The sequence below is a fragment of the Schistocerca nitens genome, chromosome 12 (assembly GCF_023898315.1).
Source record: "Schistocerca nitens isolate TAMUIC-IGC-003100 chromosome 12, iqSchNite1.1, whole genome shotgun sequence".
NCBI lineage: Eukaryota > Metazoa > Arthropoda > Insecta > Orthoptera > Acrididae > Schistocerca > Schistocerca nitens.
This window is the reverse complement of record NC_064625.1, coordinates 104,502,227-104,574,315: the sequence shown is the minus strand read 5'-3', so window position 1 is coordinate 104,574,315 and position 72,089 is coordinate 104,502,227. Positions and strand designations below refer to the sequence as shown.

At 43.4% G+C, this 72,089-nt stretch overlaps 2 non-coding genes and 1 pseudogene across 2 annotated transcripts; all 3 read left to right on the top strand.

The window, feature by feature from the left end:
* Positions 1 to 45,048: 45,048 nt before the first annotated feature.
* Trnas-uga (transfer RNA serine (anticodon UGA)) lies at positions 45,049 to 45,123 on the top strand. The gene has a single exon. It is a non-coding gene; the product is annotated as a tRNA-Ser (tRNA).
* Positions 45,124 to 46,252: 1,129 nt separating this feature from the next.
* Trnas-uga (transfer RNA serine (anticodon UGA)) lies at positions 46,253 to 46,327 on the top strand. Its single transcript has one exon. It is a non-coding gene; the product is annotated as a tRNA-Ser (tRNA).
* Positions 46,328 to 52,366: 6,039 nt separating this feature from the next.
* On the top strand, positions 52,367 to 52,483 carry LOC126215551 (5S ribosomal RNA; annotated as a pseudogene).
* The last annotated feature ends 19,606 nt before the right edge of the window (positions 52,484 to 72,089 follow it).

The window sequence follows — 72,089 nt, the reverse complement described above, 5'->3', positions numbered from 1 at the left end:
TGGCCTGAAGAGAAATCCAAAACATGACTGATGACATATCACAAAACTAAAAATGGTTCAAATGGCTCTGAGGACTATGGGACTTAACTTCTGAGGTCGTCAGTCCCCTAGCACTTAGAACTACTTAAACCTAACTAACCTAAGGACATCACACACATTCATGCCCGAGGCCGGATTCGAACCTGGGACCGCAGCGGTCGCGCGGTTCCAGACTGAAGCGCCTAGAACCGCATGGCCACAAACATAAAATTAACGTGATTAAGAGCGTTGCATAACACCTATTCATACCATGAAAATATTCTGACGTATGTAACAACGTCGAAAGCTGTAATCTTGGTGCATGTCTCAAAGAAAATATTCTACATGTTCCGCGCACTCACACTGAATCTATTTGGATAACACTGAGATGCTATCCTCGGAATGAGTGATTGAAACAAATCATATATTGTCCACATGGTTGAACGATCAGAGCGTATAATGTCCACTATGTACATTTCACTTTCTTTTTCTTTCACCTAATTTGGCAATGCTGTCAAGTTCAAATTGTTATATAAACAAGTGTTATATAAGTAGATTCAGTCTGAATGCACATGTTGTTGTTGTTGTTGTGGTCTTCAGTCCTTCATTTCTAGGTCTCCCTCTACGATTTTTACCCTCCACGCTGCCACCCAATACTAAATTTGTGATCCCTTGATGCCTCAGAATATGCCCTACCAACCGGTCCCTTCTTCTTGTCAAGTTGTGCCACAAACTCCTCCCCTATTCTGTTCAATACCTCCTCATTAGTTACGTGATCTACCCATCTAATCTTCAGCGTTCTTCTGTAGCACCTCATTAAGAAATCTTCTATTCTCTTCTTGTTCAAACTACACTCCTGGAAATGGAAAAAAGAACACATTGACACCGGTGTGTCAGACCCACCATACTTGCTCCGGACACTGCGAGAGGGCTGTACAAGCAATGATCACACGCACGGCACAGCGGACACACCAGGAACCGCGGTGTTGGCCGTCGAATGGCGCTAGCTGCGCAGCATTTGTGCACCGCCGCCGTCAGTGTCAGCCAGTTTGCCGTGGCATACGGAGCTCCATCGCAGTCTTTAACACTGGTAGCATGCCGCGACAGCGTGGACGTGAACCGTATGTGCAGTTGACGGACTTTGAGCGAGGGCGTATAGTGGGCATGCGGGAGGCCGGGTGGACGTACCGCCGAATTGCTCAACACGTGGGGCGTGAGGTCTCCACAGTACATCGATGTTGTCGCCAGTGGTCGGCGGAAGGTGCACGTGCCCGTCGACCTGGGACCGGACCGCAGCGACGCACGGATGTACGCCAAGACCGTAGGATCCTACGCAGTGCCGTAGGGGACCGCACCGCCACTTCCCAGCAAATTAGGGACACTGTTGCTCCTGGGGTATCGGCGAGGACCATTCGCAACCGTCTCCATGAAGCTGGGCTACGGTCCCGCACACCGTTAGGCCGTCTTCCGCTCACGCCCCAACATCGTGCAGCCCGCCTCCAGTGGTGTCGCGACAGGCGTGAATGGAGGGACGAATGGAGACGTGTCGTCTTCAGCGATGAGAGTCGCTTCTGCCTTGGTGCCAATGATGGTCGTATGCGTGTTTGGCGCCGTGCAGGTGAGCGCCACAATCAGGACTGCATACGACCGAGGCACACAGGGCCAACACCCGGCATCATGGTGTGGGAAGCGATCTCCTACACTGGCCGTACACCACTGGTGATCGTCGAGGGGACACTGAATAGTGCACGGTACATCCAAACCGTCATCGAACCCATCGTTCTACCATTCCTAGATCGGCAAGGGAACTTGCTGTTCCAACAGGACAATGCACGTCCGCATGTATCCCGTGCCACCCAACGTGCTCTAGAAGGTGTAAGTCAACTATCCTGGCCAGCAAGATCTCCGGATCTGTCCCCCATTGAGCATGTTTGGGACTGGATGAAGCGTCGTCTCACGCGGTCTGCACGTCCGGCACGAACGCTGGCCCAACTGAGGCGCCAGGTGGAAATGGCATGGCAAGCCGTTCCACAGGACTACATCCAGCATCTCTACGATCGTCTCCATCGGAGAATAGCAGCCTGCATTGCTGCGAAAGGTGGATATACACTGTACTGGTGCCGACATTGTGCATGCTCTGTTCCCTGTGTCTATGTGCCTGTGGTTCTGTCAGTGTGATCATGTGATGTATCTGACCCCAGGAATGTGTCAATAAAGTTTCCCCTTCCTGGGACATTGAATTCACGGTGTTCTTATTTCAATTTCCAGGAGTGTATTTATCGTCCATGTTTCACTTCCATACATGGCTACACTCCATACAAACACTTTCAGAAATGACTTCCTGACACTTAAATCTATACTCGATGTTAACAAATTTCTCTTCTTCAGAAACGCATCATTAGCTATTTTGCTCCCTAAATAGCAAAACTCCTTTACTACTTTAAGTGTCTCATTTCCTAATCTAATTACCTCAGCATCACCCGTCTCAATTCGACTACATTCCATGATCCCCGTTTTGCTTTTGTTGATGTTAATCTTATATCCTCCTTTCAAGACACTTTCAATTCCGTTCAACGGCTCTTCCACGTCCTTTGCTGTCTCTGACAGAATTACAATGTCATCGGCGAACCTCAACGTTTTTATTTCTTCTCCATGGATTTTAATACCTACTCCGAATTTTTCTTTTGTTTCCTTTACTGCTTGCTCAATATACAGATTGAATAACAACGGGGATAGGCTACAGCCCTGTCTCACTCCCTTCCCAACCACTACTTCCCTTTCATGCCCCTCGACTCTTATAACTGCCATCTGCTTTCTGTACAAATTGCAAATAGCGTTTCACTCCCTCTATTTTACCCCTGCCATCTTTAGAATTTGAAAGAGAGTATACCAGTCAACATTGTCAAAAGCCTTCTCTAAGTCTACAAATGCTAGAAACGTAGGATTGCCTTCCCTTAATCTTTCTTTTAAGATAAGGCGTAAGGTCAGTATTGCCTCCCGTGTTCCAACATTTCTACGGAATCCAAACTGATCTTCGCCGAGGTTGGCTTCTACCAGTTTATCAATTCGTCTGTAAAGAATTCGCGTTAGTGTTTTGCAGCTGTGAGTTATAAAACTGATAGTTCGGTAATTTTCACATCTGTCAACACCTGCTTTCTATGGGACTGGAATTATTATATTCTTCTTGAAGTCTGAGGGTATTTCGCCTGCCTCATACATCTTGCTCACCAGATGGTAGAGTTTTGTCAGGGCTGGCTCTCCCAAGGCCATCAGTAGTTCTAATGGAATGTTGTCTACTCCCGGGGCCTTGTTTTGGCGTAGGTTTTTCAGGCACATGTAGAGCACATAAAATACCACAGGAAACATATCAACTTGTTTGCAGTAGTTCATAGGATTTTTCTGCATTGTCGCCTTCTCGCATTGTTTGACATTGTCAAATCGTTGCTGTTAGTAGCGCATAATAGCAACATCCTGTCTTGTTTTCAGCGTATTGCGTACAACGGACTTACCAAAAGGAAACTTTGATTGTTTGGGAAGAGGGTAAAGATCATGAAACCAGAAAAAGAATGAAGGAATCGAAAAGAGAAATGGAAACGAAAGTCAGATAAATCATCAGTTTATACTTTCTTATTAGAGAAATAGAATTTGTTCTTCTATATAGATGCTAATCACGAGCAAAAGTTAGTGATAGAACTGCGTATTCATAGGCTGAAAGTTCGAGCTTTCCACAAATTAATGAAGCAGTCGCCATATGGAAGTAAAACTTTTGCATATGACCCACAGCAAGTCCAGCCACTGGAAAAACTGAATTTCTGAAAGGCGTTCTATTCACAACAAACAGCATTTTATATCTTCTGTGTGACAAATTGTTGTGTACATAGTTCCGCGTAGTCAGCGCGTACACAACTTTCCCACTAGAGCGCGCCCCGCTCAGCACAACAGGGCAGGAACAGCGCTCGTCCGTCTCCGCACTACGAGATGGCGCTGCCATAGAGATGGACCAAATTCTGCTTCCGCCGATCCGCGTATTAATATGTAACGCAGCCAATGAGATTGCTGCTAACGTAGAACCTTTTCTCCTCGTGGATCGCACTCGCGCAGTGATACATAGCCATGAAGATAAATGAATACACACTGTCAAGTATCAGAGATATATGTGAGAATAAGATTAATGTACCAAGACCAAAGGAACTTCAGACTGTCAATTGTAAATAGCATCCAGAACCAAGTTAAGTAATGTTTATGCTTGTTATTATTTTAATAAATGGTCACCGTCAATCTGCTACTCTAAGTGTGCAAGTGGCATTTCTATCGTCTGACCTAACGGCAGAAGATAAACACGCCACGATAAGACCACGAGACATATTGCTGACATTCGCCAACTTCGTTAGAGCGACAAGTCAAATAATCTGATGGTGTGTGTACCGAAGGTCTTACAGTACGCACATCACACAATTACAGAAACTACACAGCCTGTTTTCGATGTATGGTACTAAACTCAACGTGGAAGAGGGCCACAGGAAATTTCATCAGTCATCATAATTTGTCTCTGTAAATCATCCTTTGACTGGTCTAGCACATATCTCGGACTCTTTGCTGTTGCTTATGGTGGCTAGAATATAAATCAACAGCCTGTGGGGTAGCCGCGCAGCCTAGGGCGTCTTGTCATGGTTCGCGCGGCTTCCCCCGTCGGAGGTTCAAGTCCTCCCTTGGGCATGGGTGTATGTGTGTGTGTTTCGTCCTTAATGTATGTTTAAGTTAGGTTAAGTAGTGTGTAAGCTTAGGGACCGATGGCCTCTGCAGTTTGGTCCCTTAAGATCTTACCACAAATTTCCAAATAAATCAGCATGTGATTCATGATATTAAAATCACTCCATAACTACAGTGGCGGTACTGATACAGCAACCGTAACAGCTTTATAGATACAAGAAAAAGTCTTAGTTGCTCAAAATGAGTTTGTTTGACTGTCACATGTGACGTGTTTCGCTTGTTCTAAGCATCATAAGAGAATCTGTGCAAATGACGAACTGGTGTAAGTATAAATTGCTATTAAAGACAATAATAAATGAATGAATTAAAAATAACAAAATGAAGATACACATCGACTGGACTATGAAGCGCAGGGCCACATTTGTGTTTCAGGGGGTGGTGATGGATATAAATTTCAACTTATAAAATCTGATAATTTGTTTCATAATGTGGGGCCACAGTCATAATATATTTCTTTAAAGTTGGTACCGCCATTAGATTGTTTTTTTTTATTTGCAGTGTTACGTTTACACGATTATGATTTCGGTTTTAAGTTGCCATTATCAAGTGTTTTAATGTTATACAGTGCCTAAGATGGCATACGGTCTTACTGAAATACAACAGTATGCCATCTTAGGCACTGTATAACATTAAAACACTTGATAATGGCAACATAAAGCCGAAATTATGATGGTGTAAATGTAACACTGCAAATTAAAAAAAAAAAAAAAAAAAAAAAAAAAAACAGTCTAATGGTGGTACTGACTTTAAAGTCATAAAATCTGATAATAGTGTTATATTCCTTTTGTTATTTTTAATTTATTCATTTACTATTGTCTGTAATAGCAAGTTATCCTTACTCTAGTTTGTAATTTCCCCAGATTGTCTGATGATGCTTAAAACAGACGAAACGCGTCACATGCGAAGATCAAATAAACGTCTCTTGTGCAACCAAGATTGTTTCTTCTGTATCTAATCAACCATCTGATACATGCTGTTGCATTCTGGTTTTTGAAGAGTTCTCCATTACGTATAAGGAACGATGTGTGTCTATATTTTCCAGTTCGAGGACATTTCTTTTTATCTGCAGACAGGGTCTTTGGACGAGTTGAGAGAATATTGCACCAAATTCCAGAAATTTTTAATCCAGAACTCTCAGCCTAACATCACATGCATCAAAAATTTTGACGACCATCCTCCTCAGAAGAACTGAAGGGAACGTGGAATGCATGCTCACAGAAGACCAGTTTGGCTTTAGAAGAGGGAGAGGTACGCGAGAAGCCATTATGGCCCTAAGGCTCATAATAGAAAAAAGAATGGAAAAAGGAAAGGACACCTACATAGCATTTGTTGACCTCGAAAAGGCCTTTGATAAGGTTGAATGGAAAAAACTATTCCAGATATTGAGGGAAACTGGAGCTAAGTACAAGGACAGGAGAACGATATGGAACATATACAAAGAAGAGGTGGCAATAGTGAGATGTGGGGAACATCAACAACAAGCAAAAATTAAACAGGGTGTGAGACAGGGATGTGCACTCTCCCCTGTCCTCTTTAATATGTACATACAGAAAGCAATGGACGAGGTCAGAGAAAAGTTAGGACACGCTAATGGAATCAGGATCCAGGGAAAAATAGTTGATATGCTGCGTTTTGCGGATGACATTGCTGTCCTAGCGGAAAATGAGGAAGAATTACAAGTAGTGTTGGAGGAAATGGAAAACACTCTTGCTACACGGTACAACATGAAAATTAATAAGTCAAAAACAAAAATCTTAGTTGCAAGCAAACAAAATAATCAAGCAATTACGAATATAAGGCTGAATGGAGAGAAGCTGAAAGAAATACAAGACTTTGTCTACTTGGGAAGGAGAATAACATCAGATGGTCGTAGTAGGAAAGATGTAATAAGTAGAAGAAATCAGGCAAAGACTGCATTCTATAAAAGGAAAGGACTCCTCACATCAAATATGATAAGTCTGTCGTTAAGGAAGCGGTAAATAAAGACCTTTGTTGGGAGTGTGCTTCTCTACGGCAGCGAAACCTGGACACTTGGAGAGGACGAAAGAAGAAGGATTGAAGGATTCGAAATGTGGTGTCTGCGAAGGATGTTAAAAATTCCATGGACGGCCAGGATGACAAATGAAGAAGTCCTGCAGAGAGCGGAGGAAGTTCCAGTTCTTTGGAAGACGGTCAAGAAGAGGAGAGATATATGGATGGGACACATTCTGAGACATGAAAGTCTTCTCCACACTATAACGGAAGGCCTTGTGGAGGGCAAAAGGGCAAGAGGCAGACCTAGAAGAAAGTACATAAGCCAGATAATGCAGGACCTAGGATGCGGAAGTTTCACGGAATTGAAGAGGCTGGCCGACAATCGCACTGAATGGAGAGCTGCTGCAAATCAATCTTAGGATTGGCAACTTAAGAAGAAGAAGTAGCATGTTCAGATTTATAATGAAGTTGGGGAAAATGAGGTTCTTGCAAAAGACTGGGAGCTAGAGGATTATAAAGAACTGTCAAAGGCATGTGGGAAAGACAGATGGTATGAGTGACGCAAAAAGAATAAATTTGATAAAGTCAGAACTCAAGAGGGTCAGTGAAAAGAATATGAAATTTAGAATAGCAATTTATTATTACTTTGACAGCCCTTCTAAATCATTCACAGTGCTACGGTCTGCAGCTCGTGGTCTAGCGTTGCTGCCTCTGGATTACGGGGACCCGGGTTCGATTCCCGGCCGGGTTGGGGATTTTCTCTGCCCGTAGACTGGGTGTTTGTGTTCTCCTCGACATTTCATCATCTTCATCATCTGTGACAGTGGCTAGATTGGACAGTGTAACAATTGGACTGTGTAAAAATTGGGACTTTGTACAGGCGCTGATGACCGCGCATTTCAGCGCCCCACAAACCAAACATCATCATCAAACATCATCACAGTGTTACCAAACTGTAGGCATAAGATGCTCTCTGCTACTGAAAGACCTGTAATAGCATTATCAAGCAAAAGAGAAAAGGCAAAATGTGAACAAATTACAGAGTTTCAGATTCAGCATACACTGAAAGAGAACAACAACTTCATTTTGCTTCACTGGCCTTAGAGATTCTATGTAGCAGCTTCTCTCCAGAAGTAGTGCATTTTTATGTACGGTAGTGTAAAGTGAACTTGTGTTGGATAGGAGACGATTTTGGGTTAACCTTATTTATGCATACTTATTTGTTGCTTATGTGTGTCAAAGTATGTAAACGTGTCGAAATGTATAAATAAACTGTTTGCTGCGCTACAGAAATTGTTTTATAAAATCAGCACACACTGCTGAAATAGGGAAATGAAGGGAACTAAGTGAAAAATGCTACTATTGGAGCACAAAAAAGGCGAATATGCTGCTTTGAAAGACTCTGACAAAGAGTGAGGAACCAGCTGCCTCAGTATTCATTCCGCCTTCTTCTCCAAAAATTTTGGCATGTAAACATATTCCCGCTTTTTGTGCTGAAAGAGAGTAGCAGATAGACAGTGATGGTGGAAGAGAGAGGAGACAGTGCCAGTGGAAGAGAGAGAGAAAAAAATGGTTCAAATGGCTCTGAGCACTATGGGACTCAACTGCTGAGGTCATTAGTCCCCTAGAACTTAGAACTAGTTAAACCTAACTAACCTAAGGACATCACAAACATCCATGCCCGAGGCAGGATTCGAACCTGCGACCGTAGCGGTCTTGCGGTTCCAGACTGCAGCGCCTTTAACCGCACGGCCACTTCGGCCGGCCGAAGAGAGAGAGAGAGAGAGAGGAGTTAGTGATGGTCAGTGAGAGACAAAGAGAGAGAGGCTAAGATAGTAACAGTGGGAGCAGAAGAGCATACAGGAGAAATGAAAAAAAAAAGAGGTAAATGGACACCATAAATAGGTGTGGTGGGCCTGGACCGACCAGACTGGTGACATTTAAGACGAAAATATTTTCCCAATTTTTCACGTTGTCTGTACCCAAATGTAGAATGTTTCCGGTCTTGGAATAAAAATTCCAGACAAACCATACCCAAGGACTTGTGTGGAGCGTAGATGATAGTGGCTGAAGAGAAAGACAGCAGGTGGTAAGCGAGGAAGAAAGAGAGAGCGGTAACGGGAGAGAAAAAGAATGGACAATGAATGTGGCAGTGGCACAGACATAACGATACCCAAGCCATTACAGAGTGAAGAAATACAAGTCACTCAGGAATCAAATAAACAGCGAGTGCAGGGAAGAAAGGGCCAAATGGCAGCATGAAGAACGCGAAGAAATCAAAACAGAAATGATTGTCGGAAGGACAGACTCGGCATAAAGAAAAGTCAAAACAACCTTCGATGAAATTAAAAGCGAGGATGGTAACATTACCATTGCAATCGGAATTCCGCTGTTAAATGCGGAGGAGAGAGCGGATAGGTGGAAAGAATACACTGAAGGCCTGTCTGATGGCGTGATAGAATAAGAAAGAGGAGACGATATAGAAGACATACGGGGTCTAGTATTAGAATCAGAATTTAAAAGAGCTTTGGAAGACTTAAGACCGAATAAACCACCAGGGGTAGATAACATCCCATCAGAATTTCTACAATCATTGGGGAAAGTGACAACAAAACGACTATTCGCGTTCGTGTGTTACAATGTATGAGTCTGGCGATATACCATCGGATGTTCAGAGAAACATCAGCCACACAGTTCCGAATACTGTAATAGCCGACAAGAGTGAGAATCATCGCATAATCAGGTTAACGGCTCATGCATACAAATTGCCGATAGGTATAATATACAGAAGAATGGAAAATGATATTGAGGATGTCTTAGATGACGACCAGTTTGGCTTTAGGAAAGGTAGAAGCACCAGAGGGGCAATAATGACGTTGCGGTTGATAAAAGAAGCAAGACAAGAAAAATCAAGGGATTTTCGTAGGATTTGTAGACCTGAAGAAAGCGTTCGCCAGTGTCAAATGGTGCAAAATGCTCGAAACTCTGAGAAAAATGGGGACAGAGGGGTAATATTCAATATGTACAAGGGCCAAGAGGAAATAACAAGAGTGGATGACCAAGAACGAAGTTCTCGGATTAAAAAGAATGTAAGAGAGGGATGTAGTCTTTCGCCCCTGCTCTTCAATCTGTACATCCAAGAAGGAATGGCGGAAATAAAAGATAGGTTCACGACTGCAATTAAAATTCATGGTGAAAGGACATGAGTTATAAGATTCGCTGATAATACTGCTATCTCAGTGAAAGTGAAGAGGAATTACAGCATCTGGTGAATGGAACGAACAGTCTAATGAGTACATAAAATGGATTGAGAATAAATCGAAGAAAGACGGAAGTGATGAGATATAGCAGAAACGAGAACAGTGAGAACTTAACATCAGGACTGACGGTCAGGAAGTAGATGAAGTTAAGGAATTCTGCTACATGGTAAGCAAAATAACCCGTTATCGGTGGAGCAAAGTGAAGATAAAAAGCAGACTAGCACTGGCAAAAAAAGGCAATCCAGGGCAAGAGAAGTCTTTTGGTATCAAGCATAGGCCTTAATTTGAGGGCCGGCCGTGGTGGCCGAGCGGCTCTAGGCTCTTCAGTCTGGAAACGCGCGACCGCTACGGTCGCAGCTTCGAATCCTGCCTCGGGCATGGATGCGTGTGTTGTCCTTAGGTTAGTTAAGTTTAAATAGTTCTAAGCTCTAGGGGACTGATGACCTCAGCTGTTAAGTCCCATAGTGCTCAGAGCCATCTGAACGATTTTAATTTAAGGAAAAAGTTTGTGGGGTTCTATGTTTGGAGCACAATATGTTATGGCAGTGGGTCACTGACTGCGGGAAAAACGGAAAAAAAGTAAGCATTTGAGATATGGTGCTACAGAAGACAGTTAAAAATCAGATGAACTGTTAAGGTATGGAATGAGGAGGTTCTCTGGAGAATCAGCAACGAAAGGAATACATGGGAAACACTGACAGAAGAAGGGACAGGACGGTAGGACATCAATGAATAAATTCAGTATATCTTCCATGGCACTGGAGGCAACTGTAGAGGGTAAAAACAGTAGAGGAAAACAGGGATTGGAATATATTCAGCAAATAATTGAGGATGTCGGTTGCAAACTGAGGACAGATCAATCCTTTGATGATTAGCAACTGCAACGACAATAAACACTGACGGGACATCAGTATCAAATGCTAGATAACAACAAACAGCATTTTCAGTATACGCAAAATTCGAGGTCCTACAGCAATGCTACTACACCACAAATAGATACACCAAAATGCCCAAATGACACTGACAGTCGCTATCTACCAGCAATGACGAAACTAGCAGAATACAGCGACAACACCCGTTATCTGCCTATCGTCCAAAACAAGAAACAACAATTATTTCAATATGATACCTGTTCATATTATGTCAAGCTAAATTGTAAATCAAGCTTGCAATTGTCCTCACAAGCAACAACTTCCTTCCAACGCAGAACACTCCATCTGGAACCGCTTCGTAATCTTTTAACAACTTTTAATGTTCATCTCAAATACGAAGTGAGTGCAAAGACAGTTTCATGTTAAAATTGTATTTGGACAACGTTTATACCGGGATAAAGATAACTGAGGCGATAATTCTATTTCTTTCTGTGTAGTCTAACGTCGCTACGTAGGTAACGGAAATAATGTATTCCACAGATTAACCATTACACCTTTCTGAGTATGATCGCTAACTTTTCATAACAGCTTCAAATAGCTTCAGTTCGTATTTTCACCTTACGTAAATGTAGTCTTGTTAGCTTTTATTAGCATCGGGCTCTTACGTAGTTTGCGTGTATCAACGCAATTAAGTGATTTTCTCTGAAACCGAAAGTTCCTAGTACCACCTGGAGATTATGTTACGCAAGAAACTAGTAATATCTCTGAACCTTAAATCACTGACTTCGTCGTTTTGTAAGAGTTTCTACTGATTCACCTTTAAGTAATACTACTGTTTTCAGAGATTATTCATCACTCAATTTCAACTAAAATAAGTTTCCCTTGCACTTTGAAATTAAATATCCTTCAAACGCATCGCTTTTAGAGTGACACTTAGACCTGCAACTACAACACAATGAATTACACGCAACAGCTAGTGACTAACCACACGTAAAGGTTTCTTTTGACCCAAGGAAACTTGCCTTTATTTGGGCTAAGTATCTGAATACAAATCAGTGTTTCTCATCCTTTTTGAATACGCAGTGGGTATCCGACGTAGACCTACCTCTAGATTATCGGTAAGAGGTCTAGTGGGGAAGTAACTGATTTTCGGATGTCATAGAATGGGAACCATTTACAGGAACAAACACACAACACCATGCCAACTTTTAGCAGTTATTATTCCTTTTGGCCTTCGGGTAACGATAGCGGTCGGGTGATTGCCGTTGCTGACGCAGCATCTCTGGAATCAGCGATAGCGAGTTTTTAATTGGATTCTAGCATACAAACTTTTTAGCCATCACAAATGTACTGACACACATAACAAGGTAACATTTTTTTCTTCGTCATACATACTGTTTATGGCACACATTCATATGTTTTCAGATCAAAATTATTGTAATCAGCTTACAAAACACAGTTGACTGCTAAAAATTTATTTGTTAATTAAGTTCTTTAGTTAAGTTCAATTCATTTTAGATTTTTACGTCATCTTTCGCTATAACCCGGGATATGGCATCGTATGTACTCTGGTTGTGTCGCGGAGAATTGGGATCGTGCAAAACGGCTCGCAGTGATGAACTCTTAAGAGCTCCTTTGAAAAGTTGACTGCCTTTCTCATAGCGTCTACACTGAAATAAGATGTGATTTACGTCACCAATTGCTTCCTCTTCACATTGACAGTAGTGTGTCTCCGATACACCGATTCTATGTAAGTGGGCGGGGAAAGATCCATGATTGAGACGCATTCTCACAATGGACGTTATAATTTTGTTTGAATGTTTGAAGTTCTCAAACCATGTCTGACTTGGTGTGAATGTCTGTATACGTGCATAGCTTTTACCTCTCGTGTTACATTGCTGAAACCGCGCGCGTTCACTATCTGTTCTCTCTGCGGCAGGCTCGGGTAATCTACGAGGGCAGTTCAATAAGTAATGCAACACATTTTTTTTCTCGGCCAATTTTGGTTGAAAAAACCGGAAATTTCTTGTGGAATATTTTCAAACATTCCCGCTTCGTCTCGTATAGTTTCATTGACTTCCGACAGGTGGCAGCGCTGTACGGAGCTGTTAAAATGGCGTCTGTAACGGATGTGCATTGCAAACAACGGGCAGTGATCGAGTTTCTTTTGGCGGAAAACCAGGGCATCTCAGATATTCATAGGCGCTTGCAGAATGTCTACGGTGATCTGGCAGTGGACAAAAGCACGGTGAGTCGTTGGGCAAAGCGCGTGTCATCATCGCCGCAAGGTCAAGCAAGACTGTCTGATCTCCCGCGTGCGGGCCGGCCGTGCACAGCTGTGACTCCTGCAATGGTGGAGCGTGCGAACACACTCGTTCGAGATGATCGACGGATCACCATCAAACAACTCAGTGCTCCACTTGACATCTCTGTTGGTAGTGCTGTCACAATTGTTCACCAGTTGGGATATTCAAAGGTTTGTTCCCGCTGGGTCCCTCGTTGTCTAACCAAACACCATAAAGGGCAAAGGAGAACCATCTGTGCGGAATTGCTTGCTCGTCATGTGGCTGAGGGTGACAATTTCTTGTCAAAGATTGTTACAGGCGATGAAACATGGGTTCATCACTTCGAACCTGAAACAAAACGGCAATCAATGGAGTGGCGCCACACACACTTCCCTACCAAGAAAAAGTTTAAAGCCATACCCTCAGCCGGTAAAGTCATGGTTACAGTCTTCTGGGACGCTGAAGGGGTTATTCTGTTCGATGTCCTTCCCCATGGTCAAACGATCAACTCTGAAGTGTATTGTGCTACTCTTCAGAAATTGAAGAAACGACTTCAGCGTGTTCGTAGGCACAAAAATCTGAACGAACTTCTCCTTCTTCATGACAACGCAAGACCTCACACAAGTCTTGGCACCCGAGAGGAGCTCACAAAACTTCAGTGGACTGTTCTTCCTCATGCACCCTACAGCCCCGATCTCGCACCGTCGGATTTCCATATGTTTGGCCCAATGAAGGACGCAATCCGTGGGAGGCACTACGCGGATGATGAAGAAGTTATTGATGCAGTACGACGTTGGCTCCGACATCGACCAGTGGAATGGTACCGTGCAGGCATACAGGCCCTCATTTCAAAGTGACGTAAGGCCGTAGCATTGAATGGAGATTACGTTGAATAATAGTGTTGTGTAGCTAAAAGATTGGGGAATAACCTGGTGTATTTCAATGCTGAATAAAACAACCCCTGTTTCAGAAAAAAAATGTGTTGCATTACTTATTGAACTGCCCTCGTAGAACTTGTTTTGCCGCCTTTATACATAATACACATACGATTACTGTATTCATCAGGTGTTATTGGCCATTTACCAAATCGGATGCTCAGAAATTGTAATGCGGAACGAAACCCGTGCTTTTGACACAGCACAGCCTGTCTATGGTAATGAGTGTTATTCGATTGTGGAGGTGTTTGAGTCGGTGGTGAACGGCTGCTACCATTCCTTAACTTCTGGAGGGACTTTATATTTCGGGAGGTCTGAGACTCCAGAGTGCGACTCTATTTCCGTTTGATTTACGGGATTGAGAATAGTATGAGTTCCTATTCTTTGCATTGCATGTGATAATTGTGACTAGTCATGTTGAACTCTGGACAGTTTTGAGCTGGCCAATTTTTCGTGTATTGTGATTGTCAAATGGACTTAGTTGAGGGATTTTGCTACCACTCTCATAACGCTCTCAGCAGAATTTTACCACATTTGATAAGAGCACTTTCTGTCCTATTTTCACTGAATATCGTAGGACCACTTCCCATTTATTCGAGATGTTCTTTCCTGAATAAACATTATTCACCACAATTCTCTGTCATCTACATCAATTACAGACCTTAGAGTAGAACCCTTCTTTTTATATTATTCATTAACTTTTATTTTGTATTTTTGTGTATTTATTATCTCGCAATTTTAGCCAGTTCATAGACTGTTGGATTGCAGGATCATAGCTACAGGTTATTCGCTGCAGCGAGAGAAAGGGATGAAGACAGTGGCGGTGGCAGAGACAGACAGGAGAAGGTGCCAGTGGAAAAGAAGAGGCAGTGGGTGACATATACAGGGTGATTTTTTCCAGCTTGTAGAAACTCTAGGGACTGATCGATGAGAGGATACGGAACAAAAAACATATAGTGAACTTATATCCGGAGATGCTCGTTTTCCACGCTGGAGACCATTTATTCAGTCGTACATTGTTACAGAGACTGCGCTCTAATACGCACCGTACCAAGCACCACACTTAAAGTATGTACTGAAAATGCTTTCGATGTCCCTCAACGCGTTGATTGTTCTGTCCGATGGGTGTTGTGTGATGTCCTTAGGTTAGTTAGGTTTAAGTAGTTCTAAGTTCTAGGGGACTGATGACCATAGATGTTAAGTCCGATAGTTCTCAGAGCCATTTGAACCATTTTGTTCTGTCCGACACAATCGCATCGGCCAGGCTGATCGGAAAGTGTTATAGGCAGCAAAAATACGCAGCTCCAGCGTCTCCACATCTTGAATGGGCTCTGCATACACGATATTTTTGAGATGGCCCCATAATCAGAAATTGCACGGGTTGAGATCCGGTGAATGACCAGGCCATGCAACTGGACACCCTCGTCCGATCCATGGACCAGGGAAGACACGATTGAGATGCGCTCGTACGTTAACGACGAAGTGGGCTGGAACACCATCATGTAGCAGCCACATAACGCTTCGAATCATGAATGGCACATCCTCCAGCAGGGAAGGCAAAGTCACCAACAAGAAATGCCTGTTACGCAACGTGGAAGGAAGACTGATGTCAAATACGGTAGCCAATTATCCCGGCCCAAACATTCCGGCTGCACCGATGCTGATGAATCGCTGTCACCACACCATGTGGGTTCTGCATACTATCTCGCAGATAGCTGAAGATACCACTCCGAGTAAAGGTGGCCTCATCTGTGAATAGGATGGATGACAAATCCCGGAATCGTGGTTGCCTGGCGAGAAACCAGTGACAAAAGTGCTCCCGATGTGCAAAGTCTGTCGCTAGTAACCTCTATACACGCTGTGAGTGATAAGGGTAGTAACAATTCTCATGGAGAATGTTCCACACGGTCGTCTGGCTTACCCTGTACTGTCGGGTACTGACATGGCGATCACCTTCCACAGTATTGGTCACATTTTCCTCTAAGTCTGGTGTCCGAACATTTCCTAAGCCTCCTTCATGGTTTCCTACTTACTGAAACGATCCTGTCTGGAACAAATGGCAAAATACTGTTGCAAACATTGAATGCTGTGGTTGTTGCCGGGGATAGAGCTCCTGATACGGGGTGTTCAAGAAGTCTCTCCGCAGTGCCGTATGATTGTTAGCCACGCGTGCCGTATGCCTCAGTGAATATACCGAAATGAAACTCAGTGAAATACAAGTTATTAATTTATTGAATATTCATTTTTACTTACAAATTTTCACATTAACTGTTGAAAGTGTCCCCCCTGTTGATGAATACACAATTCAATTCGTCTAATCATGTTTCCAAACAAAAGCTGTAACATTTCTTCTGTAACAGAAGCAGTGAAAGTGGATATTGTAGTTTTCAGTTCATCGATGAATTTTGGACGGTTTTTATAGACAGCTGCTTTCGCTGCACCCCAGAAGAAAAAGTCGGGTGATGTTAGGCGATCGTGGAGGCCAAAGTCCCTGTGAAATTATGCGATCACGAAAAACATCAGCAAGCAGTGACATTGAAACGCGAGCTGTATGCCCGGTTGAACCGTCTTCTTGGAAATAACCATTCAGTATTTCACTTAACTCAATTTCTCCTATGAATACGTACAGAATATCACTGCAGTATCGTTGTGCCTTTATTGTTTCGTTGAAAAATATGAGACCCACAATCCGACGTCCAGAAATTGCAATCCAGACTCCTATTTTCCCTGAATGAAGTGGTTCATCATGACTACACAATCGATTGCAGTACTCCCCATACGACAATTTTGCGAGTTCATGTACCCGGATAAATGAAAGCACCTCTTATCAGTGAAAAACGTTTCATTAAGAATATCCCACCGAGCGAGGTGGCGCAGTGGTTAGCACACTGGACTCGCATTCGGGAGGACGACGGTTCAATCCCGTCTCCGGCCATCCTGATTTAGGTTTTCCGTGATTTCCCTAAATCGTTTCAGGCAAATGCTGGGATGGTTCCTTTGAAAGGGCACGGCCGATTTCCTTCCCAATCCTTCCCTAACCCGAGCTTGCGCTCCGTCTCTAATGACCTCGTTGTCGACGGGACGTTAAACACTAACCAACACCCATTAAGAATATCCCTTCCATTTTGTTGAACGAAATTTTTGAACCATTGACAATAATGCAGTCTCTTGCCATGATCAGTATTTTTCAGTTCTTGCACGACTGTCACCTTGTATGGGAAAAGTTCTAATTTTTTCCGTACAGCTGTGTGGGCCGTTCCGACAGTAACATCGATTTCCTGGGCGAGTTTTCTTACTGGCCTGCTCGGACTCACGGACATTTTATCGGAAATATCGAGTAGTTTATCCTCAGACAAAATGCTAGGACGATCACTTCTCGGTGCATCTGTCACTGAACCCGTACTTCGAAATTTGTTAATCAAATGTCGCACACTATCGCAGTGTGGGAGTGTTGTCTCCGGGAAAACTGAATTACATGTTTGTCGAACTGAAACTGTGTATTTACCGCCAGCTTTGAACAATTGTTCCACTAACAACGCACGTTCTTCAATGGTTAGCATTTTAACAGTGACAAAAACGAAACAAACGTACAGAGGAACTAAACTTAAACGTTCACGTCAACACGTGAACGACACACACCAACGATACTACTGACGCTGGCTGAGATAAACGAAACAGTGGAATGTTGGGAGAGTCCACTTGAAGGGAAGTAACCCAGGCAGGCGAACAATCATACGGCACTGCGGAGAGACTTTTTGAACACCCCGTATAAGCTTGCTGCCAGCCGGCCGTTGCCATTTGCGTCTCCGTAAGTGAACACCATGTCGGCAATCTTTCGTTTCGAATGGGGAACCATTGGGTACAAATATGCATCACATCCACTACAAGATGAGTCAGCAAGAGAAGTGAATCGGATGCATGATTACCAGTTACTACGGCAGGAGGGAACGCTAGTGCATGACGTATGAGGAACAGCAGTACCCTCTACAAGGAAACGATACATACTGTAACAAAATATGATTGCATAAATTGTCCCTAGCATGGAAACCATGCAGTTCCGGACATAAGTCCATTAGATCTTTTTCGTTCCGTATCCTCTCATCGATCAATCCCAAGAGTTTGTACACGGTGGAAAAAAATCACCCTGTATAGACAGCGGCAGTGAGAGTCTGATGCCCAGTATGGTGTCTTCACACAGGTAACTCCCAAGCTGGCACCTATGCGCCAGTTGTGGATATATGGCTCCAGCCAGCAAATGGCTCTGAGCACTATGGGACTTAACTTCTGAGGTCATCAGTCCCCTAGAACTTAGAACTACTTGAACCAAACTAACTGAAGGACATCACACACATCCATGCCCGAGGCAGGATTCGAACCTGACTGTAGCGCCTAGAACCGCTCGGCCACCCCGGCCGGCCCAGCCAGCAGGACAGTATCTCAGCGAGAGTCACAAGACAAAGCTACAGTCGCCGCAAGCGGAGCTGAAATGGATATTCTGGAAGTGATGTCAGTTGTCGTTCACTGGATTTATGATTTTACCAGTGCAAATTGTAAAGCGCTCCTAATCTGTACTGCCGTCCATTTTTGTTTCAGATGTTGCTGACCCTGTTTGGCCTGATGAAGAACTGTATAAACTTGATAGGATTGGAAAATAACAGCCAACTAGCTACAGAATTAATAGCTGAATGCAGTATTATGCATTTGTTGATATTTATGGGTGATATCCAGACTGTACTCGGTAAGAGCCTTATGGCTTCAACATCTGTTTATGTCAACACCCGATTTTATGATTCTATTTTCCTTCTAAAGAAGACAATTCCATATTTGTCAAAACCACGGTTAAGGTTAACAAACCTTTAATTCCGCAACTGTTTTTTTTTTCCAATCTTATCAAGTTTCTACGTGCACCGTTGCTGAAACGAAGACATGTTTAAAATGAAATTAAAAAGTATATAAAGGGTGCGTCAAAAAAAAATGTATACACACTTTGAACTGTCATAGACAATTTATTTCCAGTGATTCTTGAGTTTCTCCCGGCGTATTTGATAATCAAAATATCCACGGGCGTACTGCCGGTCTACAGTGTCCAACGGGCACAATATTTCGGCGATCATACATGTCGCCATCATCAGGTGAACTGACGGACTAAGCTCCTGTGAACGTGCCGGTACGGAGATACGTACGCTATGGCTGCTCAGGGGGAGCTGGCTTCGGTCGCGGCGGCGGCCGATTTAAATACCCTCTGCCCGCGGCGCGCTCCCTCCGCCGTCCGCGCCCCGCGCTACGGTCGCGCGGTGGAACAGATTGCGACGGCGTCTGAGATGACGTCGGTGTGATGGCTCTGTCCGCCGTGGTCGTCACAACTATACGTTTGCTCGATTTACTCTTGATTAAGCCAATCGCTGGTTCCCAAGCCTTGCTAAGATTATAGCCACAGTCACGGTTTATGAGGTCGTCATTGGTGCGAATTTCGATGGCCTCTCTAACAACGCTGTCCCAGTATCTCGACGTCTGTGCCAGAATCCTCGTGCGTTCGTACTCCATAGCGTGTTTTTCCGACAAACAATGTTCAGCAACCGCCGACTTGCTCGGATACATCAGTCGAGTGTGCCTCTGGTGTTCACGGCATCGATCCTCGACGGTACGCATCGTCTGACCAATATACGACTTGCCACATTGACACGGAATCTGGTACACGCCCGCCTTCCTCAAACCGAGGTCATCTTTGGCAATCAAGAGTAAATCGAGCAAACTTATAGTTGTGACGACCACGGCGGACAGAGCCATCACACCGACGTCATCTCAGACGCCGTCGCAATCTGTTACACCGCGCGACCGTGGCGCGGGGCGCGGACGGCGTACGGCGGAGGGAGTGCGCCGCGGGCGGAGGGTATTTAAATCGGCCGCCGCCGCGACCGAACCCAGTTCCCCCTGAGCAGCCATAGCGTACGGATCTTCGTACCGGCACGTTCACAGGAGCTCAGTCCGTCAGTTCACCTGATGATGGCGACATGTATGATCGCCGAAATATTGCGCCCGTTGGACACTGTAGACCGGCAGTACACCCGTGGATATTTTGATTAATTTATTTCCAGTTCTACAAGGTTAAATATCTATGAGAAAGTAATGTTATGTTTCTTCAACAGGTGGCAGCAGTGGCAAGGAAGTAACTGCAACATGGCGGACGTGCGTTTGAGCTTTGAAGTGCGGAAGCAGATAATTAAGTGGTACTGCAAGTTTGAGAATATAGCTGCGGTTCGAAGACAGTGGAGAAGTGAGTATGGTATAGAACCACCTTCAAGGTTAACAATTACACGTCTGTGAGACAAATTCGAAATTCATGGAACAGTGAGTGATGTGCATAAAGGTCGATCAGGGCGACCTCGTGCAGCTACAAGTGATGATTCCATAACTGCGGTCATGGAACTGTTTCAGCGTTCGCCTCAAAAATCTTCAAGGCAAGAGGCACGTGAGAGTAATGTAAGTGCTAGTAGTGTGCTACGCATTCTGAAGAAAGGCAAGTTTCGTGTGTACATTCCAAGGCTGGTGCAACAGCTAAGTGGCGACGATCCAGATCGAAGGTTAGAATTTTGTGAATGGGTTCAGGAGATGAACCGGGATTTATGGGTAGGATAATTTGGTTGGATGAAGCCCAATTCAAACTCAATGAACTGTCAATAGGCACGATTGTGTGTACTGGGCTGAAGCTAATCCTCACATTACAGTTGAAAAGGCTGTCAATTTGCCTGATGTAAATGTGTGGTGTGATCTGTCTGCAAGGGGACTCATTGGGCCTTTCCGCTTTGAAGGTACTGTTACTGGAGAAACGTACCTAACAATGCTTGCTGACTCCATATTCCCTGCCATTCGTGCATTATACGGTAATGATGAGTTTTATTTCCAACAAGATGGCACTCCGCCGCACTATCATAGGGACGTACGAGCATACCTGGATCACAATGTGCCAGGCCAGTGGATAGGACACAGGGGACGATCGAGTTTCCTGCACGCTCTCCAGACCTCACGCTGCTGGTTCAAATGGTTCAAATGGCTCTGAGCACTATGGGACTTAACATCTATGGTCATCATTCCCCTAGAACTTAGTACTTAAACCTAACTAACCTAAGGACACCACACACATTCATGCCCGAGGCAGGATTCGAACCTGCGACCGTAGCAGTCGCGCAGTTCCGGACTGAGCGCCTAGAACCGCGAGACCACCGCTCACGCCGCTGGATTTCTTCTTATGGGGCACAGTAAATGATGAAGTGTACAAACGTAAACCACGTCACCTGGTCACACTTTGGAATGAGATTCAGGGTGTGTGAGCAGAAATCTCATTGGACACTTTGGTGACCCGTACTCAGAAATGTATTGATGCTGAAGGTCACCAGTTTGAACATTAATCACATTTGCAAAGTACATTTATTTTTCCAATTGGACTTTAAGCTTTCCATTTCCAGAAATTTAACACTGTACAACGGGAAATAAATTTTCTATGACGCTTCAAAGTGTGTATACATTTTTTTGACACACCCTGTAGTTTTTGTGCTCAAGCAGGCCGCCTGGTAACAGCAACTACTTGGTAGTAGAGGATTCTCTTCCTGAAACATTTACTCGTTCGACGCCATGGACATTGGATGACACAACACTTCGTCATCCGTGCTATAAAAGTAGTCTCCCTAGAGACGTTACTGGTCGAGAACGGTATCTTCACCAGTGCGACAACATTCGATCGCTCTCTAAGATAGAAGCAGTATTCTCGTGCCAAGTAGAGCACTTGTTCCCTTGCCAAGTGTGCCTCCTATTCTATTACGCGGATTAATGAAGAAGCTCCTCAGTTTTTCACGCAAAGAGCAATTCAGCAGAACCGTATCTGGGTCCACAAACACAGGCTCAATCTAGGACGAAATTAAAGCATTTCTGCTCTCTCCGACATGTGCAATTTCCCAAACTCTTAGTAAAACGTTTCAAACAGAACAGAAATAGGATACGGGTGTCCCTCACACGCATGTCTTAGATCCATTTTGTACCTCATTAAAATCCGTGGCACATCTACTGCTTCGAGAAAAAACTGTTTGTCAAGCCGGGAGTCGAACACAAGACCCTGATTTCGCGGCCATGGCGCTACCAACCCAGATTTTTTTTATATTGCTTTTTAAGCTCTGCTTCGTTAGCCGCTGAAGCCCTCTTCGGCGTTTTGCTCGAACGGAAAGAAAATATTTTCTCCAGAAATTTTTCCCTTGCAGATTAAAATTGAGGTACTCCTTTTCTGCAGCAAGGGCAACAGACGACAGCTGGATTACTAAAAGGATAGCATACAATCTCTCTCTCTCTCTCTCTCTTTCCAGCATTTATCCCGACTTGCGGGGTCTGCTGGCTAATCGGATGTGGCATGTTAATTGTAAGGGGTGGCCGGATGCCCTTTCTGTCGCCAGAAGATCGCACACAATATTTAACTAAAAGGAAATTGCATAGCATAAATAAAATCCTTCTTGGGGGATCTGTGTTACTAAATGGTTAAAACAGTCACACAGCCGCAGTTGCCTGTCTCGCGAATTCCAAGGGCAGCAAAAAATTGATTTTAAATATTTCATATAATTATTGACCGAAATAAAAACTTTTACGGGTTGTTATAATCCACTCATTAAAAGGTGCAGTTTACGGCTGGAAGTTTAACGCAATAAGACAAGTATCATAGTTGGAAACTGATGTATTGTGATTCAGAGTGTGCAAAATTTATTCATCCACTATTTGAGAATGAGAACACTTCGGGACTTCCAGTCAACTTTACGTGTAATTTGAAATCTTTTCGAAACTTTTTTTGGCCGTAGTTCCACAAAAATACAGAAGAGATGTAAGTAGGCTGTTTAGGTTCTTATATTGGTAACGCCACCGCCACGTAGCGCTCTGTATGAAAATCACTGACTGTGCTGTGTGCAGTCTGTGGCTGGTTTGCATTGTTGTTGGCTATTGTAGTGTTGGGCAGTTGGCTGTTAACAGCGCGTTGCGTTGCGCAGCTGGAGGTGAGCCGCCAGCAGTTGTCGACGTCGGGAGAGAGATGGCGGAATTTTGAGAGCGCATGATCTGGACGTGTGTCCATCAGAGACAGTAAATGTGTAAGACTGGATGTCATCAACTGCTATATATATTATGACTTGTGAACACTATTAAGGTAAATACATTGTTTGTTCTCCATCAAAATCTTTCATTTGCTAACTATGCCTATCAGTAGTTAGTGCCTTCAGTAGTTTAAATCTTTTATTTAGCTGGCAGTAGTGGCGCTCGCTGTATTGCAGTAGTTCGAGTAACGAAGAGTTTTGTGAGGTAAGAGATTTGTGAAAGGTATAGGTTAATGTTAGTCAGGGCCATTCTTTTGTAGGGATTATTGAAAGTCAGATTGCGTTGCGCTAAAAATATTGTGTTTCAGTTTAGTGTTGATCAGAATAAGTAAAGTGATAAATGTCTGAGTACGTTCAGTTTTGCTCAGCTGTTTGAAAATCAAATAATGTAAGACGTTTATCTGCATAGTAATTCATTGAGTTTTTCAATTTTTTCACTTGCCACATTTCCGCTGTTCATGGTTAGAACCTGGTGTTTTCGGATCAGGTTGTCGAAAGGGGCCAAGATCAATTACAAGAAGACATGCAACTTTATTCCTCAAACCAATGCACAGTTTTCTCTTTAAAACTACGAAGATCAATTCACGGCTGAGGGCCCAAGTAACTTCTGCAGAATAAGTTTAAATGATTGCTTTTAAAACACCAGGATTTAGAGTAACGGCTGAAGGCCTTACTTAAGTAAAACTACGATATCTTCTCAGCTAAAGGCCGAAATAATATTTCAGATCAGCTAAGGAAATTCTTTAAAAGCAAAGCATTTACAAATTCCGGTTAAAGGCCATATTAAGGAAAATTCAAGTTACTTCTTCGGCTGAAAGTCCAATTAAAAAAAAATTCTTTACATAATAAAAGAGAGACTTTAAAGATAAGCTTTTACACGGTGTAACAGAAAAACATCTTAAGAAAACTTGATGTATCTTGTCAGCTGAAGGCCCAAACAATTACTCGAGAATAATTAAAGACAACCTTAAGAAAAAATTTACAGAACACGGCTCAAGGCCGTTTCAAGAATTCAAGATCATTAAAGAGAAACCATACAAACAAGAATTTACATATTAAAGCCACAGATTCTGAAACAAACGCGGCTGAAGGTCTAAATGCAGAGCAACAAGAATTTTCGATGAAACACGGCTGAAGACCTAATCTTAAAGCTGTTATGAAGTTCGGCTGAGGGCCGTATACTAAGCATAAAACAGGCAATATTAATAAACAGCTAAGGCCTGGCAGAGTATCTGCGACCAAATAAAATGACAATCACAAGCAACAAACAGTGGTGCTCACAAGGGAACCTCCCCATCGCACCCCCCTCAGATTTAGTTATAAGTTGGCACAGTGGATAGGCCTTGAAAAACCGAACACAGATCAATCGAGAAAACAGGAAGAAGTTGTGTAGAACTATGAAAAAAATAAGCAAAATGTATAAACTGAGTAGTGCGTGCGCAACATAGGCAACATCAAGGACAGAGTGAGCTCAGGAGCGCAATGGTCCCGTGGTTAGCGTGAGCAGCTGCAGAACGAGAGGTCCTTGGTTCAAGTCTTCCCTCGAGTGAGAAGTTTACTTTCTTTATTTTCGCAAAGTTATGATCTGTCCGTTCGTTCATTGAAATCTCTGTTCACTGTAATAAGTTTAGTGTCTGTGTTTTGCGACCGCACCGCAAAACCGTGCGATTAGTAGACGAAAGGACGTGCCTCTCCAATGGGAACCGAAAACATTTGATCGCAAGGTCATAGGTCAGTCGATTCCTCCACAGGAATACACGTCTGGTATATTCTATACGACACTGGCGACGGCATGTGCGCCACATGACAGGAATATGTTGTCGACCCACCTAACTTGTACACTTCTACCTTGCCCGATTTAGGTCCTTGTGGATGTGATAATCACTCCCAAAAAAGTTATGAGAACATAAGAGGTTGTTACATAAACTGCAACAAATGAATGCAACAGTTTCACAGTCGCACAGTTTTTCCTGTGCTCTGTCAAAACATAGGTTTCTAACGTTTTCAAATTTTCCGTGTGATACCGTCGAATCCTGCATATGTCCAAGCAAATCTGAACATGTCCTGGAATTTTGGAGAGCGAAGTTGATTATACAAAAAATTAAAATTTTCACTCGAAGGAATATTCGAACCAAGAACCTCTCGTTCCGCAGTTGCTCACGCTAACCACGGGACCACAACGCTGCAATGCTTGCGCCACCATTTATGTTGCCTATTTTGCCGTGGGCTACTCAGTTTGTATATTTTGCTTATTTTTTTATAGTTCCACACAACTTCTTCCTGTTTGCTCGACTGATCTGTGTTCGGTTTTTCCAAGGCCTATCCACTGTGCCAACTTATAACTAAATCTGAGGGGGGTGCGATGGGGAGGTTCCCTTGTCAGAAGTGTTCCAAGGGCCGGCCTGGGGAGGAAACTCTAAGCACAATTCAGTTGAGACAGGCAGCCAAGCGTTAACACTGAACAATCGGGTGGCAACACGACATAGGGACCGCTGAGGAACCAACCTACAGCCTAATCAATTCCCTTCCACCCGAAACACTCGCTGCTGTAATTCAACCGACCGACTGACTACTCCAGTACGCAGACAGCATTCATCTGCTCAGTGGAAACCACAGAAGCTACACACGGTTCCACGTAAACAGACTTGCACAAGAACCCGAACAATCGTAAAAGCCGTCACTGTGGAACAACAAGGACGAATCAACTCGACACAGAGAGAGTTTCCAGAAACGGTCGGCGACGAAATACAAGTCGTCCGATGAGACGTCCGACCGAAAGATCAACCCAGGTCGTTCCTACTCAAGTTACGTGTGTCGGCAACGGTCGGTCGAGTCTTGGCTGTCCGAAGCTGACTGCAACTCCAACCCTACTCAACTCGACGTCCATTCGGAACTCTGAGACACAGCGACCCGGGTACACTGGCTCGGACCCATCGATGCAGAGGTAACTCTTGCCCATTGGACAAGACATCCATGCGCAAGGAAGGACCCACGGCCGGTAAGATGACCAATTGACGAGGCGCAGAAACGGTCAAAAGACCAAATACACGTCGCCCGATGAGACGACCAACCGAACGACCGACCAGCGGTCGTCCCGCTACAATCTCCTTCCGTCGGACAGTTCACGTGTGTCGCCAGCGGTCGGCCAGCACTGGCTGTTCGCACTTCACTGGCGCTCTGTTCCCGACTTCACTGCTGCTGCGTCCCGACTGCACTGCTGGTCCGTCCCCGACTGAACTCCCGTACCTGACCGACTTCCAGACACACGACGACCCCGGAAATACTATCGGTTGCTCCAGAGACAGTACGACAGTGCACTTATCGATACGCGCTGCTGCTGGCACTCACGGGCATGTAAGGCAGGAAGTCAGTGACGCTAGTAAATGAAATACGAAAACGAGGCGGCAGTACGGTAAGAGAAGACGACAAACGGAATGAACACGAGCCGCGCACGGCTCAATGGTCATGGGCGCTCAGTTCGAACCAGGAATTGTCACTAAAGACAATTCCCCTCCAGTCAATGAGATTCCAAGCCGTCGTGTCTGATGACGCAACGGGAAGTGCTCGGATACCAGCCTGATTGTCGGCCGCCATAACGCCCGATAACCAAGCCTGGTGGTTTGGGGTACCATTTCGTTTCATAGCGAGACCCCTTTGGTTATCACCTGAGGTACCGTTGCACCACTGCGATACGTCATCATGGGGCTACATTTCAGCAGGGTACTGCAACAGTTTCTACTGCCTGTCTTCGTGCCTGCCAAACCCTACCTTGGCCAGCAAAGTCACCGGATCTCTTCCCAGTTGAGAACTTGGACGATTACGGGCAGGGCACTCCAACCAGCTAAGGATTGTGACGATATAAAGAGCCAATTGGACAGAAATTGGCACGATATCCGTCACGAGGGCATCCCATAAGTGTCTGACTCAATTTCGCGCAGGATGACTGCTTCCAAAGAGGCAGAGTGGACCAACGCGTTACTGACTTGCTCAATTTGTAAAGTACTTTATCTGGTTAACCATGTTAACTATCTGGAATACACAAACCAATTTTCCTGAAATTGTAGTCATTTGTTTGTCTGTGTATGTACCTCACATCTACAGACTTCCATTGCATTCGGATAATTCCTCCGTGGTCTGATGCTTCTTTTTTGTCTTACAGTGAACTGTTTAAAATCTGACTTTTACCGTAATGTGATTAATGTAAGTAGCCTAAGAATTACCATGTACACCTCAATGTACTGATACTTTCATGTTTTGTCACCAGTTTGTTATTACCTTTACGACTGTAATGGGCACTATGCTCTGTAGCTAGAGCCCCCGCGTACTATGGTACGAATACACACACACACACACACACACACACACACACACACACACACACACACACAGATATATATATACCCAACATACAGCTTAATTGAGCGTCCCAGATATGTGGCTGGTCTCGATGTAGGCCTACATTTTTCGTCATAGGGTGCCAGCTCACACCTGTCGTAAGTTTTTAAGCTTGTGAGCTAACATTTCAAAGATGTTCGGGCTCACATGCGAAATGTCTTGGCTCAAACTCGTCTAGGGGTTGAACCGCTCGTGTCGCATTACACTTGTGACCCTTTGGTTAAATTGTCAGGCTAATGGCAAGTTTGCAAAATACAAAGTTAATATAACATATAATATCAGTAATAATAATATTGGGAACTAAATTAACGACCCACAAATGATGTACGCCACACAGTTGCGATTTGGTTAGAATAATGTTTATTCTGAAAGCAAAGTAATAGGGAAAGTGGTCGTATTTAGAGTTACTGTTACACTCGAGCGCATATCCATTTGACACAGTTCGATCATTCACAATCTCATCGCGAAAAACAAGTCCGACACTACACCTCGTCATTTACACGAAAAGTTAGAGTTCACACTAGGCGCACAGCTGCTCACCGCTCATAAACTAAGTCCCGCGATACTACACAACGCGAAATTTTCTAAGTCGTTTCACTTCCTAGCTGCCTAAACACCGACTGTCCGCTTTCGAGTCTGCACCAGCACTGTCTCTCTGCCCGTCTCCGGCCGCGTTTCCCGCGCGCCGAATATCTTCGCTCAGCTGACTAGGGCAGTTCCCTTTCCTGAAGCCGTCCATCTGATTGGCTGCAGCTTATTCTACATTATTTTACATTTTAACATATTGCAATAATTAAAGTTTGACCACTTTCACGTTCTAAATAAAGCAACAATAATATCCATTACAAACTCTAAATTCTTTTACATAAAACGAATACAATTTCCTTCTTAGATTTGAATGTCACGGCCAGTAGCCTAGCACCCAAGTGTTTCTAATAAATATTTAAAGAACAAAAGTATCTATTATCCACTAACGTTACAACAAATATTGTACACTCATCCTCAAAAATTAAGCATAATTGCAGAGTGTGGTGCCACAAAATGTGGCGCTGCACAAAACTGACGTTAATAGCATAGGCACATAGGGAACACACACGACATGGATCTGTAGGCCCACGGTATTGGTGAGAAAACCGTCTCGAAACACATGTGCTACAAAACGCCACTGTTTCCTGCGCATGTACCCTGACATCAGTATGGGATATGATCACCATGAACACCTACACAGACCGCACAACGGGTTGGCATACTCTAGATTAGGTGGGACCAAGTACCTGTGGTCTAGGGATAGCGTCTTTCATTCATAATCAAAACGTCTTCGGTCCCGGGTTCGATCCCCGCCACTGCCTAAATTTTGATAAATAATCAGCATTGGCGGCCGAAGACTTCCGGCATAAGAAGTCAGCCTCATTCTGCCAACGGCCTTGTCAAACAGGGCGGAGGAGCGGATAGAGGTTCAGGGCACTCTCTTGTCCTAGGGGTGGGAAATTGCCCCTAAGGGCGGAAGAATCAGCAATGACCAACGACATGAGGATGCAGAAGGCAATGGAAACCACTGCATTAAAGACACGTAACGTGTATCCACAGGACATGTGGTCTGTATTTGAAGAAGTGTCATAATGATCTCTCCATTGGCAAAAGATTCCGGAATAGTCCCCCATTCGGATCTCCGGGTGGGGACTGCCAAGGGGGAGGTTACCATGAGAAAAAGATTGAATAATCAACGAAAGGATAACGATCTACGAGTCGGGGCGTGGAATGTCAGAAGTTTGAACTTGGTAGGGAAACTAGAAAATCTGGAAATGGAAATGCAAAGGCTCAATCTAGATATAGTAGGGGTCAATGAAGTGAAGTGGAAGGAAGACAAGGATTTCTGGTCAGATGAGTATCGGGTAATATCAACAGCAGCAGAAAATGGCATAACAGGTGCAGGATTCGTTATGAATAGGAAGATAGGGCAGAGGGTGTGTTACTGTGAACAGTTCAGTGACCAGGTTGTTCTAATCAGAATCGACAGCAGACCAACACCGACAACGATAGTTTAGGTATACATGCCGACGTCGCAAGCTGAAGATGAACGGATAGAGAAAGTGTATGAGGATAGTGAAAGGGTAATGCAGTATGTAAAGGGGGACGAAAATCTAATAGTCATGGGCGACTGGAATGCAGTTGTAGGGGAAGGAGTAGAAGAAAAGGCTACAGGAGGATACGGGATGAGAGAGGAGAAAGACTAATTGTGTTCTATAACAAGTTTCAGCTAGTAATAGCGAATACTCTGTTCAAGAATCACAAAAGAGGGACGCACATTTGGAAAATGTCGGGTGATACGGGAAGATTTCATTTAGATTACATCATGGTCAGGCAGAGATTGCGAAATCAGATACTGGACTGTAAGGTGTACCCAATAGCAGACATAGACTCAGCAATAATGAATAGCGCAGTAGGCAGTACAGTTGAAGAGGAATGGACATCTCTAAAAAGGGCCATCACAGAAGTTGGGAAGGAAAACATAGGTACAAAGAAGGTAGCTGCGAAGAAACCATGGGTAACAGAAGAAATACTTCAGTTGATTGATGAAAGGATGAAGTACAAACACGTTCCGGGAAAATCAGGAATACAGAAATACAAGCAGCTGAGGAATGAAATAAATAGGAAGTGCAGGGAAGTTAAGACGAAATGGCCGCAGGAAAAATGTGAAGACATCGAAAAAGATATGATTGTCGGAAGGACAGACTCAGCATACAGGAAAGTCAAAACAACCTTTGGTGACATTAAAAGCAACGGTGGTAACATTAAGAATGCAACGGGAATTCCACTGTTAAATGCAGAGGAGAGCGCAGATAGGTGGAAAGAATACATTGAAAGCCCCTATGAGGGTGAAGATTTGTCTGATGTGATAGAAGAAGAAACAGGAGTCGATTTAGAAGAGATAGGGGATCCAGTATTAGAATCGGAATTTAAAAGAGCTTTTGAGGACTTACGGTCAAATAATGCAGAAGGGATAGATAGCATTCCATCAGAATTACTAAAATCATTGGGGGAAGGGCAACAAAACGACTATTCACGTTGGTGTGTAGAATATATGAGTCTGGCGACATACCATCTGACTTTCGGAAAAGCATCATCCACACAATTCCAAAGACGGCAAGAGCTGACAAGTGCGAGAATTATCGCACAATCAGCTTAACAGCTCATGCATCGAAGTTGCTTACAAGAATAATATACAGAAGAATGGAAAAGAAAATTGAGAATGCGCTAGGTGACGATCAGTTTGGCTGTAGGAAAAGTAAAGGGACGAGAGAGGCAATTCTTACGTTACGGCTAATAATGGAAGCAATGTTGTTGTTGTTGTGGTCTTCAGTCCTGAGACTGGTTTGATGCAGCTCTCCATGCTACTCTATCCTGTGCAAGCTTCTTCATCTCCCAGTACCTACTGCAACCTACATCCTTCTGAATCTGCTTAGTGTATTCATCTCTTGGTCTCCCCCTACGATTTTTACCCAACACGCTGCCCTCCAATACTAAATTGGTGATCCCTTGATGCCTCAGAACATGTCCTACCAACCGATCCCTTCTTCTGGTCAAGTTGTGCCACAAACTCCTCTTCTCCCCAATCCTATTTACCTCCTCATTAGTTATGTGATCTACCCATCTAATCTTCAGCATTCTTCTGTAGCACCACATTTCGAAAGCTTCTATTCTCCTCTTGTCCAAACTATTTACCGTCCATGTTTCACTTCCATACATGGCTACACTCCATACAAATACTTTCAGAAATTACTTCCCGACACTTAAATCTATACTCGATGTTAACAAATTTCTCTTCTTCAGAAACGCTTTCCTTGCCATTACCAGTCTACATTTTATATCCTCTCTACTTCGACCATCATCAGTTATTTTGCTCCCCAAATAGCAAAACTCCTTTACTACTTTAAGTGTCTCATTTTCTAATTTAATACCCTCAACATCACCCGACTTAATTCGACTACATTTCATTATCCTCGTTTTGCTTTTGTTGATGTTCATCTTATATCCTCCCTTCAAGACACCATCCATTCCGTTCAACTGCTCTTCCAAGTCCTTTGCTGTCTCTGACAGAATTACAATGTCATCGGCGAACCTCAAAAATGGAAGCAAGGCTAAAGAAAAATCAAGACACTTTCATAGGATTTGTCGACCTGGAAAAAGCGTTCGACAATATAAAATGGTGCAAGCTGTTCGAGATTCTGAAAAAAGTAGGGGTAAGCTATAGGCAGAGACGGGTCATACACAATATGTACAACAACCAAGAGGGAATAATAAGAGTGGACGATCAAGAACGAAGTGCTCGTATTAACAAGGGTGTAAGACAAGGCTGTAGCCTTTCGCCCCTACTCTTCAATCTGTACATCGAGGAAGCAATGATGGAAATAAAAGAAAGGTTCAGGAGCGCAATTAAAATACAAGGTGAAAGGATATCAATGATACAATTCGCTGATGACATTGCTATCCTGAGTGAAAGTGAAGAAGAATTAAATGATCTGCTGAACGGAATGAACAGTCTAATGAGTACACAGTACGGTTTGAGAGTAAATCGGAGAAAGACGAGGGTAATGAGAAGTAGTAGAAATAAGAACAGCGAGAAACTTAACATCAGGATTGATGGTCACGAAGTCAATGAAGTTAAGGAATTCTGCTACCTAGGCAGTAAAATAACCAATGACGGACGGAGCAAGGAGGACATCAAAAGCAGACTCGGTATGGCAAAAAAGGCATTTCTGGCCAAGAGAAGTCTACTAATATCAAATACCGGCCTTAATTTGAGGAAGAAAAAATGGTTCAAATGGCTCTGAGCACTATGGGACTCAACTGCTGGGGTCATCAGTCCCCTAGAACTTAGAACTACTTAAAGCTAACTAACCTAAGGACATCACACACATCCATGCCCGAGGCAGGATTCGAACCTGCGACCGTAGCAGTCGCACGGTTCCGGACTGCGCGCCTAGAACCGCGAGACCACCGCGGCCGGCTGAGGAAGAAATTTCTGAGGATGTACGTCTGGAGTACAGCATTGTATAATAGTGAAACATGGACTGTGGGAAAACCGGAACAGAAGAGAATCGAAGCATTTGAGATGTGGTGCTATAGACGAATGTTGAAAATTAGGTGGACTGATAAGGAATGAGGAGGTTCTACGCAGAATCGGAGAGGAAAGGAATATGTGGAAAACACTGATAAGGAGAAGGGACAGGATGATAGGACATCTGCTAAGACATGAGGGAATGACTTTCATGGTACTAGAGGGAGCTGTAGAGGACAAAAACTGTAGAGGAAGACAGAGATTGGAATACGTCAAGCAAATAATTGAGGACGTAGGTTGCAAGTGCTACTCTGAGATGAAGAGGTTAGCACAGGAAAGGAATTCGTGGCGGGCCGCATGAAACCAGACAGTAGACGGATGACCAAAAAAAAAAGATTAGGTGGTCGAGCAGCTACTGGGGTATAGCCTCCCATTCTTGCACCAGTGCCTGTCGGAGCTCCTGGGGTCTCGTAGGGGTTTGAAGACGTGCAGCGATACGTCGCCCGAGAGCATCGCAGACGTGGTCGATGGTGTTTAGGTCTGGAGAACAGCCAGGCCACTCCATTCGCGTGACATCTCCTGTTTCAAGGCACTCCTCCACGATGGTAGCTCGGTGGGGCCGTGCGTTATCATCCATCAGGAGGAAGGTGGGATCCACTGCACCCCTGAAAAGGTGGACATTGTAGTGGACTGTTATGGCAGCCAGTCCACAGTGAAGTAGCCGAAAGGGCACGCGTCAACTCACGCCGTCTGGCGTTAAGTCTGGAACAGGATTCGTAATGAATGTGATAAAGAAAAGAACGTAGCTACTAGAACACTTAACTTTTATATTGTCCTTTGGTATACAGCATTCTGGATGATACAAGTGAGACTCTATCTTGAGGTACATGCAACGTTACAAATGGTTAATGGCGCCTTGCTAGGTCGTAGCCATTAACTTAGCTGAAGGCTATTCTAACTGTCTCTCGGCAAATGAGAGAAAGGCTTCGTCAGTGTAGTCGCTAGCAACGTACAACTGGGCGAGTGCCAGTACGTCTCTCGAGACCTGCCTTGTGGTGGCGCTCGGTCTGCGATCCTGACAGTGGCGACACGCGGGTCCGACATGTACTAATGGACCGCGGCCGATTTAAGCTACCACCTAGCAAGTGTGGTGTCTGGCGGTGACACCACAGACATACTGGTGCAAAATGATGTCCCGATACATCTGACCTGTTACAGTTCCTCTGACAAAGACATGCAGGGGTGTACGTGCACCAATCATAATCACACCCCACAACATCAAACCACGACCTCCATACAGGTCCGTTTCAAAGACATTAAGGGGTTGGTATCTGGTTCCTGGTTCACGCCACATGAAAACCCGGCGAGAATCACTGTTCAGACTATACCTGGACTCGTCCGTGAACATAACGTAGGACCACTGTTCCAATTACCATGTACTGCCTTCTTGACACCAGGCTTTACGGGTTTCCTGTGACCAGGGGCCAGTGGAATGCCCCTTGCAGATCTCTGGGCGAATAAACCATGTCTGTTCAGTCGTCTGTAGACTGTGTGTCTGGAGACAACTGTTCCAATGGCTGCGCTAAAGTCCCGAGTAAGGCTACTTTCAGTACTGCGTGGCCGTCTGCGGGCGCTGATGGTGAGATATCGGTCTTCTTGTGGTGTTGTACACTGTGGACGTCCTGTACTGTAGCGCCTGGACACGTTTCCTGTCTGCTGGAATCGTTTCCATAATCTTGAGATCACACTTTGTGGCACGCGGAGGGCCCGAACTATGGCCGGCTGTTTGACCAGCCAGTATTCTACCCTTCATAACGTGATGAATATGTGTTCTTTGAGCCATTTTCAACACACAGTCACCATTAGCACGTCTGAAACGTCTGCACACTTACTCGCTGCACCTTACTCTAACATGCACCAACACACCTCTGCATATGTGGACTGCCGCAACCGCCATTGTGCGACGACCGCAGGCCAGATGCACTGCACGGTCATACCCCGAGTTGATTTAAACCCGCAAACCGCCCACCAGAGCGTTATCTCATCATGTATCAGCATTATCTTTAATTTATGAGCATGAGTGTATTACCTAATGGCGACCGCTACGGTCGCAGGTTCGAATCCTGCCGCGGGCATTGATGTGTGTGATGTCCTTAGGTTAGTTAGGTTTAAGTAGTTCTAAGTTCTAGGAGACTGATGACGTCAGAAGTTAAGTCCCATAGTGCTCAGAACCATTTGAACCATTTTTTTGCATTTCCTAATGATTCAATAAGGTGTCATCCTGTCATCGTTGACTGTGTTTTGTGTGCAGGAAACGATGATCTGATGTTTAACTGAAAATGCTAATAAATTTGAATTTACTAAACAAAAGAAGTTACAGAGTTGATATTCATAACGTTTGTCATTTTAATGACGCGCTTCTATATGAAATGTCGATCATTAAGATCGACCAAAGCGTTCAGACTGAAGCATTCAGGCCTTTGTTACAAAACTTGTTAATTTCACTTTAGCATTAAATCTTAAACTATTATAGATATGATCAATATTCAAGCTTTATTGGGAACACCATGAAAATTTATGGAGGCTGGCAGATTAAAATTACTGTGTCTTCATTCCCTGAATTACTACAGAATTAAATATTTTTCATAAATGTTTCCCTTTATGACCGATCTTAGGTCCATCATATTTATCTCTCTTACCTCTCCCTGGCCATAAACAGCTTCTACGGGGTTTCCCTATGACGTAGGTTCTTGTCTGTCTCTCTCGTATACTACAGCACTTAGGCCTCCTTCAGCACACCCACCTTTTGGCGAATCTGCACTCTTTGTAGCACACGGTCCTCGACGACAGGGCTCATTTCACAATTCCTCAAGGCTGACTCTTTCTGTCATATACTTAAATGAAAGCGAAATGCTCGTTAACTCACAAGCCGAAATATAAAAAAAACTATGCAGGCAGGTATTGCAGTGAAATTTAAAAAAAATATTGAGTCACATTGATTTATAATTTGAACAAGTATTTTATTTATAATTTTCCACGAAAGTCTTCAATATATTCACTAAACACATAAAATGCACTCTGACGAGCTTTTACGTAAGGGTGGCGGTTAATAACTGATGCTACAACAGTTAATTATAAAATTCATATGTCGCGATCACGGCACCCGACAGTCTGTTCACACTCCACAAAATACACTGTTGTCGAACGTCGCCACATACATATTTGTCCCTGGTCGTGGTTACCAACTGAAACGTCCCCTTACAAAAATTATACATGACTATGCTTAAACTGACACACAATATTTTTTTTAGCGCAACGAAATCTGACTTTCAGAAATCCCTACAAAAGAATGGCCCTGACTAACATTAACCTATACCTTTCACAAATCACTTACCTCACAAAAATCTTCGTTACTCAAGCTACTGCAATACAGCGAGCGCAACTACTGCCAGCTAAATAACAGATTCAAACTACTGAAGGCACTAACTACTGATAGGCATAGTTAGCAAATGAAAGATTTTAATAGAGAACAAACAATGTATTTACCTTAAGAGTCATAATATATATAGCAGTTCATGACATCCAGTCTTACAAATTTCAAAACTCCGCCATCTCTCTCCCCACATCCACCACTGCTGGCGGCTCACCTCCAACTGCGCAACGCTACGCGCTGTTAACAGCCAACTGCCCAACACTACAATGGCCAACAACAATGCAAACCAGCCACAGACTGCACACAGCACAGCCAGTGATTGTCATACAGAGCGCTATGTGTCGGGGCGTTACCAATATAAGAACCTAAACAGCCTTCTTACAGAACCCAATACTACCCCCAGATGGCTGGCACGTCCGGCTCTTAGCGTCACTCCACCGCAACTCCCTGTCATCAAAGATGGCCGCCCTATGCACCCTCGAAATGACTGCCTAACTCAAAACAATGTTGGACAAGAATTACGAATATTGTAAAACTAAACACACAAACTCATATGATACATTGAAAAATATGGAAAATTTCCGGGCAATAACAATTTAAGGTCCAATTTTCTGTATCTGCCACGGTTTTTCTTACAAATAATGTTCTTGTGGCATGATATTGCTTTCCCCGGTTTTCTGATACTAAACATAAATAAATAAATAAAAATACATACATAATTACACATCTACCTCTTTAAACTTTACAATGCTGCCGCTAGTTTCGTCTCTTTAACTTTATTTATTACCAGACACACAGTTTCTCTGAGTCGAATTACATATTCCTAGCCGGCCGCTGTGGCCGAGCGGTTCTAGGCTCTTCAGTCCGGAACCTCGCTGCTGCTACGGTCGCAGGTTCGAATCCTGCCTCGGGCATCGATGTGTGTGGTGTCCTTAGGTTAGTTAGGTTTAAGTACTTCTAAGTCTAGGGGACTGATGGCCTCATGTTAAGTCCCATAGTACTTAGAGTCATTTGATTTTGAACCATATTCCTACATCTCATTCAAAAATAGTACATATTCAGTTAAATCGGCTACGATTGTTCGATGCAGCTGTACTAGCCGCATCCGTAAACACTAATCGGCCAAAGCATTACCGAGATATTAGCTTCTGAACTTTCATAAATATACAATATTTAAGACGACAATAACTTTTAAAGTATTATGTATTTTTGTGGCGCGTATAGATAATTTAGTTTTACATGTATTCCTGTCCATGAGTGCCAACTCGCTCCTCCGTGACATTCTTAGTTCTGTTTTTACCAATTTTTCTCTAGCATATAAATTTCTGCAAGCGCGCAAACAGGGTCATATGGGCCCCTTCCAAGCGTCAGCTCTGGTTTTTCCAAGGCTGCGTAAAAGCCAGCCGCTCGCCACGGCAGCGTAGCAACCGCCAGCCACGTGCTCTGCGGAGGGAAACTGCCGCTCTAAACTACCACCACATCTTTTGAATAAACAAAAAAAAAAACGTTTAGTAGGCAAATGGTAGGTTTCGCAGTTTTTGATGTGGAAGGACCTGATTTCAGTTCCCGATACCTACTCGGATACTTATGAAGTAATGACGTTTGGAATGGGATTCAGACATCAAAAATGGCTCTGAGCACTATGGGACTCAACTGCTGAGGTCATTAGTCCCCTAGAACTTAGAACTAGTTAAACGTAACTAACCTAAGGACATCACACACATCCATGCCCGAGGCAGGATTCGAACCTGCGACCGTAGCGGTCTCGCGGTTCCAGACTGCAGCGCCAGAACCGCGCGGCCACTTCGGCCGGCCAGGATTCAGACATCATGAGACTCGATGACGAGGTCTTCGAATAAAGAAGCAGCGGTATCACCAGGATTTAGTGCTGGCAGTACAGCTGGAGGGACTGGATACATATTCATCACATGTCCTACAATAATACACTGATACGCGAAAACATTATGACCACAGCCCATCGTGACGTTGGATGCCGCTTGGTGGCGTTGCGGGCACGTGACGCGGTTACAAATCTATGTAAGCGGAGCAGACACAGACGGGGGATCACCCTAGCGAAGATACGGACTGCAAATGGAGAAATCCGTTGAGATAAGCGATTTTGACAAAGGGCAGATTATCATCACGCAGAGCCTGTGAAGGAAAACGGCGAAGTTCCTCGAACGTTCACGTGCTACTGTCGTGAGCATCTACAGAAAGAGGTGGAAGGATAGTGAAACAACCACTAGGCGCTAAATACTTTTTGCCTGGAAGAAACATCACTGTACATTGTGATTGTCGTCGTCATCATCATCATCATCATCATCATCATCATCATCATCATCACCACCATCATCTTCTTTTCAAGGATTAGGCTGTTGCCTATTCCGAACTCACAAACAAAATCATTCCCATCTTTTTATAGGTCTTCCAATACCTCATATCCCCATTCGGCTTGTAGTTCAGGATCTTCTGAAGAGTTCTGTCACCTGGCATTCTCATGAGGTATTGTTTCCAATCTTTACTATAGTTTTTAATTTTTTCATTCATGCTGAAAACATTTAATTCTGTTCTAATACCTTCGTTTCTAATCATACCTCTTCTCGTGCAGCTCTTAGTCTTTCTTAGGAACCTCACCTCTGCCGTCTGATTTTTTTATTTAATTTTTTTATTTTTATTTTTTTATTTTTTTTATTTTATTTAATTTTAATTTTTTTTTATTTTATTTATTTATTTATTTTTTTTTTTGCGGTAACCCAGCTTTCGCTTCCTTAGGAAGACACCGGAACCACCATTACTTTATAGAATTTCGTAATGGTTTCTGTTTGTACTTGATGGCCCAATGTTCTGCCAACGGTACCACAGACAGCTTGGAAGTTGTGTACTTTATTTTCATTATCAGGGTACAGATCAAAACTTATAGCCCAGCCTCAATAAGAGATTTCAGACGACTGTTCTAAAACTGAACTATCCTAAACAATTTTTAGTCTGACTGGGTATTTTCCTCAAAATGCCATTATTTTTGTTTTGTTGCTAGGAATTTTAAAGTTGTACTTTTTCCAAATTTCGTTTAGCTGGTATACCGATCTTTGGAGGTCATATTCTTTTAAATATTAACATTGAGATTACTGCAGTAAATACTCGAAGTGTATACTTGATGGTATACCTCAAGCTGTCGAATCACGGAACGGTGGACAATGGATAAAGTTTCATTGACTTGATCTCGAACGCCTCCTGCAGCAACGGTAATTCGAGCTACGAGTTCTTCCACAGTGTTTGGAGGAGTCTCATACACAAGAGCCTTCACGCGGTTCCAAAGTCGTGCGATATCTGGAGATCTTGCACGGCAGTGAACCGCTCTACTACGTTCAAACCAGCGTCCAGAATATTATCTGTCCGAGAATCTTCTCACTCGATTTGTGAAATGAGAAGGTGCTCCAGCATGCTGGAAGAACATTCGTTTTCTGGTTCGAAGCGGCACATCTTCGAGAAGACAGGGAAGTACGTCTTCGTGAAATACACGACCAGTTGGACGATGTGGAACAATGTACTACTTGGCTGTGAATAATTCCAGCGCAAACATTAAATGAAAATCGTTCCTGAAAATGGTGGACAGCCGTACCTCGAGTTCTTTCACAAGACGTGTAACCTCCACATTACATGAAATTTAGCCCAACTTTAACTCCCACTCAATAAAAATTTACGTATTACAGAAACTATGTATTCACAAAATGTTATCCAACTTACACTCTTAACCTAACCTTTGATTAAATAGAACCTAATGTGAACTGAACTGAACTGCCGGCCGAAGTGGCCGTGCGGTTAAAGGCGCTGCAGTCTGGAACCTCAAGACCGCTACGGTCGCAGGTTCGAATCCTGCCTCGGGCATGGATGTTTGTGATGTCATTAGGTTCGTTAGGTTTAACTAGTTCTAAGTTCTAGGGGACTAATGACCTCAGCAGTTGAGTCCCATAGTGCTCAGAGCCATTTGAACCATTTTTTGAACTGAACTATAAGCGATCTGAATGCAACATGTCTTTAAGTTAAATACGCAGCGTTAGTAAAACCATTATCTACCCTAATCAAAATTTCGATTTACCTCGCGTCTAGATAACATTTTTGCAGATCTCACGAAAGCACAGCAGCAAACACGACGCAAGCCAAACAAATATTCGAACTGTTGCATACTACATGATGCAATGTCGTAATGCGTAATGATAAACAGTGCGGTGGGGAGAGTAACTTTTCCTATGAAATGACACTGCAAGAAAAGGATTTTCAAATGAAGTATGTATTCAAAAAGACAGTAAAACTTCGCGTGATCTTCAAATGGCTCTGAGCACTATGGCACTTAACTGCTGTGGTCATCAGTCCCCTAGAACTTAGAACTACTTAAACCTAACTAACCTAAGGACATCACACACAGCCATGCCCGAGACAAGATTCGAACCTGCGACCGTAGCGGTCGCGCGGTTCCAGACTACAGCGCCTAGAACCGCTCGGCCACTCCGGCCGGCGCGTGATCTTCACGCACAACATTGGCCTCAACGATACTATGCTTAACAAAATGAACATTGATTTGAAAAGGGTACAACGTTAACAGAGAATCTTGATATCTTAATGCATGATTCAGTGAAATGGGATGGTCTTTCTCTCAGCTTTGAGCAAGTGAGCCAAGTGAACTAGCTGCCAATAATCATTTTTACAAATCAGGTGCGCGGTGCAGCAGTCTCACCTCAAACTACTTCTCTTCAGAAAAAGAAAATAACGTTATTCAAAATTGAAATTTCTTTCGCCTTTCAGTATGTACTGCATATTCATCCTTGCTGTCCCTTACAATAAGTCTTTCTTCATCTAATAGATACCATCACAACTCAACACAGCAGTACTGAATAAATCCATCATTCTTCAGCTAAGAATGTATCAGACTGCGCGGAGGCAAAGATTGTGCCACAGCAAGACAAAAGACTGTTTATCAGTAACGCAAATTGCTCTGTCTCTGACGTGCACGTCGATAACCTACAAAAACCAAAATGATATGCCCACTTTACAGACAGTACACGGGAGTTGCGATTGTCCAACGTTTCTCCGCGGGTGAAAGCCGATTCATCAGTCCACAGAATAATGTTGCGAAGTAGGGAGTTAGCATTCCTTGCTGCGAAAACGACTCCGCAAAGTCGTTCCCAATTGGAAAATTCAGTGGTAGAAGGTCGTGTACCTTACACAGCCTGGTTGGGGGGGGGGGGACGGGGGGAGGGGGGGGGTGACGACGATCATAACCCAGAGTTTTCTCCTAACGCTGTTAGAACCAACAACGGAGCGTCCGCTGACAGAGACTGTATTACTCGTTCCTCGAAACCAGGATTGCGTACCGTCCGTGGTCGACGTCGAGCAGGAAAATCTGCCTCGAATGTGCCCCTCTCACGCAGGCGACGATCCGCAGCATCAAATGTTCTCTGATTTGGTATTCGGCTATTTGGATGACGTTCAGTGTGCAAACACCGTGCCCCTACTATAGTTCCTGCAGCATCAAAAGCCAAGTGCATATCTGCAACTACATGGCACGTCAAAAGTCCCATGTCCTATCCATGATAGTAGGGAGTAAACAATATTTTTACATCTTCTTCTCAGGTGGGTCCGCAGCATAGATTACGTCATAATATGACATTTTGTTGTCAATACGAGGTGCGACAATAATGAGACTGATTTTCTTTGCAAGATGGGTCAACCCTGCAGGTTCGCGTAGGCACAATATCATTGACCTTGGTCTATAAGCTGCTTCTAGTCCAAGCGGCACATCGGTGCAATAAGTTAACACATGTTTGTGTCTCTCGTCAGTGAAACGGAAGCGCGTAATATTGCGCAATGGTATGCCATTTCTTTTTGCGTTAAACTGCGTAAAAACGCGACAACAACTTAGGATAAGCTTCAGAAGGCTTTTGGAGAGGTCACGTCAAGAGCTCAAGTTTTTCAAAAATGGCTCTGAGCACTATGGGACTTATCATCTGTGGTCATCAGTCCCCTAGAACGTAGAACTACTTAAACCTAACTAACCTAAGGACATCACACACATGCATGCCCGAGGCAGGATTCGAACCTGCGACCGTAGCGGTCGCCCGGTTCCAGACTGCAGCGCCTAGAACCGCTCGGCCACACCGGCCGGCCTCAAGTTTTTCGTTGGCATAAAATGTTTAGTGAAGGTAGAACGAATGTTCAATACCGCAGTGGACGATCATCAACCTCTCTGACAGACGTCAACTTGGCCAGGGTGCGTGAACTCGTACTATCTGATCGAATGCCGGCCGAAGTGGCCGCGCGGTTCTGGCGCTGCAGTCTGGAACCGCGAGACCGCTACGGTCGCAGGTTCGAATCCTGCCTCGGGCATGGATGTGTGTGATGTCCTTAGGTTAGTTAGGTTTAACTAGTTCTAAGTTCTAGGGGACTAATGACCTCAGCAGTTGAGTCCCATAGTGCTCAGAGCCATTTGAACCATTTTTGAATCTGATCGAAGATTATCCGTGAAAATTATTGCAGAAGAACTGAACATCAATCGAGAAACGGTTCGTCTAATCACAACTGAAGATCTTGGTATGAGAAAGATTTGTGCAAAAATGGTCCGCAAAAGTCTCACACCACAACAGTGAGAAACACGAAAAAATGTGGCAACTTATCTGTTAGAGCAAACGGAAATCAATCCAGAATTGTTGAGCCGTGTTATCACTGGTGACGAAAGGGTTTTTTTCAGTGCGATCCAGTGACAAAACGCCAAAGTTCGCAATGGTGCTCAAAGGGACCACTCAAACCAAAAAACGCTCGCCTGTCAAAATCAAAAGTGAAATGCATGGCCGATCGGTGTGGCCTAGCGGTTCCAGGCACTTCAGTCTGGAACCGCGTAACCGTTACGGTCGCAGGTTCGCATCCTGCCTCGGGCATGGATGTGTGTGATGTCCTTAGGTTAGTTAGTTTTAAGTAGTTCTAAGTCTAGGGGACTGATGACCACAGATGTTAAGTCCCATAGTGCTCAAAGTCATCTGAATCATTTGAAATGCATGCTTGTGTGCTTCTTTGATTCCATGGGAATTGTTCATAAAGAGTGGGTGCCTGCTGGACAAAGTTAACCAATACTGCTACAAAGAAATTTTAGAAAGACTTCGTAAAAGAGTTCTTCGTGTCCGTGCCAACATTGCATTGGATGCTGCATGACGATAATGCGCCATCCCATACTGCTCTATCAGCACAGAAATTTTTTCATCAAAACGATTTTCAGTAATGCCACAGCCACCTTATTCACCAGATATCGCTCCGTGCGACATTTTTTCTATTTCCAAGTGTCAAAACGGCGGTCAAGGGACACCATTTTCAAACTACACAAGATGTCCAAAAAGCTGTGACGAGGGTCTTGGAGGATATTACAGAAGATGAGTTCCAGAAATGTTACCACCAATGGCAGAAGTGCTGCTTAAAGTGTGTGCAATCAGAAGGGAACTACTTTGAAGGAGACAACACTAAACTTGACTAAAACGGCAAGAAACATTTTTTTCACATCAGTCTGATTACTTTATTGTCGCACCTCGTAATTCCAGGTAAGCCGCAAATGGTTTAGTTATTAATCCTCCTCCTTTACTACAACCTTGTTTCGACTGTAGCGCCATTTTGAAGTAAACTTACGGGTGTTACATTTCACAAGTATTCTTACGTTTATAAAAGTTGTACAAAAATGTCAGTTTGCATACACACTTACATTTAGTTGGAATGTTCGCAGCTCGTGTTATAGTGGTTAGCGTTGCTGCGTCTGGATCACATGGTCCCGGATTCGATTCCTGGCCGGGTTGGGGATTTTTCTCTGCCCAGGGACTGGGTGTTTGCATTGTCCTCATCATTTCACCATCATCATTCGAGACAGTGGCTACATTGGATTGTGTAATAAATGGGACTGTGTAAAAATTGGGCTTTGGTACGGGCGCAGATGACCGCGCAGTTGAGCGCCCCACAAACCAAACATCATCATCATTTAGTTGGAATAGAGGCCCATATTGCGTCAGTGGATAAACTGTCGACTGTCTGAAACTTCCTGGCAGATTAAAACTGTGTGCCCGACCGAGACTCGAACTCGGGACCTTTGCCTTTCGCGGGCAAGTGCTATACCAACTGAGCTACCGAAGCACGACTCACGCCCGGTACTCACACATTTACTTCTGCCAGTACCTCGTCTCCTACCTTCCAAACTTTACAGAAGCTCTCCTGCGCAGGAGAGCTTCTGTAAAGTTTGGAAGGTAGGAGACGAGGTACTGGCAGAAGTAAATCTGTGAGTACCGGGCGTGAGTCGTGCTTCGGTAGCTCAGTTGGTAGAGCACTTGCCCGCGAAAGGCAAAGGTCCCTAGTTCGAGTCTCGGTCGGGCACACAGTTTTAATCCGCCAGGAAGTTTCATATCAGCGCACACTCCGCTGCAGAGTGAAAATCTCAATCTGGAAACATCCCCCAGGCTGTGGCTAAGCCATGTCTCCGCAATATCCTTTCTTTCAGGAGTGCTAGTTCTGCAATGTTCGCAGGAGTGCTTCTGTAAAGTTTGGAAGGTAGGAGACGAGGTACTGGCAGAAGTAAATCTGTGAGTACCGGGCGTGAGTCGTGCTTCGGTAGCTCAGTTGGTAGAGCACTTGCCCGCGAAAGGCAAAGGTCCCGAGTTCGAGTCTCGGTCGGGCACACAGTTTTAATCCGCCAGGAAGTTTCATATCAGCGCACACTCCGCTGCAGAGTGAAAATCTCATTCTGGAAACATCCCCCAGGCTGTGGCTAAGCCATGTCTCCGCAATATCCTTTCTTTCAGGAGTGCTAGTTCTGCAAGGTTCGCAGGAGAGCTTCTGTAAAGTTTGGAAGGTAGGAGACGAGATACTGGCAGAAGTAAAGCTGTGAGTACCGGGCGTGAGTCGTGCTTCGGTAGCTCAGTTGGTAGAGCACTTGCCCGTGAAAGGCAAAGGTCCCGAGTTCGAGTCTCGGTCGGGCACACAGTTTTAATCCGCCAGGAAGTTTCATATCAGCGCACACTCCGCTGCAGAGTGAAAATCTCATTCTGGAAACATCCCCCAGGCTGTGGCTAAGCCATGTCTCCGCAATATCATTTCTTTCAGGAGTGCTAGTTCTGCATTGTTCGCAGGAGAGCTTCTGTAAAGTTTGGAAGGTAGGAGACGAGGTACTGGCAGAAGTAAATCTGTGAGTACCGGGCGTGAGTCGTGCTTCGGTAGCTCAGTTGGAAGAGCACTTGCCCGCGAAAGGCAAAGGTCCCGAGTTCGAGTCTAGGTCGGGCACACAGTTTGAATCCGCCAGGAAGTTTCATATCAGAGCACACTCCGCTGCAGACTGAAAATCTCATTCTGGAAACATCCCCCAGGCTGTGGCTAAGCCATGTCTCCGCAATATCCTTTCTTTCAGGAGTGCTAGTTCTGCAATGTTCGCAGGAGAGCTTCTGTAAAGTTTGGAAGGTAGGAGACGAGGTACTGGCAGAAGTAAATCTGTGAGTACCGGGCGTGAGTCGTGCTTCGGTAGCTCAGTTGGTAGAGCACTTGCCCGCGAAAGGCAAAGGTCCCGAGTTCGAGTCTCGGTCGGGCACACAGTTTTAATCCGCCAGGAAGTTTCATATCAGCGCACACTCCGCTGCAGAGTGAAAATCTCAATCTGGAAACATCCCCCAGGCTGTGGCTAAGCCATGTCTCCGCAATATCCTTTCTTTCAGGAGTGCTAGTTCTGCAATGTTCGCAGGAGTGCTTCTGTAAAGTTTGGAAGGTAGGAGACGAGGTACTGGCAGAAGTAAATCTGTGAGTACCGGGCGTGAGTCGTGCTTCGGTAGCTCAGTTGGTAGAGCACTTGCCCGCGAAAGACAAAGGTCCCGAGTTCGAGTCTCGGTCGGGCACACAGTTTTAATCCGCCAGGAAGTTTCATATCAGCGCACACTCCGCTGCAGAGTGAAAATCTCATTCTGGAAACATCCCCCAGGCTGTGGCTAAGCCATGTCTCCGCAATATCCTTTCTTTCAGGAGTGCTAGTTCTGCAAGGTTCGCAGGAGAGCTTCTGTAAAGTTTGGAAGGTAGGAGACGAGATACTGGCAGAAGTAAAGCTGTGAGTACCGGGCGTGAGTCGTGCTTCGGTAGCTCAGTTGGTAGAGCACTTGCCCGTGAAAGGCAAAGGTCCCGAGTTCGAGTCTCGGTCGGGCACACAGTTTTAATCCGCCAGGAAGTTTCATATCAGCGCACACTCCGCTGCAGAGTGAAAATCTCATTCTGGAAACATCCCCCAGGCTGTGGCTAAGCCATGTCTCCGCAATATCATTTCTTTCAGGAGTGCTAGTTCTGCATTGTTCGCAGGAGAGCTTCTGTAAAGTTTGGAAGGTAGGAGACGAGGTACTGGCAGAAGTAAATCTGTGAGTACCGGGCGTGAGTCGTGCTTCGGTAGCTCAGTTGGAAGAGCACTAGCCCGCGAAAGGCAAAGGTCCCGAGTTCGAGTCTCGGTCGGGCACACAGTTTTAATCCGCCAGGAAGTTTCATATCAGCGCACACTCCGCTGCAGAGTGAAAATCTCATTCTGGAAACATCCCCCAGGCTGTGGCTAAGCCATGTCTCCGCAATATCCTTTCTATCAGGAGTGCTAGTTCTGCAATGTTCGCAGGAGAGCTTCTGTAAAGTTTGGAAGGTAGGAGACGAGGTACTGGCACAAGTAAATCTGTGAGTACCGGGCGTGAGTCGTGCTTCGGTAGCTCAGTTGGAAGAGCACTTGCCCGCGAAAGGCAAAGGCCCCGAGTTCGAGTCTCGGTCGGGCACACAGTTTTAATCCGCCAGGAAGTTTCATATCAGCGCACACTCCGCTGCAGAGTGAAAATCTCATTCTGGAAACATCCCCCAGGCTGTGGCTAAGCCATGTCTCCGCAATATCCTTTCTTTCAGGAGTGCTAGTTCTGCATTGTTCGCAGGAGAGCTTCTGTAAAGTTTGGAAGGTAGGAGACGAGGTACTGGCAGAAGTAAATCTGTGAGTACCGGGCGTGAGTCGTGCTTCGGTAGCTCAGTTGGAAGAGCACTTGCCCGCAAAAGGCAAAGGTCCCGAGTTCGAGTCTCGGTCGGGCACACAGTTTTAATCCGCCAGGAAGTTTCATATCAGCGCACACTCCGCTGCAGAGTGAAAATCTCATTCTGGAAACATCCCCCAGGCTGTGGCTAAGCCATGTCTCCGCAATATCCTTTCTTTCAGGAGTGCTAGTTCTGCAATGTTCGCAGGAGAGCTTCTGTAAAGTTTGGAAGGTAGGAGACGAGGTACTGGCAGAAGTAAATCTGTGAGTACCGGGCGTGAGTCGTGCTTCGGTAGCTCAGTTGGAAGAGCACTTGCCCGCGAAAGGCAATGGTCCCGAGTTCGAGTCTCGGTCGGGCACACAGTTTTAACCCGCCAGGAAGTTTCATATCAGCGCACACTCCGCTGCAGAGTGAAAATCTCATTCTGGAAACATCCCCCAGGCTGTGGCTAAGCCATGTCTCCGCAATATCCTTTCTTTCAGGAGTGCTAGTTCTGCAATGTTCGCAGGAGAGCTTCTGTAAAGTTTGGAAGGTAGGAGACGAGGTACTGGCAGAAGTAAATCTGTGAGTACCGGGCGTGAGTCGTGCTTCGGTAGCTCAGTTGGAAGAGCACTTGCCCGCGAAAGGCAAAGGTCCCGAGTTCGAGTCTCGGTCGGGCACACAGTTTTAATCCGCCAGGAAGTTTCATATCAGCGCACACTCCGCTGCAGAGTGAAAATCTCATTCTGGAAACATCCCCCAGGCTGTGGCTAAGCCATGTCTCCGCAATATCCTTTCTTTCAGGAGTGCTAGTTCTGCAATGTTCGCAGGAGAGCTTCTGTAAAGTTTGGAAGGTAGGAGACGAGGTACTGGCAGAAGTAAATCTGTGAGTACCGGGCGTGAGTCGTGCTTCGGTAGCTCAGTTGGTAGAGCACTTGCCCGCGAAAGGCAAAGGTCCCGAGTTCGAGTCTCGGTCGGGCACACAGTTTTAACCCGCCAGGAAGTTTCATATCAGCGCACACTCCGCTGCAGAGTGATAATCTCATTCTGTCGACTGTCTAGTTGTTGCTAGATCGCCATAATCACGTAATTTTTGTCTGTACACAATTTTTTCGCAAAATGCTTTTGACAGTAATTTGGAATGACAGTTTACTCTCGTTGATGCTTTATGTGTATTATGCAGCCTTTGCTAATCAGTGACGTTAGTTATGTTCCACCGCTTTTGTAATTTTGTTGTTATTTGTATCTATGACTAACTTTGGTTTTCTGTTCACTGTGATTTCTCGTTTTCCATGATGTCAATAAAATTTTCTAAATAATTACTGTATTTGAAATCTTGGAAAACGAGAACGGATAAATAACACTGTAAACGAAAAACCACAGATAGATAAAAGGAACAACAAAATTACAATGGAAATGAAATGCAGCTAACATGACTATAGCAAAGACTTTACTTTACAAACAAACCATCAGCGAGAGTAAACTGTCATTCCAACTGTCAAAACCACTTTGCGAAAAAATTCTGTGCAAACAAAACTTACGCGATTATAGCGATCTAGTAACAAATAGTCGACAGTTTACTCACTGATGCACTATAGGTATCTATTCCGAGCAGATAAAAGTATGTACGCAAACTGACATTTCTGTACAATTTTTATGAACGTAAGGATACTCACAAGGATACTCACCAAATGTAACTTCTACAGGTTTACTACGGAATGGCGCTACAGCCAAAACAAGCTTTTAGTAAAGGAGGAGAATTACACTACCGGCCATTAAAATTGCTACACCACGAACATGACGTGCTACAGACGCGAAATTTAACCGACAGGAAGAAGATGCTGTGATAGGCAAATGATTAACTTTTCAGAGCATTCACACAAGGTTGGCGCCGGTGGCGACACCTACAACGTGCTGACATGAGGAAAGTTTCCAACCGATTTCTCATACACATACAGCAGTTGACTGGCGTTGCCTGGTGAAACGTTGTTGTGATGCCTCGTGTAAGGAGGACAAACGCGTACCATCACGTTTCCGACTTTGATAAAGGTCGGACTGTAGCCTATCGCGATTGCGGTTTATCGCATCGCGACATTGCTGCTCGCGTTGGTCGAGATCCAATGACTGTAAGCAGAACATGGAATCGGTATGTTCATGGGGGTAATACGAAACGCCGTGCTGGATCCCAACGGCCTGGTATTACTAGCAGTCGAGATGACAGGCATCTTATCCGCATGGCTGTAACGGATCGTGCAGCCACGTCTCGATCCCTGAGTCAACAGATGGGGACGTTTGCAAGACATCGACCATCTGCACGAACAGTTCGACTACGTTTGCAGCAGCATGGACTATCAGCTCGGAGACCATGCTTGCGCCATGCGACCATGGCGCCAACCACAGACGGGAGCGCCTGCGATGGAGTACTCAACGACGAACCTGGGCGCACGAATGGCAAAACTTAATTCTTTCGGATGAATCCACGTTCTGTGTACAGCATCATGATGGTCGCATCCGTGTTTCGCGACATCGCGGTGAACGCGCATTGGAAGCGTGTATTCGTCATCGCCATACTGGCGTATCACCCGGCGTGATGGTATGCGATGCCATTGGTTACACGTCTCGGTCACCTCTTGTTCGCATTGACGGCATTTTGAACAGTGGACGTCACATTTCAGATGTGTTACGACCCGTGGCTCTACCCTTCTTTCGATCCCTGCGAAACCCTACATTTCTGCAGGATAATGCACGACCGCATTTCCAGGTCCTGTTCGGGCCTTTCTGGATACAGAAAATTTTCGACTGCTGCCCTGGCCAGCACATTCTCCAGATCTCTCACCAACTAAAAACGTCTGGTCAATGGTGGCCGAGCAACTGGCTCGTCACAATACGCCAGTCATTACTCTTGATGAACGGTGGTATAGTGTAGAAGCTGCATGGGCAGCTGTACCTGTACACGCCACCCAAGTTCTGTTTGACTCGATGCCCAGGCGTATCAAGGCCGTTATTACGCCAGAGGTTGTTGTTATGGGTACTGATTGCTCAGGATCTATGCACCCAAATTGCGTAAAAATGTAATCACATCTGAGTTCTAGTATAATATATTTGTGCAATGAATACCCGTGTATCATCTGCATTTCTTCTTGGTGTAGCAATTTTAATGGCCAGTAATGTAATAATTATACTATTTGCAGCTTACCTGCAATAATTCATTATAAAATATTGTTACATTTGTATTGTTGCAGAACACACTACCTTACCGTTGGTACAATACTTGATTGTGAATTACGTTGAAGTGGACTCGAGGTACATAAAAAACAGCTCATTTCAGGCACATAACATCGAATGCTGACTAAGGCGAGTAGTACAGAGTTTCCTCGCTAGGGCGCGGCTATAATTGAGAACAAATGACACTAGACATCCAAGCGTACGGGTACGTAGCGCTGGTTATCGGACTACCAGGCGTACCGACGGCTTTTTGAGATCGTCTTCCGTCGTAAATATGACCCCATGTTCGTATACTTAAAATGACTGGCTATATCCAACCTGTCATCCCACAAAAAAGTATATGTATTTCCGAAACACCCGTATTTGTTTAGCGCTTGCAGACATTCCTTCCTGGACATTGCAGCTACGAGGTGTGGCTAGAAAAAAAACCGGACTAGTACTGGTGAAACAATAAAACGAATCCAATAAGGCTGAAAGTCGCGTGGCCTGTCACGTGACTCTCGCTCCGCCTACTGCTCGAGTTTCATCTGCCTCCTGCACTCAGTCTACCCGTGGCGTCTGTTTTAAGTAGTTGACGTTTCGTCTGTGCGTCGGAAAATGTTGAGTGTACAGAAAGAACAGCGTGTTAACATCAAATTTTGTTTCAAATTAGGAAAATCTGCAAGTGAAACGTTTGTAATGTTACAACAAGTGTACGGCGATGATTGTTTATCGCGAACACAAGTGTTTGAGTGGTTTAAACGATTTAAAGATGGCCGCGAAGACACCAGTGATGACACTCGCACTGGCAGACCATTGTCAGCAAAAACTGATGCAAACATTGAAAAAATCGGTAAACTTGTTCGACAAGATCGCCGTTTAAGAATCAGAGCAGTGTCTGAGTTAACAGGAGTTGACAAGGAAAGTGTTAGGCAGATTCTTCATGAAAGTTTCAACATGAACAAAGTGTGTTCAAAAATGGTTCCAAAGTGTCTCACAATTGAACAGAAGGAACGCCGAAGAATGATTTGTTCTGACATCCTGGAAAACATTGAAAGTGATCCCACCTTCTTACAAAATGTTATTACTTGCGATGAATCGTGGTTTTTTACTTACGATCCCGAAACTAAACGCCAATCGATGCATTGGAAAACTCCTGGTTCTCCACGACAAAAAAAAGCACGAATGTCAAAAATCGAAATTCAAGGCAATGATGATTGTTTTTTTTTTTTTGACGTCAAAGGGATTGTGCACATTGATTGGGTACCAGAGGGACAAACAGTGAATCAGCATTACTACATTAGCGTCCTGGCTACCCTACGTGAGCGAGTACGGAGAAAACGGAACGATTTGTGGAGAAAAAAGTCATGGATCCTTCACCAAGACAATGCCCCAGCTCACAGTGCGTTGTCAGTGAAGACGTTTTTGGCAAAACACAACATTCCCATCTTAGATCATCCACCCTACTCACCTGATTTGGCCCCCTGTGACTTTTTTCTTTTCCCTAAAGTCAAGTCAGCTTTGAAAGGAACTAGATTTGAGACTCTTGAAGCAGTAAAAGAAAAAGCGACGGAAGTAATGTATGGACTTACCGAAAATGATCTGCAGCATTGCTATGAACAGTGGAAAATTCGTATGGAGCGGTGTAGAGACCGAGGAGGAGAGTACATTGAAGGAGATAACATGAAATTGTAAATAATTGTAAATAAATGTTTTTTCCAGCATCAGTCCGGTTTTTTTCTAGCCGCACCTCGTATGTTCTCAGTCCAGTTTAGTTCACCAACTATTACTATTACTATTACTCCTAGACACGGTTCCCAACAGTTGAGTACTAACCCTCGGACGGGTAAAATGAAATTTTCTCATAGTAAAAAATTAAACGATTCGATTCTGTTTCAGTCACTAAACTAAATTATTTTCAAAAGATTATTATTATTTTCACAATTTTGTAAGACTTTAATGCTGATTATGTAAGTTACCAATAATTACATTTCCTAAATTAGTAACATTTGGCAACGGCCTTGCCGCTGTGGATACACCGGTTCCCGTGAGATCACCGAAGTTAAGCGCTGTCGGGCGTGGCCGGCACTTGGATGGGTGACCATCCAGCCGCCATGCGCTGTTGCCATTTTTCGGGGTGCACTCAGCCTCGAGATGCCAATTGAGGAGCTACTCGAGCGAATAGTAGCGGCTTCGGTCAAGAATACCATCATAACGACCGGGAGAGCGGTGTGCTGACCCCACGCCCCTCCTATCAGCATTCTCCTGGGTGGCGGGGTGGGCCACTCGTGGCCTGAAGAGGGAGTGCTTTTTTAAATTGGTAACATTAATGCGGTGGATGTTACAGGCTCCTCACACAGTCGACATACCATACACATGTGTTGTGCTTTGTCCCGTACATCGCTGATGATGTAAGTGAGACATATGCGTAACATTCGGTAAATATCTGAAGAAATTGTCATCTCCAAATTGTACATAGTACCTGCAGTAGTCCAGAAATGGCTTCATTACTCGCTTCGAAACAGATAAATGAACTGACAGCACGACACAGCAGTAACTACATAAGGGCTACTGTAGTGCTGTACACAGTATTATTATTATTATTATTATTATTATTATTATTACAAGGGAACCTCCCCATCGCACCCCCTCACATTTAGTTATAAGTTGGCACAGTGGATAGGCCTTGATAAACTGAACACAGATCAACTGAGAAAACAGGAAGAAGTTGTGTGGAACTGTGAAAAAATAAGCAAAATATACAATATGAATAGTCCATGGGTCACATAAGCAACATATTGGACAAAGTAAGTATAGGGGCGCCGTGGTCCCGTGGTAGCGTGAGCAGCTGCTGAACGAGAGGTCGTTGGTTCAAGTCTTCCCTTGACTGAAAATTTTACTTTCTTTATTTTTGCATAGTTATTACCTGTCCGTTCGTTCATTGACATCTCTGTTCACTGTAATAAGTTTTGTGTCTGTGTTTTGCGACCGCATCACAAAACCGTGCGATTAGTAGACGTAAGGACGTGCCTCTCCAATGGGAACCGAAAACATTTGATCGCAATGTCATAGGTCAACCGATTCCTCCACAGGAAAACACATCTGATATATTCTATACGACACTGGTGACGGCATGTGCGTCACATGACAGGAATATGTTGTCGACCCACCTAACTTGTACACTTGGCGAATGGGTAAAAAGATTCTTCTACCTTGCCCGATTTAGGTTTTCTTGTGGATGTGATAATCACTCCCAAAAAAGTGATGAAAACATAAGAGTTTGTCACATAAACTGAAAATAAAAAATTAAACTTTTCACTAGATGGAAGATTTGAACCAAGGACCTTTCGTTCCGCAGCTGCTCACGTTACCACGAGACCACGGCGCTCCTTGGTTCCCATTGTCATTAATGTTGCCTATCTTCCCATGAACTACTCAGTTTGTATATTTTGCTTATTTTTTCACAGTTCCACACAACTTCTTCCTGTTTTCTCGATTGATCTGTGTTCAGTTTTTCAAGGCCTATCCACTGTGCCAACTTATAACTAAATCTGAGGGGGTGCGATGGGGAGGTTCCCTTGTTAGTATTAGTATTAGTAGTAGTAGTAGTAGTAGTGCAAATGGCTGTGGTAAAACATAAAGCCTGAAGTCTTCCAATTTCTGCGAGTTCACAAATAAGGAGTGGAGCAATCAAGTGATTGATGAACAATAAGTATAGTGCACACATCTGAACTTGTTTAACACACACACACACACACACACACACACACACACTATAATACAGTGTCTTGCCCGCGACGTAATAACATACTATTTTCTTTTTCTACCGGAATATCTAACCACTGAGTCAATGAACTGCGCTGCAAGTCATCGAAAATATGTACGCCCCAATGAGAGCGGCCTATCATTATCATCTGTATTTTGTTCTATATAATAATGCGCGCTCGTCTTTTCTTCCTCGCGCGCATTTCCGACGGCATCTTGCGCTATCACACTCCTATTTTCTTCCATTTTGTTCGAATGCACTGAACTCGTACTCCTGCTGGGAATTTATTTAATCATTCTATTATTATCGTCAATTGCGAGTACTAATATGATCTTATTATGAATTCTTTATTCTTTCGCTCCAGAGTTGAGCTAAGATTATTGTAATTTCTAAATATTTCGTCGAAATACGGCATAATTCTTTCTTACGTTCTACAATGTTAGATTTCCGGACAAATTATTTACTTCGTTAAATAATAATTATTTAATTTAATATTTCTCCTTTCATTTCGTAATAGCAGGTCCCAAATTTCCCATTTATAAATGTTATATATATTTCTTTACTAATTTTTTTTACGGTGCCAACGCGATACTCACGAGATTAAATCAATTTATTCCGAATATGTTGCGAGGCGAGAAAACAGAAATTACCCTGAGATTACAAAAAAAAAGTTTTTTAACACGCTGCTTGCCTACTGATCTTCACTTCAAGCAAAAAAGGTAAAAAAAGTAAAATAAATTAAGAAGTGAAGTGATAATATTGTGCACTCAATAGTATTGTGTGCATTTTCTGATATAATATATAATTCATTTACTTTTAAGTAAGGATAAGAAGTGATACCTCTAATTATTCCTCGTACTAATAGTTGTGTGTGAATTTTTAAGTATTAAAGGTAACTAGTCTCATGCGTATATTTAAATAACATTAGAACAGAAAATTTAATTGGGATACATTAAGTTTGAAGAAATTTCGCTTAACAGTCATTCAGTTACTGAACCGTTGCCAGTATATGAATATACTAAAAGCTTAGGTTACATCCATCGTAATTTACGCTAGCCGAAGCATAAATTTCCACAATTGCATAATAATATTCATCCATATTTATAAAATATACCCTAGATAAAAAGATTCAGTATAACACACACACACACACACACACGCAGAAACTAAATATCGTTCGTCTTTCATCATTTTAAAAATGAAAATGTTCCAATGAAAGTCTTTCACTCTACAGTTTAGTCAGCTGCTTAAGTTGGTAGCAATGTGAGGAAGTGGAGAAAGAGACGAATGGGGGGGGGGGGAGGTGCAGGGGTGCACCAACCCAAGAAACGTTGGAAACGACTGTCATAGACTGACTTTTTCCTCGTGGCTCTGGTCCGCCTACGGACGTTCATCAGCAGCGTTTTTATGAGCACTGTTTGACAGAGGACATAGAACGGCCATCTCGCGTCAATAAAATATTTCATGTCAGTGCGTAAACCGTTTAGTTTCGTATGAAGCGCCGTGTTTTTCTGCCCGGAAGTCGCCCCACTAGGACGCCTTTTCTGACGATAACGACCCGCGAGGCAGTAAAGGCGGAGAAAATGTCTTGCTGGCCCCCAATGGGTGACAAACAACCCATCCGTCCCACCAGGCCATAGAGCACTGCGACACGTGTCAACAGCAAATACCACGTGCACCCGACACCCAGTCAATCAATTTCACTTTCCAAAATGAATCGGTCGTTTCAAAAAGGTCATGACTGACAAAAGTAAAATTTTACAGAAGGCAAAAATTTCTTACTGCATAAACCGCCTGTGCATTTATTGTTATTTCGATGACAATGGTTTTTGAGTTTTCAAGCACTGTGCAGCACTGTATATTTTTGTATTGGAACTCGGAGCATTTACTTAACTCGAACATTATGAATCACCTTGAAGAAAACGACTTATTGATACATAACCAACTCGGGTTCATAAAATATCGTTTTTGTGCAACACAGCTAGCTCTTTATTCCCATGAAGTAATGACAAGGGATTTCAGATTGATTCCATATTCCTGGATTTCCAGAAGGCTTTTGATACCATTCCTCATAAGCGACTATTAACCAAGTTGCGTGCATATGGAGTATCGTCTCAGTTGTGTGACTGGATTTGTAATTTCCTCACAGAGAACATGTTTTTTGCTCGCGTATCATGTCGTTTTTGGAAACCCAGAATCTACTCTGTAGGAATCAACATGGATTCCGGAAACAGCGATCGTGTGAGACCCAACTCGCTTTATTTGTTCATGAGACCCAGAAAATATTAGATACAGGCTCCCAGGTAGATGCTATTTTCCTTGACTTCCGGAAGGCGTTCGATAGAGTTTCGCACTGTCGCCTGATAAACAAAGTAAGAGCCTATGGAATATCAGACCAGCTGTGTGGCTGGATTGAAGAGTTTTTAGCAAACAGAACACAGCATGTTGTTATCAATGGAGAGACGTCTGCGGACGTTAAAGAAACCTCTGGCGTGCCACAGGGGAGTGTTATGGGACCATTGCTTTTCACAATATATATAAATGACCTAGTAGGTAGTGTCGGAAGTTCCATGCGGCTTTTCGCGGATGATGCTGTAGTATACAGAGAAGTTGCAGCATTAGAAAATTGTAGCGAAATGCAGGAAGATCTGCAGCGGATAGGCACTTGGTGCAGGGAGTGGCAACTGACCCTTAACATAGGCAAATGTAATGTATTGCGAAAACATAGAAAGAAGGATCCTTTAGTTGGTAAGGCGGGTGCCAGGTTGAGATTCATTGGGAGAGTCCTTAGAAAATGTAGTCTATCAACAAAGGAGGTGGCTTACAAAACTCTCGTTCGGCCTATACTTGAGTATTGCTCATCAGTGTGGGATCCATACCAGATCGGGTTGACGGAGGAGATAGAGAAGATCCAAAGAAGAGCGGCGCGTTTCGTCACAGGGTTATTTGGTAACCGTGATAGCGTTACGGAGATGTTTAGCAAACTCAAGTGTAAGACTCTGCAAGAGAGGCGCTCTGCATCGCCAGGTTTCGAGAGGGTGCGTTTCTGGATGAGGTATCAAATATATTGCTTCCCCCTACTTATGCCTCCCGTGGAGATCACGAATGTAAAATTAGAGAGATTCGAGCGCGCACGGAGGCTTTCAGACAGTCGTTCTTCCCGCGAACCATACGCGACTGGAACAGAAAAGGGAGGTAATGACAGTGGCACGTAAAGTACCCTCCGCCACACACCGTTGGGTGGCTCGCGGAGTATAAATGTAGATGTAGATGTAGATGTAGAGGTCACAGTTCGTAGTATAGACGGTAAATCATCGAGTAGAACAGAAGTGATATCTGGCGTCCCGCAAGGTAGTGTCATAGCCCCTCTGCTGTTCCTCATTTACGAGGGGCGTTCAGAAAGTAAGCTCCGATCGGTCGCGAAATGGAAACGACTATGAAAATCCGATAAAGCTTTGCACAGATGTGTTGGGTAGTGTCTCTAGTATAACCCCAGTTAGCATCACGTCGCTCTTCTCATTTCTGAGCTCGCAGTGAGTGCGTAAAGATGTCTAGAAAATAGTGTCTGCCGCCAAGTACGAGGGCCTGGTGAGAAATTTCGCCTGAAGCTATGCAGCTAACATTACATAACTGTCGTGCTGTTTCTTCTTCAAGACAATTCTCAGCCGCATTCTGCAGGGGCAATGAAGATGCTCCTGCATCGTTTTCAAATGGAAATGTGAGATTACCCACAATACAGCCCGTAATTGTCTCCCTCTGAGTTTCATCTCTGGTCACATGAACCGCTGTCTTTGACGACAACATTTTGACACAGACAACGTGGTGTAGGCCAGCGTGGAGAATTGGCGGAAAGCACTGGCGGCTGCCTTCTATGATGAGGCTATTGAAAAGTTGGTACAACGCTATGACAAAAGTCTAAGAACGGCGACTACGTAGAGAAGTAGCTGAAAGGTGTAGCTAATTGTTACAAGTAAAACATTTCTGATGTTCACTGTGGTTTCAATTTGGCAATCAATCGGAGCTTACTTTCTGAACAGGCCTCGTATATAAATGATCTAGGTGATAATCTGAGCAGCCCCCTTAGATTGTTTGCAGATGATGCTGTAATTTACCGTCGTGTAAAATTATCTGACGATCGATTCCAATTACAAAATGATGTAGAGAGAATTTCTGTATGGTGCGAAAAGTGGCAATTGGCACTAAACAAAGAAAAGTGTGGGGTCATCCACATGGGTACTAAAAGAAATCCCATAAATTTTGGGTATACGATAAATCGCAGAAATCTAAGGACTGCCAATTCCACTAAATACCTAGGAATTACAATTGCGACCAACTTAAATTGGAAAGACCAGATAGATAATATAGTGGGGAAGGCGAAACAAGGACTGCGCTTTGTTGGCAGAACAATTAGAAGATGCGACAAACCCACTAAAGAGACAGCCTACATTGCACTGTAGTAGGCTGTTTACGTTTTTATGTTGGTAACGCCACGTAGCGGTCCGTACGAAAATCAGCGGCTGTGCTGTGTGCAGTCTGTGGCTGGTTGGCATTGTTGGAATATTCGCTATTGCAGTGTTGGGCAGTTGGATGTGAACAGCGCGTAGCGTTGCGCAGTTGGAGGTGAGCCGCCAGCAGTGGTGGATGTGGGGAGAGAAATTGCGGAGTTTTGAGAGCGGACGATCTGGACGTGTGTCCATCAGAAAGAGTAAGTTTGTAATACTGGATCTCATCAACTTTTATATATTTGATGATTTTGAACACTATTAAGGTAAATACATTGCTTGTTCTCTATCAAAATCTTTCATTTGCTAACTATGCCTATCAGTAGTTAGTGCCTTCAGTAGTTAGAATCCTTTATTTAGCTGGCAGTATTGGCACTCGCTGTATTGCAGTAGTTTGAGTAACGAAGATTTTCGTGAGGTAAGTGATTCATGAAAGATATAGGTTATTGTTAGTCAGGGCCATTCTTTTGTAGGGACTGAAAGTCAGATTGCGTTGCGCTAAAAATATTGTGTGTCAGTTTAGTGTTGATCAGAATAAGTAAAGAGAGAAATGTCTGAGTACGTTCAGTTCTGCTCAGCTGTTTGAAAATCAAATAACGTAAGAGGTTTACCAGCAAGGTAATTCACTAATTTTTCTAAGGGGATGTTTCAACTTGTCCGTCCTCTGCTGCAATATTGCTGTGCGGTATGGGATCCCTACCAAGTAGCATGACGGAGGACATCGAAAGGGGCAGCCCGTTTCGTGTTATCGCGCAATAGGGGTGAAAGTGTCACCGATATGATACGCGAGTTTGGGTGGCAGTCACTGAAACAAAGGCGGTTTTCTTTGCGGCGAGATCTATTTACGAAATTTCAATCACCAGCTTTCTCTTCCAAATGCGTAGCTGTATATTTACCTATTAAAATGTACTTTAAACAACGTCAAGAACTAGCTGGACTGCAATATTTATGCAGCGAATATTATCGAGAGGTTTGTTACTGTTTATATTTATGAGCAGACAACTTCACTGTATACTAACAAGGGAACCTCCCCATCGCACCCCCCTCCGATTTAGTTATAAGTTGGCACTGTGGATAGGCCTTGAAAAATTGAACACAGATCAATCGAGAAAACAGGAAGAAGTTGTGTGGAACTACGAAAAAATAAGCAAAATATACAAACTGAGTAGTCCACGTGCAAGATATGCAACATCAAGGAGAGTGTAAGCTCAGGAGCGCCGTGGTCCCGTGGTTAGCGTGAGCAGCTGCGGAACGAGAGGTCCTTCGTTCAAATCTTCCCTCGAGTGAAAAGTTCACTTTTTTTTATTTTCTCAAAGTTATGATATGTCCGGTCGTTCATTGACGTCTCTGTTCACTGTAATAAGTTTAGTGTCTGTGTTTTGCGACCGCACCGTAAAACCGTGAGAATAGTACCTCTCCAATGGGAACCGAAAACATTTGATCGCAAGGTCACAGGTCAACCGATTCCTCCACAGGAAAACACGTCTGATATATTCTATAGGTACCCGTGGTCTAGGGGTAGCGTCTTTGATTCATAATCCAAAACGTCTTCGGTCCCCGGTTCGATCCCCGCCACTGCCTAAAATTTTGATAAATAATCAGCATTGGCGGCCGAAGAGTTCCGGCATAAGAAGTCAGCCTCATTCTGCCAACGGCCTTGTCAAAGAGGGCGGAGGAGAGGATAGAGGTTCAGGGCACTCTCATGTCCTAGGGGTGGGAAATTGCCCCTAAAGGCGGAAGAATCAGCAATGATCAACGACATGAGGATGCAGAAGGCAATGGAAACCACTGCATTAAAGACACGTAACGTGTATCCACAGGACATGTGGCCTGTATTTGAAGAAGTGTCATAATGATCTCTCCATTGGCAAAAGATTCCGGAATAGTCCCCCGTTCGGATCTCCGGGAGGGGACTGCCAAGGGGGAGGTTACCATGAGAAAAAGATTGAATAATCAACGAAAGGATAACGTTCTACGAGTCGGGGCGTGGAATGTCAGAAGCTTGAACGTGGTAGGGAAACTAAAAAATCTTAAAAGGGAAATGCAAAGGCTCAATCTAGATATAGTAGGGATCAGTGAAGTGAAGTGGAAGGAAGATAAGGATTTCTGGTCAGATGAGTATCGGGTAATATCAACAGCAGCAGAAAATGGTATAACAGGTGTAGGATACGTTATGAATAGGAAGGTAGGGCAGAGGGTGTGTTACTGTGAACATTTCAGTGACCGGGTTGTTCTAATCAGAATCAACAGCAGACCGACACCGACAACGATAGTTCAGGTATACACACCGACGTCGCAAGCTGAAGATGAACTGATAGAGAAAGTGTATGAGGATATTGAAAGGGTAATGCAGTATGTAAAGGGGGACGAAAATCTAATAGTCACGGGCGACTGGAATGCAGTTGTAGGGGAAGGAGTAGAAGAAAAGGCTACAGGAGAATATGGGCTTTGGACAAGGAATGAAAGAGGAGAAAGACTAATTGAGTTCTGTAACAAGTTTCAGCTAGTAATAGTGAATACCCTGTTCAAGAATCACAAGAGGAGGAGGTATACTTGGAAAAGGCCGGGAGATACGGGAAGATTTCAATTAGATTACATCATGGTCAGACAGAGATTCCGAAATCAGATACTGGATTGTAAGGCGTACCCAGTAGCAAATATAGACTCAGATCACAATATAGTAGTGATGAAGAGTAGGCTGAAGTTCAAGACATTAGTCAGGAAGAATCAATACGCAAAGAAGTGGGATACGGAAGTACTAAGGAATGACGAGATACGTTTGAAGTTCTCTAACGCTATAGACACAGCAATAAGGAATAGCGCAGTAGGCAGTACAGTTGAAGAGGAATGGACATCTCTAAAAAGGGCCATCACAGAAGTTGGGAAGGAAAACATAGGTACAAAGAAGGTAGCTGCGAAGAAACCATGGGTAACAGAGGAAATACTTCAGTTGATTGATGAAAGGAGGAAGTACAAACATGTTCCGGGAAAATCAGGAATACAGAAATACAAGTCGCTGAGGAATGAAATAAATAGGAAGTGCAGGGAAGCTAAGACGAAATGGCTCCAGGAAAAATGTGAAGACATCGAAAAAGATATGATTGTCGGAAGGACAGACTCAGCATACAGGAAAGTCTAAAGAATCTTTGGTGACATTAAAAGCAACGGTGGTAACATTAAGAGTGCAACGGGAATTCCACTGTTAAATGCAGAGGAGAGAGCAGATAGGTGGAAAGAATACATTGAACGCCTCTATGAGGGTGAAGATTTGTCTGATGTGATAGAAGAAGAAACAGGAGTCGATTTAGAAGAGATAGGGGATCCAGTATTAGAATCGGAATTTAAAAGAGCTTTGGAGGACTTACAGTGAAATAAGGCAGAAGGGATAGATAACATTCCATCAGAATTTCTAAAATCATTGGGGGAAGTGGCAACAAAACGACTATTCACGTTGGTGTGTAGAATATATGAGTCTGGCGATACACCATCTGACTTTCGGAAAAGCATCATCCACACAATTCCGAAGACGGCAAGAGCTGACAAGTGCGAGAATTATCGCACAATCAGCTTAACAGCTCATGCATCGAAACTGCTTACAAGAATAATATACAGAAGAATGGAAAAGAAAATTGAGAATGCGCTAGGTGACGATCAGTTTGGCTTTAGGAAAAGTAAAGGGACGAGAGAGGCAATTCTGACGTTACGGCTAATAATGGAAGCAAAGCTAAAGAAAAATCAAGACACTTTCATAGGATTTGTTGACCTGGAAAAAGCGTTCGACAATATAAAATGGTGCAAGATGTTCGGGATTCTGAAAAGAGTAGGGGTAAGCTATAGGCAGAGACGGGTCATATACAATATGTACAACAACCAAGAGGGAATAATAAGAGTGGACGATCAAGAACGAAGTGCTCGTATTAAGACAAGGCTGTAGCCTTTCGCCCCTACTCTTCAATCTGTACATCGAGGAAGCAATGATGGAAATAAAAGAAAGGTTCAGGAGTGGAATTAAAATACAAGGTGAAAGGAAATCAATGATACGATTCGCTGATGACATTGCTATCCTGAGTGAAAGTGAAGAAGAATTAAATGATCTGCTGAACGGAATGAACAGTCTAATGAGTACACAGTATGGTTTGAGAGTAAATCGGAGAAAGACGAAGGTAATGAGAAGTAGTTGAAATGAGAACAGCGAGAAACTTAACATCAGGATTGGTGGTCACGAAGTCATTGAAGTTAAGGAATTCTGCTACCTAGGCAGTAAAATAACCAATGACGGACGGATCAAGGAGGACATCAAAAGCAGACTCGCTATGGCAAAAAAGGCATTTCTGGCCAAGAGAAGTCTACTAATATCAAATACCGGCCTTAATTTGAGGAAGAAATTTCTGAGGATGTACGTCTGGAGTACAGCATTGTATGGTAGTGAAACATGGACTGTGGGAAAACCGGAACAGAAGAGAATCGAAGCATTTGAGATGTGGTGCTATAGACGAATGCTGAAAATTAGGTGGACTGATAAGGTAAGGAATGAGGAGGTTCTACGCAGAATCGGAGAGGAAAGGAATATGTGGAAAACACTGATAAGGAGAAGGGACAGGATGATAGGACATCTGCTAAGACGTGAGGGAATGACTTCCATGGTACTAGAGGGAGCTGTAGAGGGCAAAAACTGTAGAGGAAGACAGAGATTGGAATACGTCAAGCAAATAATTGAGGACGTAGGTTGCATGAAGAGGTTAGCACAGGAAAGGAATTCGTGGCGGGCCGCATCAAACCAGTCGGTAGACTGATGACCAAAAAAAACAAAAAAAAATATTCTATACGACACTGGTGGCGGCATGTGCGTCACATGACAGGAATATGTTGTCGACCCACCTTACTTGTACACTTGGCGAATGGGTAAAAAGATTTTATCTACCTTGCCCGATTTAGGTTTTCTTGTGGATGTGATAATCACTTCCAAAAAAGTGATGAAAACATAAGAGTTTGTCACATAAACTGCAACAAATGAATGCAACAGTTTCACAGTCGCACAGTTTTCCCTATGCTCTGTGAAAACATATGTTTTTAACGTTTCAAATTTTTCCGTGTGTAGACCGTCCAATCCTACATATGTCCAAGCAAATCTGAACATGTCCTGGAATTTTGGAGAGCGAAGTTGATTATGTGTGAGTGCCTGAACTTTGATAATTGTCTGAAAATAAAAAATTAAACTTTTCAATCGAGGAAAGACTTGAACCAAGAACCTCTCGTTCCGCAGCTGCTCACGCTAACCACGGGACCATGCGCACGGACTACTCAGTTTGTATATTTTGCTTATTTTTTAATAGTTCCACACGACTTCTTCCTGTTTTCTCGATTGATCTGTGTTCAGTTTTTAAGGCCTATCCACTGTGCCAACTTATAACTAAATCTAAGGGAGGTGCGATGGGGAGGTTCCCGTGTAAGATGAACAGGTACTGAAAAGACTAACGAAGAAAATAAATTGCTCCTAACTAAAAAAGGTCACCTGCGTGTAACAGGAATTTCTTTGACCAAGACAATCTGACACTTAGCCAACTGTCATTTACTCATGATGGTGTACTTAGTAATGAAACAAAGCAGTAGGCTCTGCCAGAAATATCGACTCTTAGACAATGTGTCTAATAGTGTATTTTAATACGACAGTATGCCATCTTAGGCAATTTATAACACTTGTAAGTAAGCATTGCAAATTTGGATTCTTATTCGGTTATATCACTTGTTATGTATTTCACTGTTATTGTCTAACCTGCTTTCGGAAAACACTTGATAATGGCACCTTGAAGCCGAAATCATGATTGTGTAAGTGTAAATGTAACACTGTAAATAAACAACAGTCTAATGGCGGTACAGACTTTAAAGAAATATATTATGACTGTGGCCCCGCATTATGAAAAATTTATTGGACAGAATTTGACATGATACCCCTCAGTACGACATCCAACAGTTCTATTATCAATCTTTGCCAAACCGAACAACCGCTTACGTAAGGGCAGAAAGCACCAATGCGTTATTGAATTGCACAATTTGTGATGCTCTTTTCCTTCAATGAATCATTTAAATTTTCTGTGCGCCGTTTTTCTTTTTCTTCGTCTTATAATGTGTGTATACTCATGATATTCAAAAGAAAAGAGTTCAAGTGGACCCTATTTTCAAACTTACTGTGTGTAACATCCACGTGATAAATTTTTGGCTACAGTGCGACGAGAGGAAATTATGCCTCTAACAGTTATAAACATTATGTATTCGACGTGTGAAAAAACCTATAAATATTAATTATTTATATAATACTCTATGAAGTAATTGGACATATCAATGTGTATTATACAAAGACAATGATAATTGTAAATTCCTTTTATGATCTTCCTTTGTTTTTACCTTTTGTTGGATGGCTTTTGTAGGTTCAGCACGCAAGACGAATATCAAACTGAGGTCTGTTAAGAAATTGTAATTATTTATTAATTATTACTTGAAAATAGAGTTCATCATTATTATAAACACGGGTGAATAATTATTTGTAACTTTAATTCCTCTCTCAGTAAGCATTAGCTGTGTTAATTATTTCTTTCCGCTGCAAGGAGCGCAGCCATTGATGATAGCGATTTGAATCGCGTTTTTGTCTGTGTTTTCCTTAGAAACAAATCAAATGTTTGCTTGATGAAGTCTAAATAGTGCACAATACGAAAGTAGAGTTTCTGTAAAGTTTAATAAGCAGTTAAAATACTTATTTGGTCTAAGAATAGAAAGTCTCTATCAATTGTCTGTCGCCATCTTAACAATTATCGCAGCGGCAAATTCAAATTACGCAATTCTGCAGACATAAATGCTGAACGTAATACAAATGTGTAAAAATATATGTGCACTGGTGGTTCCGAACTCATCTTAATGAAAATGATTCGAATCTGATTGGTTCTTAAAAAACAGTGCTCACAGCACGATCGTTATAACAAACTTTTCTAGCTGATGTATGGAGCCGAAATTAATTACGCACGAGTTGCGAAGAATATTGTTTCAGGTAACATACGTCTGATATTCTGTGGTTTTAATGATCATTTTGCTGAAGATAACTGTTTCCATCATAATCCATAGTTGTATAGAATTTGTTATATGAACTGTGATTAAGTGACACTTACACAACTTACAGACAACACTCTAACATCGACGTTAACTTGGAGTTCTTTAGCAACTTGATAAATTCTTTAGCCGGGAGAAAATTTATTTAGTAATTAATGTAATAAAATAAGATTATCATTTTCGTTTACAAATTAGTTAAATACCAAACCACTGAATAACCCAGCGAACACCACATGTGTTAAGTTCTTAGCGTTTTTTTCGACCAGAGGCAAAAAGCAGAATGTCAACAGCAAAACCCATCTGGCTTACCTCATAATCATCGCCTTCTTTGTGTCTTTCTAGACCGTCCCAAGAAGTGGAAGCGGTGAACCACTTATTAAGTGAGAATACAGGGTGATTCAAAAAGAATACCACAACTTTAAAAATGTGTATTTAATGAAAGAAACATAATATAACCTTCTGTTATACATCATTACAAAGAGTATTTAAAAAGTTTTTTTTCACTCAAAAACAAGTTCAGAGATGTTCAATATGGCCCCCTCCAGACACACGAGCAATATCAACCCGATACTCCAACTCGTTCCACACTCTCTGTAGCATATCAGGCGTAACAGTTCGGATAGCTGCTGTTATTTCTCGTTTCAAATCATCAATGGTGGCTGGGAGAGGTGGCCGAAACACCATATCCTTAACATACCCCCATAAGAAAAAATCACAGGGGGTAAGATCAGGGCTTCTTGGAGGCCAGTGATGAAGTGCTCTGTCACGCGCTGCCTGGCGGCCGATCCATCGCCTCGGGTAGTTGACGTTCAGGTTTCATAACTAACCTTTTTCGTAGGACTCTCCATACAGTTGATTGTGGAATTTGCAGCTCTCTGCTAGCTCTGCGAGTCGATTTTCCTGGGCTGCGAACAAATGTTTGCTGGATGCGTGCTACATTTTCATCACTCGTTCTCAGCCGTCCAGAACTTTTCCCTTTGCACAAACACCCATTCTCTGTAACTGTTTATACCAACGTTTAATACACCACCTATTTGGAGGTTTAACACCATAATTCGTTCGAAATGCACGCTGAACAACTGTCGTCGATTCACTTCTGCCGTACTCAATAACACAAAAAGCTTTCTGTTGAGCGGTCGCCATCTTAGCATCAACTGACGCTGACGCCTAGTCAACAGCGCCTCAAGCGAACAAATGTACAACTAAATGAAACTTTATAGCTCCCTTAATTCGCCGACAGATAGTGCTTAGCTCTGCCTTTTGTCGTTGCAGAGTTTTAAATTCCTAAAGTTGTGGTATTCTTTTTGAATCGCCCTGTATATAAAGGGCTGGGTAAGATACAGGACATGCTTGTTCTACATAGTTATCCTCCTGCCTGTAACTTAAAAGTAAACAGTATTTATAGCAAAATTGAAACTGTCAACGTTTAATTTAGCTTTTATTCGAAAAATTGATACAGATGAATTTTGTAGTAAAAATAAAGAAAACAGTACCGATTTATCATATAGTACTAGAAAACGCAATTTTCTCAACGAAGAGGTCAAACAAAAAACGGCAAAACAAAAATATATCAAACATGGCTTCAGTACTTCGTCTAATTTATATAGAACATGTTCCTGATATTCATAAGCAACTTTTGCATTTGTCAACAAGAATAATAGGAAGCTCTTGTTTTCGCATGTAAACTGTACTTGCGTCAAAAGTTGCATAAAAGAGCAGAAGTACACGTTCAACTAATTTTTAATTCACTTTCTGTAGGTATATAAAATACACAACGGACTTAGACTGGATGATGTGCGGTTGTAATTACGTGCAATACAGTCAACGAAACAAACAAGAAAAACAAAGACATGTCGCCGCCGGCTCACAGTTTCTCTCTAAAACATTCAGCTGTTTCTTCCCCTAACAATGCTCTCGATATCACTGATAATCCTACCATCCAATACGAGGGTTGCCCAGAAAGTAATGCACGGCATTTTTTTTTCTCTGCCGAAAACAATGCTACGAATGCGAAACGTTGTGTATGTATTATTTGCAGTCTCTTGAGTGAGCGCGCCAAGTTTCCGTCACTTCCGGCAGATAGCGTAGCTGCAGGACGGTTTCAAAATAGCGTCTGTAGGCGATGTACGTTACAACCAACGTGCCGTCGTTGAATTTCTCACTGCAGAGAAAGAAACTGTGGGGAATATTCGCAAGCGCTTGTGCAAAGACTATGGAGCATTTGCTGTCGACAGAAGTACAGTTAGTCAAATGGTTCAAATGGCTCTGAGCACTATGGGACAACATCTGAGGTCATCAGTCCCCTAGACATAGAACTACTTAAGGGGCTCCAGAACGCCCTATGCTTGCAATGTTAAAATAACGCTTATAAATTACATCTTTCCTCACAAAGTATTTGAGGTAGAAAGTTGAACTTTTTACAGACTATTTATTGGAATATGGGCTACATCTTAACACAGGGATTTTACAAAATTTTAGTTCAGTTATTAAAGATGATTTTTTTTTCAATTGTAATGAAAATTCACAACATTTTTTTGCAATTTTTTATTTATATATTCAAAAATATACAGTTTTTTGGAAAAAGGCTGTGTTAAATTATGCAGAAGGTACTGTGTAACATTTACTGAAAGATTGAAACAAATATGTTTGGAAGATCCTTAGAAAACATGTAATTAGTATGAGAAAATAAAAGTTTTGGGAATCGAGCGACAAAGATTGGATTAACTTTTTAGTGCATTCCAGGTCCATAGGATGGATTATCTTCATCCTCTGCAAACTCCTCCTCCAGCTTCCTCTTGTTCCTCCTCCTGTTTACTCTTGCTTGTATTTCTAGACTCTTTACAGCCCTGTCTGCAGCCCGAAGGCGTTCCTTGTCTAAAGCAAGCATCGCTCGTACCATGTTAGAACCTATCTTCATTCCCATATTTCTAAATACCTTGCACCTTACAATGTTGCCACCATTGAAAGCCGCAACAGCATCATACACACCGAAGTGAAGTGTTTCTATTCCAACAAATACAGTCTTGGGGATTCTCGACCATATAACACTATTTACACTTTCATTGGGGTTTTGAGTTCTTCCGTGAATACACTTTTTCAACAGTTCAGGTGCTGCTAAGTCTCTGAAAATAGGTTTTATCACCTCCATTATTGCATGAGGCAGACTATGCTTATGAGTGTACACTTCACCAGTTAGCAATCCTTTGTTATATTTACACCAACTGTCTTCTTCTTTGGGACACAAGCTATGTTGGGGATTTTCATCGTCTTTATTGTTTACAGTAATAACACATACCTTTGGCTTTCCAACATTTCTCCTTTTCTTAAAAGCCTTCAGAGGATTTCTAATAACTTTACTTTTACTCATTATTATACTTCAACAGAGACTCAAGAAACAGAATTAATTACGAATATTTTCGAGATAACGACAGAGTAAATAAACATGAAACAATCGACAATCACATCAGCAATATATATTGAACCATCACAGGTTAGCCACAACACATACTTTATCTCACATCACTAAAATGTACCTGATGAACACGGACGTTAATAATAACACCATTTGACAGCAGTTTAACAGCGCCACAGTGGGTCACGCCCATGTAGAACACATTTCAAAAAAAATTTAAAAATACTTGTAGTCTTCGGAATTGAATAAATTATATATCTATTAAAAGGTAATAGTCTGCAGATTCAGAAAACGCAAAAAAGTAAAAATTGAAGTTTTCATGATTTTGAGCCTTTCCGGAGCCCCTTAAACCTAACTAACCTAAGGATATCACACACATCCATGCCCGAGGCAGGATTGGAACCTGCGACCGTAGCGGTTGCGCGGTTTCAGACTGAAGCGCCTAGAACCGCTCGGCCACACAGGCCGGCTACAGTTAGGCCGGCCGTTGTGGCCGAGCAGTTCTAGGCGCTTCAGTCTGAAACCGCGCAACCGCTACGGTCGCAGGTTCGAATCCTGCCTCGGGCATGGCTGTGTGTGCTGTCCTTAGGTTAGTTAGGTTTAAGTAGTTCTAAGTTCTAGGGGACTGATGACCTCAGATGTTAAGTCCCATAGTGCTCAGAGCCATTTGAACCATTCGGCTACAGTTACTCGCTGGCTACGGAGGGTGAGGTACTCAGAAGACTGTTCGGCGGAGCTCCACGATTTGCAGCGGCCGGGGAGGCCATCCACGGCTGTCACACCTGACATGTTGCAGCCAGCTGATGTTGTCATTCGCGAGGACAGACATCATTAAAGGATTCCACTCGTGGAAGACATTTTGAGGACGATGAGGAGGTGATTAACACAGTGAAGCACTGGCTCCATTACCTGGGCAGCGATTGGTACCGACAGGGCATACACCCCCTTGTTTCGCGCTGGAGGAAGGTCATAGGATGGGATGGAGACTATGTGGAAAAATTAGGGTGTGTAAATAAAAAAAGCATTCTTTCGTGTGTGTAATTTTTATTATGTTCAATCAAGAATTGCCGAAGCAAAAAAAATGCGGTGCATTACTTTCTTGGCAACCCTCGTACATCATTTATGTGGTGTGCCAAAACTACTGAACCGTAATTTTGGTAGAGCGCAGCTTTAGTTAGTGTTAACCACTCACGCCTGAATGTTGCGCAGAATAGGGCGCAGATGGCGTGGACATATACGGGGCGTTCGAAAAGTCTCTCTTCAGTGCCGTATGATTGTTCGCCTGCATGGGTTACTTCCCTTCAAGTGGACTCTCCCAACATTGCACTGTTTCGTTTATCTCAGCCAGCGTCAGTAGTATCGTTGGTGTGTGTCGTTACGTGTTGACGTGAACGTTTAAGTTTAGTTACTTTGTTCCTTTTTTGTCAGTGTTGAAATGCTAACCATTGAAGAACGTGTGTTTTTAGTGGAACAAGTGTTCAAAGCTGGCGGTAAATACACAGTTTCAGTTCGTCAAACATTTAATTCAGTTTTCCCGGAGACAACTCCCCCACATCGCGATACTGTGCGAGATTTGATTAACAAATTTCGAAGTACAGGTTCAGTGACAGATGCACCGAGAAGTGGTCGTCTTACCATTTTGTCTGATGATAAACTACTCGATATTTCCCATGAAATGTCCATGAGTGCGAACAAGTCAGTACGAAAAGTCGCCCAGGAAATCGATGTTAGTGTCGGAAAGAGCTGTAAGGAACGAATTAGAACCTTTCCCATACAAAGTGACAGTCGTGCAAGAACTAAAAAATACTGATCAAGACTCCATTATTGTCAATGGTTCAAAAATTTCGTTCAACAAAATGCAAGGAATATTCTTAATGAAAAGTTTTTCATTGATTAGGCTTGGTTTCATTTATCCGAATACGTGAACTCGCAAAATTTTCGTGTGTGGAGTACTGCAAATCCATTGTGCATTCATGAGGAACCACTTCATTCTGTGAAAATAGGAGTTTGGATTGCAATTTCTAGACGTCGAATTGTTGGTCCCATATTTTTCAACGAAACAATGAACGCACAACGATACTGCAGTGATGTCCTGTACCCATTCAATAGGAGAATATGCATTAAGTGAAATACTGAACGGTTATTTACAACAAGATGGTGCAACCGCAAATACAGCTCGCGTTTCAATCTCACTGCTTGCTGATGTTTTTGGTGTTTGCATAATTTCACAGGGACTTTGGCCTCCACGATCGCCTGACCTAACAGCAACTGACTTTTTTTTCTCGGGTGCAGCGAAAGCAACTGTCTATAAAAACTGTCCAAAATCCATCGATGAATTGAAAACTGCAATATCCACTTTCACTGCTTCTGTTACAGAAGAAATGTTACAGCTTTTGTTTGGAAAAATCATTAGACGAATTGAATTGTGTATTCAGCAACAAAGGGGAGCACTTTCAACATTTAATCTGAAAATTTGAAACTAAAAATGAATATTCAATAAATTAGTAACTTGTATTACACTGAGTTTCATTTCGGTATATTCACTGCGGCATACGGCACACGCGGCTAACAATCATACGGCACTGCGGAGAGACTTTTTGAACACCCCGTATTTGCGGTGCTTAACGCGATGTAGAGCCTTGAGACATTATAAGTGACTATTCACACTGGCCCTCTCACCCTGTATAGTTCTCCCTTTACACAACAGCAGTATCCATAATCTGTACAGAGCTTGTCTCCCGTCATTACTTTTCTTTGCTAAGAAGGCGCGGAAAGACAAACAATGGTTCAAATGGCTCTGAGCACTATGGGACTTAACATCTATGGTCATCAGTCCCCTAGAACTTAGAACTACTTAAACCTAACTAACCTAAGGACAGCACACAACACCCAGTCATCACGAGGCAGAGAAAATCCCTGACCCCGCCGGGAATCGAACCCGGGAACCCGGGCGTGG